At 52.4% G+C, this 71189-nt stretch overlaps 1 protein-coding gene across 5 annotated transcripts; it reads right to left on the bottom strand.

Annotated features, from left to right (window-relative positions):
• Positions 1-2005: 2005 nt before the first annotated feature.
• SNX7 (sorting nexin 7) lies at positions 2006-39123 on the bottom strand. Of its 5 annotated transcripts, none has more exons than XM_036343137.1 (9): positions 38943-39118; positions 28910-29092; positions 26524-26634; positions 25820-25984; positions 25162-25360; positions 23166-23365; positions 21189-21275; positions 10209-10361; positions 2006-2397 (listed from the first exon to the last, which is right to left on the bottom strand). In XM_036343137.1, the coding sequence occupies exons 1-9, from the start codon at positions 39084-39086 to the stop codon at positions 2320-2322; spliced, it is 1320 nt and encodes a 439-aa protein (XP_036199030.1). In that variant the 5' UTR covers positions 39087-39118; the 3' UTR covers positions 2006-2319. The 5 variants fall into 5 exon arrangements, 2 of the variants coding, with proteins under 2 accessions (XP_036199030.1, XP_036199031.1); XR_004973258.1 differs by lacking the exon at positions 2006-2397 and adding an exon at positions 17540-17710 and having other exon boundaries at positions 10228-10361; positions 38943-39122; XR_004973260.1 differs by lacking the exon at positions 2006-2397 and adding an exon at positions 19814-19909 and having other exon boundaries at positions 10249-10361; positions 38943-39121.
• Positions 39124-71189: the final 32066 nt, after the last annotated feature.

A 71189-nucleotide genomic window follows, 5' to 3' on the forward strand; every position in this document is an offset into this window, starting at 1 on the left:
CTGTCCGCAGGGGAACATCTGAGGAGCTAGCGCATTAGCCCCGAGTGGATGCACGGATGGCGACAGGTCCACGCGAAGGGTTTCAAAAGATTTCACCATCTCAGATTGTTCCAGTAAACCACCTAAAAGTGATCGCAACGTCATCTTGGAATCAGTAATCACAATACTTCAGGTAGGAGGAGAACGCCTTGTATGCATAATTATCAAATGCCTCACTTACCCGGCTCCAAAGAGCTATTTAAATTGCATGTTCGGGGATGATTTCCCTTAAAATGAGAAAGCACTGTTCTTCTGATCTTACCGGAAGATTCCCCCGGCATCATGCTGTAGACTGGAAAACACGAGCCACCTCTTCCATCTCTATGGCTTACACCGAGAGAAGTATCAACAGGCTGGGGGAGGTCCGCTTTGCCCCCTGGAACGAATGTAATTATGGCCTGAAAGAGTCACACTCCCCAAGGGATGAGGGCACACACACACGCACACACACACACACACACACACACACACACGCACAGCTACCCACTGGAAAGCATCTCATTGCTCAGTAACTGTATGAAGATGAACGTAAGTATATTTTCAAACCCGAGGGAGCTGTGGTTCACTGAAAGGAGGCAGGACTATAAGCATCAGTGTCCATGCAATGGGCTTCCCGCTCCGGTGATTTCTAGTGCACTCATCTTTCCACTAATCACTGCACACGCTGCCACCCCGCACATGCACACATGCTGTGTACATAAACATCAACTCAAATATGTACCTATGTCTATTTTCACTCACACACTTGCATCCTACACGGAACCTTTCTTACTACAATATACCTCAGGAGCTAGGACCCGTGGCTTGTTTTGTCTCAGGATAAATTCATGGATGGGCTGCAAGTTTCAAGTATGGGGGGCAAGGAGGAAGGAATAAGGGGAAACGGATGTAGAATTTCATGCTTTTTTTTTTTGGTCCAAGTAGCCCAAGTCAGCTGTGCATAATTTCCTCTCATACTTCCCAGCACTGTGGGTCTGGCAGGCTGACTTCCCCTTCCACAGATGGGAGATGGGGCCTGGAATACCTAACACACAAGGTCAGCATTGTAAATGCTCCAAATGCTTCATGTTGTTGCTTCTCACAGTGCACGCAGAATTCCATGCTACCTCTAACTACTCTGAGAGTTTACCAAAGCCACGATCAAACACGCAGGAGCGTTATCTTGACATCTGTCAGCTCGATGTCAGAGCTGGGCTGCCAAGGATCTGTCTCCAGGCAGTTTTCCATCTTCTCTGCGGCAGGGCTGTCACTCTCCATCTGGTGTTGGGAACGCGGGGCATCAGGAGACGTTTCCTGGTTCCTTTCGTGCTGGGCCTGGGGAATAGATGCTGAACAGAAGGAACCCAGTGTTCCGGGAGCAGGTATGGAAAGCAGGCCCGTGTTCAATGAAAGGTACGTGTAAACCATAGGGTAGGTCTTTCTTTTAAGTAAAAGTCAAATATGTTATGCTATTTTGTTGTTGTTTTGATGATGAAGGATCCAGGAATCATATTTCACGTTACTAACAATAACCATCCCAGCACACGTGACAACCAGCTCAAGAAACCCACACCAGAAGCTCCAGGTGGTACAGCAGAGAGCTAGATAGAGATGAGCGGGGAGAGGGGTCACAGAAGGTTGGCTGTGGAGCGCTAAGGATGCCAGTTATCATTCATGTTTAAGCCGGCAGTCAGACATCCCCCGAGGGCTCCTGGCCTGCCATAGTGGGCCTAAGCTGGCAAGTGGACATCCCCTGAGGAGTCCCAGGCTGCGAGAGGGCACAGGCCAGGCTGATCCCCCACCCCCGAGTGCACGAATTTTTGTGCACCAGGCCTCTAGTTTTTTATAATTATTTCAAGTTCTTAATTGAAGTGAGTAGCATTTCAGAGGAAGCTGGGATGAAATAAACGTGACTGTTACTATCCGCTGAATTCATATTAGAATCTGCTTCAGGTTCTGTAGAAAAAGAACACACCACAGCCAGTCCTTTCATATCAAACTTTTTATTAAAATTGAGTCTTTACAATATATTTAGAATGACACGTTCCACGGACAAATACTTAAGATGTTCTATATCTCATTGTGGGCATACAAATTTACGAACATAATGAAAACTAAGCTATACACGTACATCCCAATTTATACCAGCGATCTGCAACTCCCGAGCTCCCCCGTTGGTTTCCCAGACCCTGTGGGACATTTCCATCCACTTTAGAAAGGATACGACCCATCCCAAGGGCATCACTTTGGCCAACCGATGCTGTCTCTCCAAGGTCACACAGAAGCCGGCCTTCCGTGGGACTAAGGTTTATCTTCAGGGGGTTCTTTGGCATAGAGGTCGGACTGTGCTGTGAGGAAGGATTCCCAGGTAGCAAGGCACTGAGGAACGAAAACACACACGAGGAGATGAGCAGTGGCTCACGGTCAGTGTTCAAGGATGGGCGGCCCGGTATCACCGGCCCACAGCCATCCGCCCCACTCCACTCTCCCACCAGCTTGCCAGGCCCTTGTCCTGTTCTACACATTTTAATTCTTTTCAAAAAAACATTTTATTAATCTCACCAGAGGATATTTTCCCATTGAATTTGAGAGAGAGTGGAAGGAGGGAGAGACAGAGAGAGCAAGAAACATCAATGTGAGAGAGACATCTATTGGTTGCCTCCTGCACGAACCCCAATCAGGGACAATGATCGAGCCTGCAACCGGGGCGCATGCCCTTGACTGGAATCAAACCCAGGACCCTTCAGTCCACGGGCTGACACTCTATCCACTGAGCCAAACCGGGTAGAGCTATACTTTAATTCTTAATGAGGGAAACGACTGCTCAGTACAAGGAAAGCCTATACAAGGTTAAAAGATGAGCCAGGATTAGTTTGCTGAAATGGCCCACTGGTACCCCACTAAGTGATCCAGGGAAAGATGGAGCGTTTGTCTGTGAGAGGGCAGGTGTGAGACGTCCAGGCAGAGGATGGAGACGCAACCATGCCTCCATCGGGTCTGAGTCCCACAGCAGCAGGTGGGTTCGCACAGGCTGATGGTCTAGATCCGAGTTTCTTCAGCTGAAACCCAGGTCACTGACAGTGCTCACTCACCACGAAAGCAGCTGTGAAGTGGCAGTTCCATGACCTGCACAAACCTCTAGGCAGATCACCCCGCACAAAGCAAGTGCTCAGAAAGTTAGCGATGATGCGATGAGGGTCTGTGGGCCCCGCTGGGGCGAGCTGGCCATTGCTGGGCTCGGGAAGCAAGAAAGGGATCAGGAGACTGAAGAAGACGCACAGACATAAACGGGGTTGTGACCTTGCCTGGGGCCGATCCTCCCCATGGCCTAGCCCCCGGTACCCGTGCGAACTGCATCCACGGGATAATCTTAACAGCTTGTGTGCTATATACAGAAGACAAGGATGACAGCATTTCTCATGCAAACGGTGTGAGCGAGAAGACAGCAGAGCAGCCTTTTTTCAGTGGTGGAAGAAAATAAATACACCATCAAGGGACTGATTTTTTTGACTCTGAAATCATTACAACTTGTGACGTGAGCTAAAAACCTAAAAACTCAGAGCAACACCTGAAAGTGCCCGGTATCTCCGTTGGCCTGAACGTTCATGGAACCCGTCGGCTCGTTCTAGCTTTATCCTCACTGGAGAATCAGCACAGGAATCCCACTTCTAGTTGAATCATGTGTCATGGTCCCCCATGCGTTCTATTTCGTTGGCTTCAATGCTTTGAGGAAATCACGCCGTGTATCTGACAGTTAAGGGAATTGTGACCTGTACTGTCCAGCGAAAGTGAATCTCTTGCCATTTCCACGAGGCAGCGATGCTGGCGCCTTTAGAAGAGGCACATGGGTGGTGACCCCACAGGGAGGGGGCCAAGTTTCCTAAAGAACAAATGAGGACACGAATGGGGCTCCCACAGGCACAACAGAGCTCCCACGGAAGCTTCTGCATTTAAGGATGAATAGTTTCTGAGCCAGTGGGGCATGAGGCCGTTCGGACCCAGTGGGACTGCAGGCGAACCTTGGTCCTTCTTTGGGCCGTTTTCACAAGCCCAGGAGAAGGGCGCGGACTATGTGTGCCCATCAAGTGTCACCCGAGAACTAAAAGGGCGGGTGTCCCAGGACTGATGACGACCCCACGAATGGTCGAGTCTGCCTGGCTCTGTGGGGCAGGATGAGGTGTGGAGACACATCAGGGGCAACACTGCCCCTCCCCACCATCTTCGATATTTGTAGGATGATCATCATCGCAAAGGATGTCCAAAGATTCATACAGCATGGAGATGCAGTGCCAGTGGCTGCTCTTCCTCCAGGGGTCGGCGTTTACTAAAACCTCCCTTTGTGCTGGGCACGGAGTAAGGGTGACATGCATTTCATGTGTCTGTCGAGCAGCTTGGAGACTTACGTTCTATGTTGGCAATTTCAGGCTCAAGGGAAAGAAGTTGTGACTTAAAGGATAAGCTGGTTGAGACGCCAGAAAAATATTTCTGAGTAAGAAAGCTTCAAAATCATTTATTTTAGTGACTTACCCAGAATGGTCAATGTTGCTTCTAGGCCTTTTCTTTCATCTGTCTTCATTCTATTCGACACACACACACACACACACACACACACACACAGCCTAGCATGCAGGCAGATCTGTGATGAGGGCCCTGTTATTTTTAGTGCTTTAGAGATGAAGAACCTCAAGTATAAGTCTTCAAGGGCTTCCAGCTCAAGGTCACCGTTGCACCTGCCCACAGCCCATGCTCTTAGCCACCATGGAATAACGCCAACATAAAGTTTAGTATTTTTATAGGTAACTAGAGGCCCGGTGCACGAAATTATGCACTGGGGTGGGGAGGGGTCCCTCAGCCCGGCCTGTGCCCTCTCGCAGTCAGGGACCCCTCAGGATGTCCACCTGCCGGCTTAGGCCCGATCCCCAGGGGATCCGGGATCTCTTGCTCTTTACTTTCCCGCCTGCTCAATCCTTACCGCTTGGCTCACTGCTCCTTAGTGCTGCTGTGGTAGTGGGAGAGGCTCTCGCCACCACCGCTGCACTCGCCAGCCGTGAGCCCGGCTTCTGGCTGAGCAGCCGGAGGCTCCCCCTGTGAGCGCACTAACCACCAGGGTCACTTAGGCTTTTATTATATAGATGCTATAGATGCTACAACCTAACAGAAAATTTAGTTTCATCCAAACAGACTGATAGATCCGGAGGACAGATTGATGGTTGTCAGAGGAGACGGGGTTCGGGGGCTGAGTGAAAAAGGTGAAGGGGGTTAGAAGTACACAGTGGCCATTTCAGAATCGCCTTAGAGATACAAAGCACAGCATAGGGAATATGGGCAATCACACTGTCATATTTCTGTACGGTGCCAGGTGGGAACTGGAAATACCGGGGGTACCACTTTGAAAAGCACGTGACTGTCTAACCACCATGCTGTTCACCTGAAACTAATAAAACATAATCCCGAATGTCAACTGCAATTGCAACAGAAAACTTGAAAAAAGAAAAGTTAGTTTCATCCAAATGATCACATAAACACATCAATACTACCTATGGCAACCAAGTAAAATAACCATTAATTTAAAAAATGTGGTAACAGCCAAACCTTAGCATGTTTTTCTTTTAAAATCAGGAATTCCCATATTAAGGCAGCAATTGTGATGCCTCCTGTCTCCCCCCTGATCTGAAAGCGTATTCAGAGAGCACGGTGTAAGTGCATCTCTCTACTAACCTACTGGTGGGAGCCGTGGCTGCGGGTCCACTGAGTGTCCCAATGGCCTTGGCCGCAGACAACATCACTGATGTTTGAGGAAATACTGAAGCTCAAACATGTAAACATCTCTACCTGGAGCCAATATGGTTGCAAAATCAATGACGTTATCAAAGTCGTAGAGCAGGCCTAAGATGAGGGCGACGAGCTGTGCGACCTTTTAGTAACTGCTCTTTACCACCGAACCCTGAGACTCAAACCCGTCACGGAAGCTTTGAGAGCCGCCTGCTGTAAAGTTTTGAGAAGTCAGCCATCTAGAGAGACACTGGAGGCCATGTCACTAGAGGAAAGCAGTCCTGCTGTTTTGCAGCAGCTCAAGATTTCCATAGATTCCATTTGGGGGAAAGCCTACATTCAGCTCCTGAGAGTCATCTGCCCACTTCCGATGTTAGAAATACCAACAACTTCAGAATGACGAAATCTGCATGTTTTCTAAAAATTTCTTATGTCTCTCTCAAGAATATACCAGTAATAACTGTGCACCTGTCAAGCCTTAACTGCAGGAGTGAAGGCACAGGGCTCATCAGCTGGAAACGCCACCTTGTGGTCCATTGTTTCACCGCTTTGTCCTGAGTCTAAGCTCTCACTCAAGGTCTGCTGAAGAGAGAGGTTCCGCTTCTCACTTTCACACCCGGGAAAGCTGGGCCTCTCCTGCATGGCAAGTCTCAGAGGAAGAATTAATCCAGGAGCCACATTCGAAGGCGTATCTTTTCCACGCGCACATTTGCGGTATCGTATCATCATCATCTTTACTAACAGCAAGCCAGTCACGCGAGGCGCGCCCAGTTCCGTATGGAATTACATTCCAAACATCAAGGTCCCTGTGTCTGGGCACCCGAAGCCGAGAACATGGAGAGGAAGACCACACTTACTTCTGGGTTCCTGGACGATTCTCGAGGCGCAGGCGAGGTGGTGAGGTGCTTTGTGTGACAGCATCGCACATGTTTTCTAATTTTATTTTCCTCAGATGCTATGAGGACTGTGTGGATGGGAGGGGGTGACAGGAGGAGTACCAACACCTCTACTTGACAGATTAGATCCTTAAATGAGTGATTTTACATGAGGCAATGACATAGAAGACTGACAGCGTCTGGAATGACGTGACCTCTGACCTGGCCATGCAACCTCATGTTGTTCTTTTTTAATATGTTTTTATTGATTTTTAGAGAGAGAGAGAGAGAGAGATCGCTGAGAGAGAAACATGGATCGGCTGCCTGCTGCACGCCCCTTACTGGGGATCGAGCCCGCCACCCAGCCAAGTGCCCCCACTGGGAATTGAACCAGCGACCTCTTGGTGCATGGGACGATGCCCAACCAACCGAGCCACCCTGGACAGGCGCGGCCACATGTCTTTATGCCGACACGCTCAGAAAGGGCCCTGCAGACACTGAACAATAGTCTGATTGGACACAGCAAATCGTTTTCCGATAATGGTGCTTAAAGTGCCACTCGAGGCGACAAGGCCATGGGCTCTCTTCATTTCCTCCCTCCTTGTCAGAGGACTGAGCTCTGTTGTTGCTGTTCTTGTTTGTTCTGAGTGCCCTGGTATTAATTTTATAACCAGAAAGATAAGGCGACAGAACAAGGACCTCCACCCATTAACTAGTAATTCTAAAATAAACTGTGCGAAGGAACACATTCTGTTACTCTGAGTATTATGTCCAGCTAACAACAAACTGCTGCACTTGGCAAAAAAAGTTAACAAGACGTACTCTTTTCATGGTTATGACATAAAAATTAAGCTTTCAAAGCATCTATCCTTTCAATTCGTACGACATAGTAAGGATCACTTTCTTCCAAATCTCTTTGCCATCATCATCACCATCATTATCACCATCATCATCTCTATCATCGTCATCTCTATCATCAGCATCTCCATCATCATCAGCATCTCTATCATCATCAGCATCTCTATCATCATCAGCATCTCTATCATCATCTCTATCATCATCTCTATCATCTCTATCATCATCGTCTCTATCATCAACATCTCTATCATCATCTCTATCATCAACATCTCTATCATCTCTATCATCGTCTCTATCATCAACATCTCTATCATCTCTATCATCAACATCTCTATCATCTCTATCATCATCGTCTCTATCATCAACATCTCTATCATCTCTATCATCAACATCTCTATCATCGTCTCTATCATCATCGTCTCTATCATCAGCATCTCTATCATCAGCATCAATGACACAAACAGCTACTGCTGGGGAACAACTAGAAAACAGCCATGTACTTGGTCCAGCATGATTGTGGGTTGTGCGTCCCTTCCTACTGTGACAGGAATCACTGTCCGCAGTTATCTGGGTACCAGTAGACTTTGAAACGATTCACTCACGTTCAACTGGATTTGGGGTTCCATTGTTTTGTTCTTCTCATTAAAAAAAAAAAAGACTCCATAAATGTATTCCTACTTATCGATCCTACAGGACAAAGTGGGAATGGCCTCATTTTATAAAATTCCTGTTTTATATTTGCTGTCAACTGCCTCTGGGTAAATTCGCACATCCACACACATTCACCATGACAATAATTGGCTTCTGGTACAGACCTCTGCCTTATATTCATAATCTGATTTTCCTCGATCACTTTGGTATTTAAATTTTAAGTTATAAACCAGCTGTGACCATTTGTCTTCATAAAAGTAAGTCCAGAGGCAAGTGTTCGTTCCGTATTTCATCCATCACACTAGAAACAAACCCCGCTGGGGCCTTGTGCAAATGTTGATGAAAAAAGAAGTATTTCCATAAGAATGTGATTAAACTTACAAAGGGAATGGGACGATTCTGGAGCATTCCACTTCCCTGTGTGTCTGAGAGATTCTGAAGTTAACGGACAACAGCAAACGGTGGGTGGCGGTCCAGGCCCACAACACAGTCTGTGTGCAAATTAGGGAGCCTGGACTGAAGGGCTCCACCCTCCCCATTGCGCTGGGACGACCTGCCAACCACTTAGAAGTTACTCAGGAAAAAAACAACAGAACAAGTAATTGTGGGGTTTCCTGAAGTTATAATAAAGTTCACACATCCAATATAATAAAAGCCTAACATGCAAATCGACCAAACAGCGAACGACCAGTCGCTATGATGTGCGCTGACCACCAGGCGCAGACGCTCAATGCAGGAGCTGCCCCCTGGTGGTCAGTGCACTCCCACAGGGGGACTGCCGCTTAGCTAGAAGCCAGGCTCATGGCTGGCGAACGCAGCGGCGGTGGCAGGAGCCTCTCCCGCCTCCACGGCAGCACTAAGGAGCATCGAGACAAGCAGTAAAGAGCAGCAAGCAGGCGGGCGGTAAGGAGCAAAAGGTCCTGGAGAGGGCCTAAGCCGGCAGTCAGACATCCCCCGAAGGGTCCCGGACTACAAGAGGGCACAGGCTGTGTTGAGGGACCCCCCTCTACCAGTGCATGAATCTTGTGCACTGGGCCTCTAGTCCAATTATAATTCACACTGCGGCTGGTGTGGTTCAGATGGTTGGCAATGGTACCAAGCACCAAAACGTTGCCAGTTCGATTCCCGGCCAGGGCACATGCCCAGATTTCGGGCTGCAGGAGGCAGCCGATCAATGTTTCTCTCTTTCTCTCTCTCCCTTCTTTTCTCTCTAAAATAAAAAAAAATCAATAAAAACATATTAAAAATTAAAAAAAGAACTATAATTTACTTGGAGGTAAGTGTTAAAAACATAACATCTGATAGCAAATGCTGTGATGGACAAAACTTGCAAAATGGCAATATGGTATGTGATGCTAATTGAACTGTATCTAAGAAAATTGTTTTTTCTTTCCTCACTTTGCAAACCCTTTATTACATAAGAAAGGGAGAGTCTGGCCAGCATGGCTCGGGGGTTGAGCGTCGACCTATGAACCAGGAGGTCAAGGTTCGATTCCTGGTCAGGGCACATGCCCTGGATGTGAGCTCCATCCCCAGTGAGGGGCGTGCAGGAGGTGGCTGATCAATGATTCCCTCTCATCACTGACGTTTCTATATCTTTCTCTTCCTCTCTGAAATCAATTAAAATATTTTTTTAAAAAAGAAAGGGAGAGAAAGAGGGAATAAGAAAGGAGATGATGAGGAAGCATTATCAAGTGCTCGCAAGGACTTCGAATCCTTCCGGATCAAGAGACCGAAAAGAAAGACACCAGAGGAAACGGTGGCGTGTCCCCTCATCTTGCGCTCAGCGGCGTGAGCGCCTGGGAGCTTGTGCGGAAGAAGACAGAAAACACATCCTCCTTGTGGTCATCCACACACGTGTCTCAGTGGGCGGGTGTGGCATCACCCCATTAACCGGCAAGTTTATGGGCATGAGCCACCAAGAGGCTCTTGAACGGGCCACCTGCTTCCTTACCACTCTCCCAACACAGGCCAGGGGGGCAGTAAAGGAGAAGACGCCCTTTTACAGGAGGCGCTATCCCGGGTCATAATCACCTGCTCATAGTAGTGGATGTTCCGCTCGGCCGTGTCCGCAAACGCGGACTTGATGTCGTTCCGCATGTTCTGCTTCCATCGCTCCCAGTCTGCTCTCAGTGCGGTGTTGGCACACTCCACCTTGTCTTCCAGCTTCCCGATCTCTTCCGTGAGCTGAACAGGACACAGAGAGAGAAGTGGATCTACGGATTCCAGCCACTGAGCAAGGAGTCTAGGCTGCACATTACAGTATATCAAAACTAGAGGCCCAGTACACAAAATATGTGCACGGGTAGGGTCGCTCGGCCTGGCAGGAGATCAGGGCCGATTGGGGCCTTCCTTCCCCAGCTGCCAGCCGGGGCCTTCCTTCCCTGGCTGCCACTGCTGGCCGGGACCTTCCTTCATTCCGCCCCACCCCCTGGTGGTCAGCGCATGTCATAGCGAGCGATCCAACTCCTGGTCTCCCAGTCGAACTCCTGAGGGGACACTTTGCATATGAGCTTTTTATATACATAGATACCAAAACAGCTGAAGAATAATTCTTCTTTTTCATTTTTTTTGCAAAGTCACCGGCATTTACTGTGTGCAACCTCGTTCATATCAGGAGAACACTGGGTTTGGTCAGAGGTGCTGAGTGGGGGTCCCAGGTCTGAGCCCACTGAGCACAGGACCCCCGCTAACTCTCCAACCCTGGGCCTCAGCCCCACTATTCACCAAACAAAGGGAATGGAACTACAACTTGTCTCCAAATTCTGCACAGACACTCCATCACCTCTGCTGTGTGTACTGCTGGGGTTTATGCTACAGGAGGGTTTTGTTCGCTGCGCCCCCCCCCCCACATCCCTCCCCCACCCCCAGCCTCTGTGTCCCGTCATTGTGGGGAAACGCTCAGTTAACTGGCGTTACAACCTCCAGACAGGATGTAGTCCAACCTCCAGGCCAGAGGCGTCCCCGTCACCCAGTCAGCTCCCATGATTCCAATCCTCGGAAACTCTAATCCTATATCATAAAAGCCTAATATGCAAATTGTCTGCTTGACCAGGAGTTCGACCGGGAGTTTGACCAGGGGGTGGGGCCGGCCAGCCAACTGCGGGAAGGGAGGCCCCGGCCGGCGGCAGCAGCAGGCAGCCAGGGGAAGGGAGGCCCTGGCTGGCAGCAGCAGCAGGCAGCTGGGGGAAGGGAGGCCCTGGCTGGCAGCTGGCAGCCGGCAGCAGCTAGGAACCCTATCGGTGCACGAATTTTGTGCACCAGGCCTCTAGTTTATAATAAGCACACACCACCTAACCCAAACTAAGAATGACCTGGACTGTACCTTTCCCCAAAATTTGGAAAAGTATACCATTGTCAGATGCCCTTTCCTTTAGCTGACTTTAATCGCACCAAATCCTTGGCCACAGGAACTCACTGAACGTGGACCATCGACAAAAGTTAACAGGCCCGGCCGGCGTGGCGCAATGGCTGAGTGACAACCTATGAACCAGGAGGTCCTGGTTCAATTCCCGATCAGGGCACATGCCTGGGTTGTGGGCTCAATCCCCAGTCGGGGTTGTGTAGGAGGCAGCCAATCAATGATTCTCTCTTATCATTGATGTTTCTGTTTCTCTCACCCTCTCCAAAAATATATATGTATTTAAAAAATAAAAACAAATAATAAAAGTTGACTAAAGTGGGGGTGTAGGACTGAGAAGCCCGGCAGGCCCAGGAGGCCCCTCCAGCCACACGGGTGTGAGGAGCTCTCCTGTAGGACTTCAGCTCGGTTCTCTGCTGGAAGACAGCACGGGGAGGGCGGGAGAGGACGCAAGCTTGACTAATTCTTTCCACAAACTGGCAGCTACTTGGCCCTCTGTTGGTGGGAACATAGACGCAGCAGCAAGCCTTCCTCGCTCACTCCCCCCTCCCGCACCTCGTCAAATGCTGTAAAACTGGAATAAGTAATAAACGCTTGTAAGCTGGGGGTGGGGAGACTGCTATTTCACAGCAAGGCTAGAGGGTAATTCTTAGCCTCCGTCACATACAGCCAGACATTAGCCACCCAGCTCAATGACAGCCATAATACTAAGAGCGTGGGCACAGGACACGGGATCCCACTCCAACCTCGAGCCCTCACTAGTACCAGTGCCCGCGCCACGGTGATGACCACCGAGGAGGCCACACACTTCCCGTGCACGATTCCACTGCATCTGCATCCAACGCTGCAAGCTTGGCACGCGAGTCGTCCTTCCACCCGGGACCGGGAGGAAGGAGTGCGAGCGATCACACAGCCTTGGCGGCAGAGCAGCCAGGCCCAGGCCCAGGGCTGCCGTGTCCCCTCCCCGCTGACTGCGCCAGCGGACCGCTCTCCCTGGAGGGGGATGCAGTCGGTGAGAATAAATAACAACGCCCCGAGGCGGCCGTGCAATGCAGAAAGCGGTCTGTCCCAGCAGAGGGAACAGGAAAGGGGTTCCCAGGAAACACATGGAGGGGCAGATGGACCGCGAGAGGGGGAACTGGCTTTGGGCAGGGCGCGAGCCTGCAGGGAGTGGGGAGCCCGGGAAGGTGGGGAGCAGGGCCCAGCTGCGCTGCGGGAGGGTTCCCGAGTCCCAGGGAGGTGTGGGGTGCGGAGGGTGAGCAGGGACAGGAGGGGGGAGGGAACCGGCCCACCTGCATGGGGCGATGGGGGCGCCATGCCCAACTCGGAGGGAGGGTTCGGCTCATCCCGGCCTCTCCCACCCTCTCGGCAGCCCTCTAGCCTGAGCGAGGGCTAAGGCGCGGGCACAGCAGTGGGCTGGCCCTCCAGGACTCACGCCTAGAAGGGGAGAGAACGTGGAGCTGGACAAGGGAAAGGTGCCGTGCGTCGCGAGCGGGCGCGTGTGAGGAAGGACAGGGGGTCCTTCCGGGCGGTTCCAGCCCGTGAGTGCGGGGACGGCGGAAGGTGACAGGGGAGCGGGCCGCCGCCAGGCCCTGAAGTGGGGGTTTGGGTTTTAACAGAAGCGCATGGAACGACTGCAGAAGCTTCAGGAAGGGGCGGGGCAGCTGTATTCTCATTCGGGAACATGGACGTGAAAGTCCGAAAAACGGAGCCGGCCAAATGCTGCGAGGACCCTGTCCGCTTGACCCCAGGGGCCCGGGGTCGGTTCCAAAGAAAAACATCTCAGTGCGGATGCCCACACGACGTGCACGTGGAGGAAATCATACAATTACAGTAGCAGATGCAGAAACCCACCAAGGACACCCGGCAGCCACTTAGGGCCCGACCTCTCCTCGCGCAGGAGGTGAGCCCGCCCTCCACCTGGTGGGACACGCACACAGGGGTCTCCCCAGGACGGGGCCACGCCTGAGGGGCAGCTCAGTTTGGAACATGGATGTATTTTCGTAAGCGCGGCCTTTGTAAGTACTTAAGGTGTTTGCATTCATTTTCTAATTTATGACACAAACAAACAAAAACACAAGATACTTAGGAACAAATTGATCACAAGATGCAGACCTTTTTGGAAAAAGCATTTTTAAAGTTTCTTAGGAGATCTCAAAGAGGACCAATACTTGGTGAGGTTTCCGAAAAACTAGTCTGTTTTGAATCTTCTGGCTCGTTCTCTTTTCATTTCAGCCCAAACACCAGCTCCTCAGATCACCCTTCTGAGAACAGCATTTCCGTACAAACCGGTCCGTGTTGCTGTCGTCTGTCCCCGCCCACTGGTCCTTCCCTGTCACTCACGGAACCAGCAGTTACTTCACGGACTTGCCTCCTGCTGATGGACGCTGTCCTCTGGGCCTGCGTGTCCATCTTCCCACCCCATGTCCTGGTGCGCATGCTCAGTGGGAACTTGATAAATAATAGTATTTGTGGAAGGAATGAATGCTTTTGGAAAAATAAAATATTAGTAATAAATCGAGGCTCGTTTCCCTATTGCCTTTCCAAGGTTTATTCTCTTTACTTTTAAATATTACAGAAACTTAGGCCCTGGCCCAGTAGCTCAGTTGGTTAGAGCGACGACATCTCGATATGTCAAGGTTATGGGTTCAATCCCCTGTCAGGGCATATATAAGACTAAATCAACGAACGTATCAGTAAGTGGAACAAGTCGATGTCTGTCTGTCTGTCTCTCTCTCTTATCAATAAATAATAATAATCCTATATAATAAAAGACTAATATGCAAATCCACCAAACTGTGGAACGACTGGTCACTATGATGCGCACTGACCACCAGGGGGGCAGATGCTCAATGCAGGAGCCGTCCCCTGGTGGTCAGTGAGCACCACTCAGCCAGAAGCCGGGCTCATGGTTGGCGAACGAAGCGGCAGTGGCAGGAGCCTCTCCTGCTTCCATGGCAGCGCTAAGGATGTCCGACTGATGGCTCAGGCCCACTCCCTCTGGGCTCCTGGACTGCGAGAGGGTGTAGGCCGGGCTGAGGGACCCCCTCTGAGTGCACGAATTTCATGCACCAGGCCTCTAGTAAATAAAGATCACAGAAACTTAAAATGGGCCTGCCCCTACCCCTAAAGGCACATATCACCGACGTTTTTGAGCAGAACAATACAATTTGATCATAACAGCTATTCTTACTGGGGGCGGGGGGGGGGGGAGCCTTGTTTTCTTTGTGAAACGGCTTCTCTGTTATTTCCTTTTATGGAATAAAATCAACCATCCTATTTATTCAAATGCTAAAAATCTCTCTTCATAACCAGGAAAGCCGGAACTGATCCTTTCGAAACGTTCTTGAAAATAGCACGCCTAAATAAAAAGATTTCGAGGGGCCCTCCATCAGGAGACAATAGCAAACTCAAGAGCTGACAGCTCCCCTCCTTCACAGGCAGTAATTAAATTGCAGGGGGAGCCGAGAGCTCTCGGCGAGAAAGTGCTGTTATTTTCTGATTTGCGCGAGGGGAGAGGCGCGTGGGGAAATGAGACGCTTGGTGAGACAACGCCGCGGTGAGGCAGCCGTGCGATTGCTGAGCGGCCCCTTCTTCGTCGACGGCACAATGCACACTTGTCTTCAACGCAGGAGCCTCTCTCCCGGCCGCCCCCGGTCCACTCTGTTATCGAAACGGAGCGTGTGCAGTAAAAGCACGCACACTTTTTAAGAATGACAAGTGAGTCCTAAAATACCACAAGTGTCGCGGACACGTCACCTGCCAAGCCAGGACCCCGGCACCTTCAGCATCCCTCAGGAAGGGTCAGCGTGACTCCCTGTGACACTGGAGGTGACAGGGAGCGGCTGTTAAACGGCCCCATTTTAGGAAATGCTTTCCTTTGAGTCCTCTGCACAACAGAGTTCCCCCCCCCCCCCCCCATACATTAGACTGAAGAGGAGGCGTCTCTGGGTGCTTCTAGGAGGCCTCTTGATATAAACCCTTGATTAAAGAATAATGTGCCCGGCCCGTGTGGCTCGGTCCGTGGAGTGTCGGCCTGGGCCCTGAAAGGGTCCCCGGTCAGGGCACATGCCCTGGTTGGGGCTCGATTCCCAGCAGAGGGCGTGCAGGAGGCAGCTGATCGATGTTTCTCTCTCATCAATTTTTGTCTCTTTCTCTCTCGCTCTCTCTTCCTCTCTCTCTAAAATCAACAAAAATGTATGTTTTAAAAAAGAATAATGTATCTGCTTAGAAAATTCTAGGTTTTTTCACCTCTTATAGATAATAATTTCCTCTATTTGTCCCTAAAGAGCATCATCTAAGCTGAGAAACACACTGTATTATCATAAGGTCACACTGAGGTTAAAAATCATTTTGAAGCCAAAATCTGAGCTGATTTATTTCACAGAGCTTCTCAGGCTATACGATTTTGTCGTAAATTATTTTTATTTTATTTTGTACTTAATCCAATATCTCACATATTATCTCATTAAAATCCTCACAATACAGCTGTTGGGTAATTATTATTTTCCCCATTTTATTAACAAGAAAACGTAAGGTTTACTGAGGTTGAAGTGCCTTTTTTTGTAACTTCTTCGTGGAACCCAGGTTGTCTAACTTGGGAACCAACCCCCAGAAAAACCTTCCTCTCCAAGGCCCAGAGCTGTAATCCAAGGGCACTGACACTGGGGTGGGGCACCCACCCGGGGACGCCTGCTCTGGTCTTTGTGGAGCAGAACTGCTGACTTTAGAAGCACCACTGAGACGATTCATACCTTAAATCAGGGGTGGGGAACGCCGGGCCCGCGGATCAGGTAGGGCCCCGGAAATCATTGGGCCTGGCCCTGCCACGGCATCAGGGGTGAGTTAATTCAGCGTCTGGCCACCTAGAGCAGGCTGGCTTTTAAGCTGACCATTGTGTGTGGCCCGCAAATGATGTGATAAATATCCAAATGGCCCTTGGCAGGAAAAGGGCTCCCACCCCTGGCTTAAATAATAAGTTTTATGATGCCATTATATAGTCTCTAGTATGTTATTCTTCTGTACTTTTTTCCTCTTATCAAAACTCTTACTGACACAAGCTCTACCTTTATACACATTAATTCATCTTCAAACATTTTTCTTCAAAGCCAGCATTATTAGTTCTGCACGTTCGTGGATAAAGAGTAATTAATGTCTGATTAAAGTTGCACAGTAAGTAACAGCATCCAAGCCCCGCCCCAGGCCTCGGACTCCCAGTGTTACTACTGCTCTGAGCCTCATCAAGTATTTACTGAGGCAGGGCTGGGGTGGAGAGAGAGAGAGAGAGAGAGAGAGAGGGGGGGGGGGGAGGGATGTGAAACAGACCCTCAGGACACATTTCTTATGAACAAAAAGCCTAAATTAAAAGAGAAAATAAAGAACTTGGACCTATTTTTGAGTTCCTATAGGGGACAGCTGTTCAAAAATTCTATCTATAGAGGGCAGGACTCCCCAAACCACACCACCCACCTGCAGCACACCGTACAGAGGAGCTCTTCCATCCTGAGAAGAGATGACAGGGATTCTTTTTAAATATATTTCTACTGATTTCAGAGAGGAAGGGAGAGGGGGAGAGAGAGAGAGAGAGAGAAACATCAATGATGAGAGAGAATCACTGACCGGCTGCCTCCTGCACGCCCCACCCTGGGGATCGAGCCTGCAACCAGGGCCTGTGCCCTGACCGGGGATCGAACCCTGACCCCCTGGTTCCTAGGTCCACGCTCAGCCCCTGAGCCACGCTGACGAGTGCTCAACCACCCTCTTTACTCATCCTGTTACTTCCCCCGCAGCAGGTAGGACAGTGGGAAGTGTTGCCGGAGACAGACACCGAGCTTACAGTGTGTCTTTGGGAACCACAGGCGACCTCGTTCCGCTGGAGTCTCCCTGTCCTGCTCCCCACACTCGCCCCGCAGCACGCAGGCCCCATTCGCGGCACTCCACGCCGACGGGTCCTCCCCGCAAACCTGGACCCGTACACGCCCCCACGCCCCCGCGCACAGCTCACGGCGGACGGTTTGGAGGCGGCACAGCCTTTTCTCGCCCGCAGATGCCTCCTGGTGGATTTTCTGGGTCACAGTTGGCGTGAGTCAATTCCATGTTGTGTTCACGACAGACAAGCTCGTATCTGCAGGTTCCAAAAGGCTCCTAACTGAACACACATTTCTGGGTCACGTCTCTCCAGGGAAAGATGTGGGCATAACCTTGAGAGCATGTGGAGTCCTTCACCTGGGGCTCCTGCCTGTCCATCGGCTGCCCCTGCCCCTGGGGCGTAAGGGGCGCCCACAGGTTCGCTCCGGGCGACTCGGCCAGCGAGACGGGGCAGCGCCGATGCTTTGGGACGCGCCGATACAAAGACGCCAACAAGAAGGGCCTTCTCCTCCCCCGGGGCCATGTCCGCCACCGCCCTCCCTGCGGGCGAGTGTGTGCACACGGGCGCGTGTGTACCAGCGTCTCTCACACACGCAGATGCGGACAGACAGAAGAGCGGCAGAGAGAGACGGATATTGGGAAATGAGGCCTATTGGAAGAAAGACATTCGCAATAAGGTCAGGAGAGAAAGGCAAGAAAAAAATATCTGAGAACAGGTAGAGGCAACCTCTGCTCCGCCCCCCCCCCCAGCACACGCGCACATGCACACACGCGCACATGCACACACGCGCACATGCACACGCACGCTATGTCAATATTATCATTTCTTTAAGGCGCAGCAAGCAGGCAGTGCTGCTCTGTGCAGGGTGCTGTCGAGAACATCAGAAGACGAACAGCCATTATTTGAAGATAAGAGCAAAATACTGGCTCACAACTCGCACGTCACCCGGAGCAGGACCGGCTTGAATAAACCCGGGGTCTGTGTGTAGCTACTGAGCGCTGCTGCATGCAAATCCAGGCTGCGATGGTCTGAGGACAGCGCGAGTTTATTTTCTGCTCACATAAACACCCCGCCACCGCGACGGCGGCGCTTCCAGGCCCGACTCGCGGATTCCGCGCACATGTTGCTAAATGTCAAGCGTATTCGAGTTCATTCCTATCTGAATGCTGCCTTGAGTGAGCACGATAAAGCGCCCATTCAGAAATAAGAATGAGGACACCACAGAGGCAGCAGCATTAGCACCCGAGGCCCCTGCTCTCCTCCGGGGAGGCGGCGAGTGAGTAAGTGTTTTCAAGCAGCTCTGCCTGGGAGGACTCCTCACCGAAGGCAGAGACCACAGCGCCCGCACCCCCGCGCCTCCCCCCTCGGGGCCATCGCGGCCCCTGGTCTCCACTGTCTCCACCGGAAGAGTGAGCACCTTCTTCGTGGAGCCCATCACACAACTCTCAGCTCCTCTGGCAACACGTGACGGCCGGCGCGTGTCCCAGGTCGCCCTGCTGTTTGCATAAAGGCCTCCCACGCGGAGAAGTGGGGTAGAGAAGTCGAATGACCCTCCACGTTCAGTTCACCTTATCAGTCCCGTTCCCTCCCGGCAGCCGAAGCGACAATCCCCTTCCTTCGCACCACACACCCCTGGCCTGGCTCTTCACGCTGGCCAGTGCTGAGGTTCAGCCACGGGGCCTCTAGTCTCACCCCTGAGTGACCTCGACAAATCTCATCGCTCTAAATGCTGCCTATCTTCTAGCCACTCCCACACGTGTATCTCCAGGTGGGTCCCTCCCCGTCCACCTGACACGCCCAACGTGACCTCGGGGGTGTCCAGCGGGGTTCTATTTCCACCCAATAATTATGACTCCCTGGTCTCCGCCCATCTTGGGAGAGCTCCGTCAGCGACCTCCTCATGCTTCATGCTGAGCCGCTGAGCTGGGCTTGCACAGGGCGTCCCTCCCTCAGGGGACGGGGATGGAGCCTCTGAAGGCAGCCCCGGCAGGTCTCCATAGAGACGGCCCCGGGGTGGGCTCTAAAGCGGCCCTGCTTGAGTTGCCATGGTGAGCACCCGGGCTGGATGGCTCTATTCAGTTCTCTGCCAGGGTCGCCATGGCGACTGCAAAGGATGGCTCCTTCCAAGGACCTCACAAGGGTGCGTTTCCATGGTGATCCTATCCTGCATCTTTCTAAGCAACTTCCTTTCCGTTGTTCTGGGACCGATCGTGTCAGCTTCCTTCTGAAGGTCTCTCCCGACAATGCCATCCTAACACGTCGGGCTGCTGCAGTGAGGTCTACGCAAATGCCGCCACCCACAAACCCTCCACCGCTCCCTGCACACTCCAGGAAGGCCCGTTCTGATGGCAACAACCAAGTACTCGCCATGTCTCTGCTTCAAATCTTAGTTGATTAAATGCATCTTACAGAATATCATGCAGATAATTAACGTTTCAAATTTCTCCACGCGTTCAACACAGCAGCTCGCTAGGTTAAAAAACCAACAAAAACTTCATCCTGGACCTGGCAAACGCACAAATGGATCAGAAATACAGATGGATCATTAGGTTATAATGAGACATCAAGGAAACTTTTATAGAAAAAAGACAAAATATTTGCAAGTCAAATGAAAAGTGCCCTTTTTAGGTGAGCGTGGAAAGCTGAGCCATGTGTGGGCAGCCCGTTCTTCTGTGACTTTTGCGACGGGATAATCCCAGCGACTTCCTGTCCGTGTTCCCACGCACAACCTGAGCAGGAGCCATCCTGAACAGACGCTTGGCTTTTAGCGTCGTCCTCTGCTCCTGAAACTGTAAGGTGCTTTTTCTAGGATTTGGTCAACGGCAACATTTTACCTCACCGCCAATTTCAGTATCTTTAAAAATTATTTAACAAATAAAAGAATTCTACAGTGTAAAGGATAAGAATACTATTTCAGTACATGTGCATCCCCCCTTCTTGTTCCTTCTACTTGACTCTTTAAATAAAATAAAAAGTTAAACACACACACACACACACACACACACACACACACACACACCTTACTGAATGGGAAGGGTTCATCCTGGCTTAGTGCCTCTGCTTTTCTGTGGTTCTCTCTCCTCTTCTGCCCACAGCAGCCCACCCCGTCCCACCCACACCCTGTTCGGGAGAATGAACTCGACTTTGAAACACACACTCAGCCCAGAAAGAAACCCTGGCCCAGGACGCTGAGGGGAGTTCATCGCCCTCCCTAGTGAGGTCTCGGGGTTCTGCCCCATGGGGGCTCCTGGTTTCCAGACTCCAACATGGTCCCCGCAGTTTTCATCCATTCACCCACGAAATGCTCACTGCGTGAGCCGCGTACCCAGCGCGATGCCGGGGCTGAGAACACGTCAGGGAACAAATAAAAGTTCCCTGCCCTGAAGGTGCTCAGGTCAGACAAGGAGAGAGACAGAGAGGAAGATGCGTAAAGAGCAGCAGGAAGGACATCATATCTTTTATAGGAAAAGGATTAAAATGAGAGACACATTAACGCAGGCTGGATGGGGGTCATCATCCTATGGATTAATGGGGGTTTCAGGGACACCCCCACTCACCTGTCATTCATGTCCTCAACACTCACCTACGTCCTTGGAGTGAAAAAAGACATTAACAAAGTCTCCTTCCTAGAGAACTCAACAGAAGGTATAGACATTTTGGGAGAAATTTTGGTGCCTTTGGCTGAACGCTTCAAAGCAAGCTGTAAGGGAGCTCTACGTGGCCAGGAAAAGTCTCAGATAAGCAATAAGTCGACACCATCGTATCGAGAAACGTGAATGCTCACCAGGTCCGTGTCCGCCTTTTTGTAGGTCAAAGCTTCCGCCTTGGATTCCAGCTCTGCCTGGATGTGGTCTCTCCTCCTCATGACGCCCTTTGCGGGAAAACACAAGGACCGCGTCAGCTGTGCGTGCACCACACAGACGTTTCGGGGTAACAGCAGCCACCACTCGGTTGGGGACAGAACGACTTTACAAATGGTTTTCCATCTCTAAGAGCTAAGCCGACAGCAGGCATTAGGAAAAGGCGTTTATAAACCCTCCGGCCTCCCAGGGCCTCTCTTGCTGGTGGAAGTACTTGAGGAGCCGCTGTGGGAGGAGTACCCTGGGCTCGCACAGCGATCCAGAAAGAGCCAGGAACAAAGCAAACAGAAGGTCGGGAGCACTCATCGGGAGGGTGTAACCTCGCGGCAGCTGGAGGCCACGCGGGCCACTCCCCGGAAGACACCCGCCCTCCCTGGCTGCCCTGACCCGACTCCCAAGGAATGGCTATCAGTCGGGGACGGCGGGACCCGCAGTGTGTGCTCACATCTCAGGGTTTTATTTTAGCTTCACGGGGTAAATCTGAAGCAATGAGCCCAGCTCTGCAGGGAAAGCACGGCCTCTCCTCCCACCTCGTTTTCCTGAATCACCGGGGTTCCCCGTTTTCGGCGTTAAGCTGCACACACCCGTGTGGGGCACCTGCGTGCAGAAGTCGTTGGAAGCTTGTCCAGTGTTTGCTGGCCTTTGGCCAGGCCTTTCCCTGGGCGACTCCCTAGGCTCGGGGGCACAAGGGCCCCTGTTACTTGCACTCATCTTTCCCTGCTTGTCACAGTATTTTTTATTATTTTTTTTAATATCAGAGAGGAAAGGAGAGGGAGAGAAACATCCGTGATGAGAGAGAATCATGGATCGCCTGCCTCCTGCACGCCCCCTTCTGGGGATCAAGCCCGCAACCTGGGCCTGTGCCCTGACCGGGAATCGAACTGTGGCCTCCTGGTTCATAGGTCAATGTTCAACCACTGAGCCCCGCCGCCTGGGCACTGGTTGCCACAGCATTAATCAAACAATAATGAAATTATAATAACGAACACAAGTGGCCTCCACAGGTTAAAGAAAACACTGCCTCCACCAGAGAGAGTTAAAGGACATACAGGAGAGGGGGCTTGAGGAGAACCGGGTCTCGCGGTGTGCTCGGGGCAGGGAAGGGCCCGGAAACAAACACCTTACACGGGGAGGGAGGAGGTGGCTGTCCGTGTCCGGGTGAGAACTGAGAGGCGCTGGAGCAAAAGCACCCGACACCACTCAGTCTGGTTCTGTGCCGGTCAAACCGCCCTGACAACATGCAGGAGAGATGAAGAGTCCCCCTTGTCTAGAGAAATCAATACCAAGTTCAACCACTGGCCACGGATTCTTTTACATTTACTTCCCTGTGTCATTGCCATTAATGCCAGGAACCCCTTCGCTCCTTTTTTTTTAAAAAAAAAAAAATATATATATATATATATACACACATATATACATATATACATACATATATACATATATACATATATACATACATATATACATATATACATATATACATACATATATACATATATACATACGTATATACATATATATATATATATATATATATTATTGATTTCAGAGAGGAAGGAAGAGATAGGAACATCCACAATGAGAGAGAATCATGTACCAGCCGCCTCCTGCACGCCCCCTACTGGGGATGGAGCCCACAACTCAGGCATGTGCCCTTGACAGGGAATCAAACCCTGACCTCCTGGTTCCTAGGTCGACGCTCAACCACTGAGCCACACCGGCCGGGCGTCCCCTCTTTTGTTAATGTCTCCTTCCGCCCAGCACTGCATGGGCGGGCGAGCAACACCATCCGTCCACGCGCAGGGTCCTGCTGGGATGGGAAGACGCGCAAAGGCAGAACAGCAGCGCCTTTCTGCAGCTCACACTCGGGTCAGGGCCGGAGTGTCACGCAGGGGCCTCACCATGAGCATCTCGCTGTAGAGCACGTATTCGTGCACGACGGGGAGCAGGGCCTCGGACAGGCCGCACAGACGCCGCTCGGTGGCCTGGCAGCACCGGTCCAGGCAGCTGGCCACGCCGCCCAGCATGTCCGCCAGGTCCTCTTCCGACTCCGACCACAGGGCATGAATGGGGCCGTATTCTTTCATTTCATCAAAGTATTCTAAAAAAATAATAATAAGTCCTTCAGTTCAAGAAAGTTCGAAAATTCCTGCTGACAGGCGTCCTGGCTGGGACGTGACTACGTCCGCTACCAGACACCTGCACCCGCGTCTCCAGCAACCTGACCGGAGACCAAACGCGCCGTCTTCTCCCTTCTCCTGCCCGCATGGCCCACTTCAGGGTAAGTGTTCCCAGGGATCTGAGCAGGAGTCTGGCCGCATCCTAGACTCACACCTGAACACTCAGCCAACCACCACTTCCCGCATCTTCATCTTTACTATCTATCAGTCTTCACTATCCATCATCTAGTTCTCCACCCACCCACCCAACCACCCACTTACCTACCTGACTCCCATTACCACCTGCATCTCTACCCTGTCCTCCCCAGGGCCCCTCTCCCCATTTCCGCCACAGCATGTAAGCACTGAATCAGGAGGCCCTTGCATGACTAGACTTCATCTCGCCTCTGTGGATCCAAATCTTGTGATTCTCTCCCAAAGATATTTCAGCTGAAGCCGAAAGAGCGGCTCATGTATGACTATCTCATGTCCCTCCTCGCTCACACCCTGCACAGACCCCTCTGCCTGGTCCTCTGCCGTTTCTATCATCCAACAGACAGACTCCTGTGAATCCTTTAAATCGCAGAGTAAATAAACCACTTCTGATTCCGCCCCAAAGGGTTCTTAGATGCTCTGTCCTCAGCCACGACTGTGCACCTCTGCCCACGCCTGTCATGACGTTACACCTGTCACCCCACGCCTGTGCCCGCCTGCGGAGCTGGCACGCTCCTAGGCCACCTGCTCCTTAGGGTCAAGTTTTACTTTTTTTTTTTTTTAAATCTCAAAGCCCGATACACGGCGTGTTCAATAAATATTTTCACATCAATGAAACAATAAATGAGTAACAAAAGGGCTCTTCAATGCTTGATGAGCCATTGATTCAAAAGTCTGGATTTCATTTTAAAATCTGAGGACTTTCACATTTCTGCGTTCGGACTATCCACTCTCCGTGACAGCGTTTCATGGGAGGGAGTGTAGAAGCAGTGAGCATTGGTGCCTTTTTTTGGGTCTGGTAGCCGTGTAAGTAAAACCAAATTCTCTATTTCATCATCTTCTACTCATTAGGGTTAGGTGTAATGTCATATTGCTCTAAAATAAACTATTATAATTTCAAAACTTGGTACGATGAAGTAAACTGAAAAATATTAAAAATGTTGAAAATAATTGCCTGTCTGGTGGGACTTCTGTTTGCACAGTTACTCTGACCGTGTTCATCACACCCGGGACCAAGAAAAATCCCGAGGGTGGGCGCGGGCGCCAGGAGAGCAGGAATTTACAGCGCCCGTGACTCGGACCCTGGGTGCGGCGGTGCTGCAGGCAGGAGATGGGGAGATGGGGCCGCGGGCAGGGAGACGGGGCTGCGGGCAGGGAGACGGGGCTGTGGGCAGGGAGATGGGGCTGCGGGCAGGAGAGGGGGCTGCGGGCAGGGAGATGGGGCCACAGGCAGGGAGATGGGGCTGCGGGCAGGGAGATGGGGCTGCGGGCAGGGAGACGGGGCTGTGGGCAGGGAGATGGGGCTGCGGGCAGGGAGAGGGGGCTGTGGGCAGGGAGATGGGGCTGCGGGCAGGGAGACGGGGAGACGGGGCTGCAGGCAGGAGACGGGCCTGCGGGCAGGGAGACGCGAGTGCGGGGAAAGGGCCCAAGAGAGGCGCCACCTCCACGCCGCCTCCCAGCCAGCGACTGGGAGGACCGGCAGGAACGAACAGCGGGAAAAGCACAGGCCGGTGCTGCTACGTACCGCGCTCCTCCTTGTAAATCCTCTGGGATATCTTATCGATCAAATTTATTTTCTGGCTGAACGTCTCGATGAAGTCGTTCATTTCCGTGAACTCCTCGGGGCGGCTCCTCACGCCCCTCATGGACAGGGCGACGGCGCGGACCGTCTGGCCCACCTTGCTCAGCAGCCCCGGCCCCTGCTTCTTGTGCGACGACAGCTCCTGCAAACGGAGGGAGAGGGGTCTGCAAGGTGCAGGAAGGCGTCGGGTGTCTGTAGCGTTTGGAAGGAGACCTGGCCCGGAGCTGCACCTGAAGGCTATCCCTCCAGCGTTTAAAAGCCCTTAAGCCCTGGGTGGTGTGGCTCAGTGGATAGAGCACTCACCTACGGACTGAAGGGTGCCAGGTTCGATTCTGGTTAAGGGCACAGGCCCGGGTTTCAGGCTCGACCCCCCAGTGTGGGACATGCAGGAGGCAACTGATCAATGATTCTCTCTCATCATTGATGCTTCTCTTTCTCCTTCTCCCTTCCCCTCTGAAATCAATAAAAATATATACTTTTTCAAATCCTTCTTAATTCCAGGGCCCTGCTGCCTGGCTTATGAATTAGGCAACAAGGGGAGGGACAGCCTTCTGTCACACAGACAGGAAAGCGTTACGCGAGTATAAATCCAAGGCGTTACCCCAGCCTGGGCGGTAAGGAAGACTTTGAAGTCTTCGCTGAACGTCAAGGTTGGATGGTCGGCAATTCGGTTCAAAAACTTATTCAGGGCCCTCCTGCGCGTCTCGATGAAGTCGTCGTTGAAGCGCTCCACCATGCCCTTCACCACGAACTTCTCCGGCAGCGGCTGCGGCAAAAACAAACACGCCGGTGAGCGCGGCACCTGCCCCAGGCGGCAGAGGGGGAGGGAAATGCCACCCGTGCCCATTTACAGGCTGTTGGAACATGCCACCATCTCACAAAGATACTTTAAAGATGCGCAATGCTAAGTCCAAACACGACAAAACATGAAACAGGCAAACAAGCAAGCCTGGCCCGGCCGGCGTGGCTCAGTGGCTGAGCGTTGATCACAGTTCAATTCCCGGTCCGGGCACAGGCCCGGGTGGGGCCTCGATCCCCGGTGTGGGGTGTGCAGGAGGCAGCCGGTCCATGATTCTCTCTCATCACTGATGTTTCTCTTTCTCTCTCTCCCTCTCCCTCCCTGAGATCAATACAAAAATATTAAAAAAGCAAAAGCAAATCTGTAGTTAGGTGGAAACGTTTAAAACGAATGTTTCCAAGGTGAATGAATTACACGAACAGAAAGGCCTGGAACCTGGTGGCGGGCATGTTCACAGTTCACAGGACAAGGTGGCAGCCGTTCTACGGAAGATGGGGTCTACCTACCGGGATGATGAGAGTGGGGTGGGCCTCCTCGAGCTTTCCCTTGAGCCACAGGAAGTCCTGGTACCGCCTCCTGACTTCGAATTCGCTGGAGTCGAACTCCCCGCGTGACGTCTGCAGGAGGAAGCAGCAGACAAGCAATGCGGGGCCGGCCACGCCGCGGCCGGTCCGGACACCCGGGCTCAGCGGGCCTCACTGCACAGCCTCAGTGCACGGGGCAGGGGAGGGAGCCAGCTCCCCGCATGGCCAGCAGGAAAGCAAACCCCACGCCCGGGTTCCAGACCCACACGGGGAGTCTGTGTGCGAGGCCCCTCTGCCTCCCACAGGCGCGGCCACCCGCGGGCGAGTGCGTCCCGCACTGAGGCTTAAACACGCGTCTCTTCTCAGGAGATCGGGATTCGGGACGGGAGGCAAGTCCTGTCAGTGCCGTTTGGGAGAGAACGGAACACAACCGAAAAAAAACGTTTTGCTGGAATGTGCTCGAACCAACTGCTTGGCTAAAATGTGCGTTTGGTATGCGAGCATTCTAGCATTTGACAGAGTGGTTTTACCCACTGTTTTAAACATGTTATTAAAGGAGATTTGATGTGGAAAGACAATGTTCCCGTCGTTCTCAAGGGATTCTATTTTGAGTCATATGCTGAACTCCTAAAAATTAAGCAAATATCTTAAAATATCTCTTCTCAACAAACCAAAAAGCTACGCCAACATGGGTATAATAGCAACCTCGCTTCTACTGCCGAATCCTGAGCCAAATACAAAAGTAGACCATCTAAAGCATGTGCACCTCTCAGGAACACAGCCACTCCCACCAGCATCTTATGTAGCTGAATTTTGCATATTAAAAATCACACACAGTCATACGAAGCTTGAGATTTTCTGGAGTAAGAATGGAATAACACATGGCATGCATATCTCACACTCACCCCCACAGATAAACACAATTGTAGAATTCAGCAGCTCGAGCTAAGCAACCTTAATTGCTGTAAAATAAGGCTCCCCTAAGCTACACTTTCCAAGATTTATTCTTTTAAAATGCATGTTTAGAATATCTCCCAATGTAGCTCAGTAAAACATTCCCTTTTTAGTGAAAAAGGTAGAGGTAAGTGAGATGCAGAAATCTAAAGAACTAAATGCTCACAGAACACTAAAATCTTAACTGTTATGCAAAAAGGTACAGGTTGTAGGAATGCTAAAAATAGGAAAACTAAATCTAGGAGAGACAGTTTAACAATGTATATGAGTTGGTATGTGGACATATATATGCAAATATATACACATGAACATACATATGCACACAAAACATAGTGTAGAGTCACTCATGAAAATATATTTACTGAAGCCAGGCTGGTGTGGCTCAGTGGCTGAGCATCAACCTATGAACCAGGAGGTCATGGGTTCGAATCCCGGTCAGGGAACAAGCCCAGGTTGCGGGCTTGATCTCCAGTGGGGGGCAGCTGATCAATGATTCTCTCTCACCGATGTTTCTATCTCTCTACCCTTCTCCCTTCCCCTCTCTCTCTAAAAAAAATAAATAAACTGAAAACATCTTTTAAAATATGTCCATATCTGTACCTATGTATTGAACAGCTGTGTAGCCAGCACATATGCACAGGTTCATTAGCAATTACTAGAGGGGAAAATTGGCCTAACTACTAGTGAAAATGAGGACACGCAGAACCTGCGCAGTTAACACTGAGCTTCAGACGTCCTCAAGAACCTCTCACCCTTTCAGTAACCCTCAGACAGGAGGAAGGCACCAGATCAAGTCACGTGACGGTTAGTCTGTCCTCGTCGCTGTTAGGGGCGGAGAAGAGCGAACTTCAGGTGGTAACGGGGTGAGGACAGTCCCCAGGGCGGGTGTCCTTTCTCCCTGCCGGGCGTCCCCTTCCCCAGAGAGGCCGCAAGATCTACAGTGGATCGGTAGAGGAAAACCAGTGCTGCCAGCCGGGCTCACATCATAACTCATCCCCGACGACAGGGACAGGGTCACTGCCCCATCTGAAGTGGCCCACGGGGGCCATCTGAGCACAGGTACACGCTGCACCAGGGGGACGATGGCCGATCTCCAGCTCAGCAAGAACGTGTGTTCTAGAAAGTGAACTCAGAGCATAGATAACTCTTCCAGCCTAAAACACAGGTTCCCCTGGGAGCTGCTTTGTAAATGTTTAGTTTTCATGTCTTCCCGTAAAAACTTGGGTACCTGGAGTTCAGGACTAACAGACTCAGGCGAGCTACACCCCAAAGTGCAATATCTTACCCAAAATGGTTAAAAAAAAAACAGATAAATTCAGCAAAGACTGCGTGATGCTGAGTTTGCGGTGAGCAAGATGCACGTCCGAAGCCCACGGACAGCCACGTGCTCGGGAGGCCGGCCTTCCATACCCACCTGGGTGGCGACCCTGTAAGTGATGAAGGTCTCGATGGTGGTCACGTGGCTCTCGGGGTCGTCGACCGTGATGAAGAGATCTTTCAAGTCGGGCTCATCCTCAAACTTGACCTGGTTGATCATCGACAAAGGGGACGTCGGCATCGTCGGACTTAAAGAATTCATGTCCATCAGGGAGGCATCCTGAGGAATAAACCATCAGCTGTTAACATCTACAAGGAGAAAGAGCCAGAGCCTTCTCTTCCTCAGGTTCCACACGGTTCATGAGACACGTCAAGAACGAGGCGGGCAAGGGACTCCCGGTTCACCAGGCACGTGGTTCACCCGGGCACGTGGTTCACCCGGCACGTGGTTCACCCGGGCACGTGGTTCACCAGGCACGTGGAACATGTATTTTTATCTCAGCTTCCTCTCAAGACGCCACAGCTGTCAGTGAAGAACGACACAAATAAATGAAAACCAAATAGGACCCAAAGGCATAAGCCCTCCACGTAAAAGAAGAGACTGAGCAGTTGCCGTTTTCGGAAGCTGGAGGCCGGACTGCCGAGGGGCGGCGGGGACCCCGGCCAGAGGGAGCTGAGAAGTAGCCCCAAGGGGACCGGTGGCCGTGAGGACGCGGACGGCCCCTCACGACCGAGAACCCCGGAGGCTGGGACCTGGCGTCGCGGACACAGAGGGCGGGCACAGCTGACCCGGAGGGGGCCTGCAAAGCTAATACCCAACAACCAGAGAACTGCGCTCCCTTTCCGGAGGGCCTGCTCTGCAGGCACCATGAGGGACCGGGGCAGATGGGCCCTAAGAAAACACAGGACCAAGGCCGAGTCCCACACCCTCCACGGAGGGGACCAGCCCGCTGCCTCACTGGCCCAGGAATGTGGGCAGCCGACCCTTCCAGCCTCTGCTCATTACCCGTGCGTGCTGCGTGTCCACTCAGCTTTATGGCCCAGCGATGGGGGACGGGGGCGGGGGGGGGGGCGGGGGGGGCAGAGGGAGAGAGCTGGAGGTGAGGGGGAGGGGAGGGGGACGCAAGATGCACTCAGTGCGCATGAACTTAAAGTGATACCAAAACAGCTGAAAGGGATTCCAGGTGTCGGAATTGCTGAACTTCATGGTTTTAGCATGAGCCTCTGTATTTCCAAACAGTCTAAAATAAACATGTATCTTGAAAAGAATATTAAAACTGTTAGAGTCAACAGCTTTACACCATGTTCGGAGACGGAGAAACCACTGTGACAGATGACAGGCGCCGTCCAGGGCCGTTTGGGCAGAAACCCTGGGTCACATTAGATTTTTTTTCTTAACTCATCCAAGTGGCGCAGTGACACAGGAAGTGCAAAAATGTGTTGGGAGCACATGGAAATGGGATTGTCCGACTAAATCATGGGATGCTAAGACCATGGAATGCTAAGCAGCCATTCAGAACCAGAGGTTCCAGTCTGGCCGGCGTGGCTCAGTGGTTGAGCGTTGACCTATGAACCAGGAGGTCACGGTTGGCTTCCCAGTCAGGGCACATGCCCAGTGGGGGGCGTGCAGGAGGCAGCCGATCCACGATTCTCTCTCATCATGGATGTTTCTCTCTCTCTCCCTCTCCCTTCCTCTCTGAAATCAATAAAAATATATTAAACAAACAAACCAGAAGTTCCAAATAAATGTGCGATCAGTGTCCCAAACCTCTCTCAACAGCCATTTCATTGAAAGGGGGGTATTTAGCCGACATGTTTTGGGTTGATGGGCAAACGTTCTTTGAAAGTCACTGGCAGGGTCCCCGACCACATGCCTCGGCATTCCATGCAGTCTCCTCTGAACTCACCCACCCCTCCTTTCGCCCACGCCTCGTTCAGCATTCTACTTCTCCTGCTAAGATGCGTCCTTCCGTGGCGTGGGACGCTCGCCATTCCAGGGAGTGCAGTGTGGTGTCGAAAACACAGGCTTCCGTATCGAGCGCAGAAAGAAAGCCACAGGCTGAGCTTCAGCAACGCCCCACATTCCCGCAGAAGGATCTGAATGACTGTGAATCACTCAAAAACATTCTGAGTCCTGGCTGGTGTGGCTCAGTGGATAGAGCGTCGGCCTGCGGACTGAAGGGTCCCAGGTTCGATTCTGGTCAAGGGCACAGGCCTGTGTTGTGAGCTTGATCCCTAGTGGGGGCGTGCAGGAGGCAGCCGATCAGTGATTCTCTCTCCTCATTGATGTTTCTCTCTCTCCCTCTCCCTTCCTCTCTGAAATCAGTAAAAACATATTTAAACACACACACACACACAACAAACAAACAAAAAAACAAGCAGGGGTCTGCCAATCTCTGACTACTCAGGAGATACACACTGAAGACCCAGGTGGGAGGAGAGAGGACACGTCTAAAGCGTCCCTCCTTCAAGCCCTCGGTAACACGCCTCAGGGGCATCGCACAGACACGCCACAAGGTACTCTGGCGGCTCGGAGCCGCCTGCACACGGCTATTTTCTCCCCACAAGTAGAGGAACGAAGAAACCCGTGTGCGAAGTGTGACAGACAGAACGCTGGCCTGAAAAGGCCGAGAGAACAGAACTGCCGATGCCCCGAAGCCGGTGCCCGGAGACGTCTGGTGGAAAAGCGACGTCCTGCGGAAGGAGCCGGAGCAGCAGCGAGGCGGGAGGGGCACGCATCTTGATGGGCCTAAACTTAGACTCCGCAGCTGTGTTTTGGTTTACGACTCCTTCCAACCTGCCTGCTTATAATAATAATAGAAATGAGACAGGCTTCTGCGGACCGCGTGCCTGGGGATGTCGGTAAAGGGGCAGGCGACACGCCAATGATGTTTAACACTGTTCCGCGCTGTGGAGTATCCACACCCTCCTATGCATAGACCATCATTAATTCATCCATTTTTGTGTTCCCATTTTGCAACTGTGTTGCCTGGAATGTACCTGGACTTCCTCGGGTTTTGTGTACTGCGAGGCTATACCGGCCATAGAAATTGTTCACATAACTTTATTCTTCAGGATTTTCCCCTTCGGCCAAAAAAAAGGCACATTTTTTAAAAAGTCTCTGTAGTCAGGCGGAGCTGAACTTGATTCAAGCGTAGACACATACCACCTGTGTGAACCTGGTCACGTCACTGCACCTCCGGGCTGGGACGGGAGCGGAGTAGGAGAGGATAAAAGTGAAGCACCCGTGAGTCAGTGCGATGCGCACATGGCCTGCTTGAAGGCTTGCTGCGCGTTATCTTACGTGAACTCGCCACGACCCAGCGCCGTGTATTCTAATGCCAGCCGTGAAAACCAGCCGCACCTTCACGCAGGAACACAGGCGCCTCACAGGCGAATGTTAGGGGAAAGCAAAGCAGAGGAGAATGTGAACTCACTTTTAAATATCCTAAAGCAAAAGATCCAAATGGCATAAATCCTTAAAACACATTGCTTCGAGCTACGTATATAAACTGTATGAAACCCACACAAATGATAAAGTTCAGATTCTCATTTTCCTTCGAGCAGAGGAGCGAGCGCCTTGGGGAGGGCCACCCAGGAGCATCACAACGTGGGTTATGGTTTCTGTCCTAAGCCGAGTCCCGGGAACATGGACGCGAGTTTTATTATCCTATTACCAGGCGTCTGCAGACATTTCACAGAAAGGGCCAGGCAGGACGTGTGGGCAATGGGCCACCTGGTCTCCGTCACCTTGGCCACGGTAGTGGCTGCAGTCACAGGCGGCACACCAACAAACAGGTGTGGTGAACGCCAATAAAACCTTATTGGCCCCTACTGACCGCTACATGGGGTACAGATGTTACGCAGCTATATAACATACGGACAGGCAGGATGCACATATGCTTCGATAGCTATGCTTTTGTGTGCGTGAGAATATTCTACAACGAAAATCACTTTAAAGGTTTTAAAAATCATTACAAAGGTAGGATCCAATAGAATAAGGACATATTCTTGATGGTTGAAAATGGCGCATGGATTTTCTTTTCGCAGTTTTCTCGTGGAACTTGGACGCAGTCGTCCTGACCACTGCCAGGGAGGCGGGAGGTGCTAGTAAGCTCGCTCGATTCTAGCACCTGCGTTTCTTCTGGGGGCTTTTATTCTTACCCTCAGACACGCACACACTCACTCACTCACTAATGAACGTTTTAACCAGGTCAGTGCAGGTGGCTCCATGTGAAGCAAGAACAAGGAAAGGACAAGTAAAATGTGGCGGCTGAAAGGCAGGCAGGGCTCCCTCGTACACGTAACATACATGTAACATGCGCAGCTATGCTCTGTTCCTGCATGCCAGAGCTTCTCAAAGCCACGAATGCCAAATCCACGGGGAGGGGCTTCCTGAACTGGCCTGGGGTCCTGGGGACACAAGGAAACAGCCAGTGGTGGCTTCAGTGATGACTAAGCAGAGCCGGGGGGGGGGGGGGTCATTACTCAACGCAGAGCTCCCCACGGGGTGGAAAGTGTGACTGTGGACATGCAGACGGGAATGCAGACGGCCGGCCGGGCTGGGTGGGCCCCGGGCCTCCAGGGGAGGCCCCACCTGAGGCCAGCCGCGCCCGCACTCCAGGCGCATTTCTGCGGGACCTGATACTCACACTTGGGTCTGGAACGCCAGGAATGCCCCTCCCTGTCCTCAGCAGCCTGGCAGGCCTCCGTGCGATGACTCACGGGAGCAGAGCCACACACACACACACACACACACACAGCCTCTAGGAAACAGCCCAGCGCCTGGGCAAGCCCCACAGCCCGGAAGCACCGCCGCCGAAGGCTGTGCCCACGAAAAGGGTCTCGCCGCCTGCGTTGGGCCTTCACGGCGCCTCCTTGACTCCATGGGGTTTTCCCACGGTTTCCACCCGGTTCGTCTGAGTGGTCGTAGGTCTGTCCCCACCTCCCTCTCAGGCTCTCACCACGCAGCCTCCCTGGGGGAGGACCAGCTCCTTCCATGGAGATGACCCTCCGAAGCTCGCCCCGCACCCGCAAAAGGGACGCTGCGCAGGTGAAATCGTTCACCTTAAACGCCGCCAGCCAGTCCTGCGGTTCCTAAGGGCCCGGCCCACGTGTCCGCGTCATCTCATCAGCCCTCCCTCCCTGAAGCCGGGGGAGGGGGGGGCGATGGGATCGCCATCACCTGCACTTCACGGACAACATGCGGTCGGGTCGGAGTGACCTGGTCCTCCCCCCACTGCTTCTGTCTCAACCAGCGGAGCAAGGCCCCACGGCCACTCCCCTCCCCCCCGCCCCACGCACACAGGGAGCACCGCCCCTCACAGCTTCTCTTCATTGAACAAACACGCATCCATATCGCCAGCATCCCATATCGCCAGGGTCAGCCCTGGGCACAGCCTGGCCGAGCCTGACCTGGTGCCCGCTCCCAGGAGCTCACACTCTGGGGAAGGGGGAGTGGGGGGGCGGGGGGAGGGGGTCGCTAATAGACAAGGAAGCACAGGAAAGCAGGTCCAGCTAGAACCAAGTGTTGGCCAGCGAGGGAGCGAATCCGGAGCCGTGCAGTGGGTGCTGGGGTGCAGGGTGAGGGCGGGGCCCGCGGGACGCAGGGACAGCTGTCAGGGGAGGGGTCTTCAGGGAGGGCCGTGGAAGGAGCCGGCCACGGGAAACGCGGAGGGAAGGAGGCGCCCATCCGGGAACCGCCAGGCCTGAGGCAGGATAAACGTGGCGCCTCGAAGTCCAAAGGCGGGCATCTGTGCCCCAGCTGGAGGTCTTATTTATTTATTTATTGTTGTTGATTTCAGAGAGGAAGGGAGAGGGAGAGAGAAACATCAATGATGAGAGAGAATCACTGATCGGCTGCCTCCTGCACGCCCCCTACTGGGGATAGAGCCCAACAACCCAGGCCTGTGCCCTGACCGGGAATCAAACCTGGGACCCTTCAGCCTTCAGGCCGTGCTCTACCCACTGAGCCACACCCGCCAAGGCAGCTAGAGGTCTTCAGAATCAGTGCAGATGAACACAGTGAGGATGGTTTTTCTAGGTCTGAAGATCCGCACACCGAGAGGTGGCCTTTAGCTTTTGGTCACACATAACGAGGCTTTTATTTTCATTTTGGACAAAATGTCGGCTCCTAATGTGTCGTTTTACATGATGAAGCCCTGTTTTTCACTTCAAAACTTTATTTCTATATGAAAAATTAAATCCACAACTAAAACAGAAAACAATTACAACAAAAACAAGACTAAAATGTTAAGCTACATGAAAGAAACAGCACAAAAGCACGCCTGTGGCCCTATCCGGTGTGGCTCAGGGGCTAGAGCGTCGGCCTGTGGACTGAAGGGTCCCAGGTTCAATTCCAGTCAAGGGCATGTACCTTGATTGCGGGCACATCCCCAGTGGGGGGTGTGCAGGAGGCAGCTGATGTTTCTCTCTCATCGATGTTTCTAACTCTCTATCCCTCTCCCTTCCTCTCTGTAAAAAATCAACAAAATATATATATTTTTTAAAAAGCGCGCCTGTGTGTGATCCCGGGTGCAGGTATGCTAACCCCTGGACACAGACAGCGGCGTGGGGAAGGCCGGGGCGGGTGGGGGGTGAGGGGGGGCTGGAATGGGTCAGGATGGGGGGTGGGAGGGGACATCTGTAATACTTTCAACAATAAAGATACACTTAAAAGAACACATGGTCACTTCTCTCTCTCAGGGCGTTTATAGACACAATACTAAATTGTCCTGTAGCTTGGACAGCTTTGCTGGAGACTGAAGCCTCCTGCGGTACCTCCCGGAACCTTCTTCTGGACCATGATTAAAGCACACATGAGCTGCGCTGTCTGTAGCTTTGGGCCCCGCGCTGGAACCCAGGCCTTCTGAAGAGGATCCTGGTAATGAGGAGAATCGCACCTGTGACCCCCAGCTTCCCACACGCCCCGGGTCTTCTCTCCCGTCATGGCCTCCAGTTCCTTTAAAAAGGTCGCTAAGCAGAGCTGTCATTCACTGAGGGCCAGTCAGCATCGCGGCGCTGGGACCCAGTTACCCTGCTCTTTCAACGACTGCTTCTTCCACACCTCGTCTTCTTTGGGAAGAAACAGAGTCCATTTGTTTTATTGTAACGTATTCTTTTCCTCCAAAGGAGAACTTTTTCCTCTAGCGGCAGAGAAATGGGCCCCTTCGGTCTGATTCCACTTTTCGGCACCCTCCTCTCTCGGGCCCAGTTCTGACACCATCTCACGCTATTGTTGTCATTGTTACCTTTTTCTTTTTCTGAATCATCGGTGATACGGGCCTACCTTCCAGCACCGAGGCGAGATCTTTTAAGGCAAGTTTCTGTGTCGCCCTGTGGTCCCCGACTGGGCCTCCTGTTCTCCCCGCGGGACGAGTTGAGAACTTAGAACAAGGCCTCCCTCATCGCACGCTCCCTCTCTCCGAGAGTCATGTTGCCGGCTCGGGTCTCCGCCCCATCGCCCACCTGGACCCCAAGAACTGAATCTCACTTTCCTTTTTCCCCAAAGAATCCTTAACACAGCGTCTTATGTAAAAATACTTAACATGGACTTGACAGGTGCTTGTACTATACTGTGGGGGGAAAAGGTGCCGGCCGGCGTGGCTCAGTGGCTGAGCGTCGACCCATGAACCAGGAGGTCACGATTCGATTCCCGGTCAGGGCACATGCCCAGGGTTGCAGGCTCCATCCCCAGTAGGGGGCGTGCAGGAGGCAGCTGATCCACGATTCTCTCTCATCACTGATGTTTCTCTCTCTCTCTTCCTTCCTCTCTGAAATCAATCAATCACTATATATATATGAAATACTAATAAGTCAAAGATTCTGCTCTTAAATAAGTGTCTGGAGAGGAGCAGGGTGCACATTCACTAAGGGAGTAAGGGTGGCGGCTGTCAATGGGAACTGAATGTGGCCCTCATGGATGTGAACGCACGAAAAGGCAATGTTCCTTCCTTCAGAAGTTCCTGATGCCACCCTGGAGCGGGCTGGCCACAGGACAGGGAGAGGGAGAGGGAGGGGGGGAGGGAGGGAGGGAGGGAGAGAGAGAGAGAGAGAGAGAGAGAGAGAGAGAGAGAGAGAGAGAGAGAGAGAGCAAACAGAGAGGGCTGCGTCCATGTGCCTGTCTACCTCCCTGGTTCACGGTTGGCAATGCCAGCGCACTGGAGCAGAAGCGGGCAGCTACTGTGAATGCTTCCCGGGCACCTCAGACGCTACCCAGCATCATGTCTTCCCGGAGCCTAAGGGCCAGGTGCCCGTAGACTAAGAGCCACAGGCGGTGCCTAACCTTCCCAGGTGCCTGACGGGGAGCAGGAAACAGGAATGAGCGGAGGCCAGGGGCGGGGCTGAGGCTTCTGTCCTTTTAAGAAAATGCAAAAGTGCAGAGACAAGATTAGGTTGAAAAACAAATGTTTTGCTAGAATGAAAAAGAAGCCTCCACCGGGCTCGGCCACGGAGCCCAAGAGGTCACCGTTCTGCCCGACAGCTGCCGGCAATTTAAGGGAAAGGCGGACACAGAAATGCGCCCTTTATTTTTCTCTTACTCCCCTCACCTCCTTCACCCAACCCCACGCCCCCCCGCCCCCTGACGGCTGCCAGTCTGTTCTCTGTACCCGGGAGTCCGTTTCTATTTCGTTCGTCAGTTTAGCTTGTTCACTGAGCCCACACAGAAGTGAGGGCTCACGGTGCTCGTCTCTCTCTGGCTGGCTCACTTCCCTCGGCATAAGGCTCTCCAGGTCCCTCCACTGCTGTGGCAAAAGTCAGATGTCACTTGAAACCCGGATGGTTTCATTAACCAGTGTCACCCCAATACATGCAACACAAACACGAAATACAGAGCGGCCCCTGGCTGCACCCTGCCCTTCCCTTCCCTTCCCTCCTAAGCTACCCACAGCCCCAGTCACAGCCCACATCTCCAGGGGCCTGAGCCATCCCACACCTAAAGCTCCAACTCCATTAGCTTCGCCTTCGATCGGCCTCTAAACAGGGGCTCATGCGAGGGGGCTGGGGCGCTGAGAATCTGGGACAAGAAGTCAGGAGACAAGTGCAAGAGGATCCCAGGGGACTGATACTCAGGTGCCACTCCCATCACCGGGCCCCTCCCAGGCTGGAGTGTCCCAGGGCAGAGCCTCAGGCATATTCCTAGACTAATAGCACCTCCCAAGGCAGCCAAGGCGGCCAGCTACACGGGAAAGGCAACTGACTCCAGCAAGAGCACACAGCTGAACCCGCGGACACCTGGCCTGCAGCCCTGCCCACCCTTATGTATTGCCCCTGGCACTGGTTTTCCTCTGTGGGGTCTGAGTTTAACTGGTCCCTTTCTAATGTCAGTCGCTCTGCCACAGTAAAGCAATGATCCATGTGTTGCTTTACCTAACACCTCAAGGCAACATTTACCTACTTCCCAGGCGTCTGAGCCATGAATACAGTGTTGTCATCTCTTCCACCCTGGGCAGCGAGGTGAGAAACTGGGGTGACATTCAATGCCTCCCGCCAAGAAAGACATTTCTCTTTACAAGTAGCAATTGTATCCACAGTCCACACACACACCAGTCCACCACGAACCGAGTGCGTTTCTCTCCACCTACACCAGGCGTTGGGCCTGGGGTCCCAGGTGTGCCCCGGGAAGGACAGACACGGTGGCTGGGGGTGGGGGGGAGTGGGGGGGGGCAGCTGGGTGTCTGGGATCCTGGGCTCCGCAGGGGAGCTTCCTGTTGGACCCGGGAACCGCCCCCCCCAAAGAGGGGGCTCCCTGGCACCTTTCCCGGGAGACTTGAGACGCACCTCGGGTGTCCCCAAGCCCCAAATCCGCAACCGGCCACAGGAAATCAAAAGTAACTTCTCCGGACTCCATCTCCCTCCCAGAGGGCCGGTTGGGCTGCAGCCGAAACCAATCTGCGAGGGGCGGGGAGCTTGGCGCCACCGCCGCGGGGTTTGGCCACCGTCCCCAGAAGTCCGCGTCGGGGAAGAAGGAAGGAGATCCAAGGGGGGAAATCACAACTTTGCAAACTCCACGGAGCTACGGCCCTGCCCGCGGCGGTCAAAGTGCAGGCGGCGGCGGGGGTGGGGGGAGGGAAGGGGGGGAACCGCCCGCCTGCACCCCGGGGCGCGGGGACGGCCGGGGGCGCGCTCACCTTGCTGAACACCTCCAGGTCGTCCTCGTCCCCGTCCAGGGCCAGCGCCTCGGCCGGCAGCAGGGCGCAGGGGCTGTCCCCGCCGGCGTCCCCCGCCGGGGGCCCCGAGGAGCCGCGCGGAGCCGCGGGGAGCTCGCCCTCCATCCCGGGACTGCGCCCGCCCCGCCGCCCTCGCGCCGCCCATTGGCTCCCCGCGGCCCGGCCTCCCGGCTCCAGCCCGGCCGCGCGCAGACGCGGAACGCCCGGCCGGCCTCCCTGGCCCGGGGCCCGGAGGGGCGGGGGGACGCCGAGGCCCGAAGATCCCGGGGGTGGGCGCGGGCCCTGGCACCGCCCCGCCGCGCCCCGCTCCGGCCGCCCGGCCAGGTTTCTGGTGGACTCAGCGGGTCCCGGCGCGGAGAAGCCGATCCTGTGCTTCCTGGCCTTGCCGGGGCGCCTTTCTCTGGCTGTGGTTCTGGACTCTCCTGGAGCGAAGGCAAACAGAAAAGGAAAGACGTGCCCTGCTGTTACAGTAATAAGTTTAGTTGGTGTAGGTTAGCATAAGCAAACTCCATTGTGTATTGGAGTGAATTTAAACTTTACTTAGAAGAGGAACTACCTTTGTGTGTGTGTGACCCTGATAAGTACCTTGTAACTCCCTGCGTGTATCCTGATAAGCCCAGAAGGCACCCGGAGCACACTGATATGAGACACAGAAGAAGCCCACCCATGGGGTATAAAAGGACCCTCACAGCAGCAGTCAGACGCCTCCTGTCTGCCCTCCACAGCCAAGACGTTCTCCTTGCCCCTGGAAACTGCCGTTCCTGCACTGCCTCTGAGCCCAGACTGTTAGAGGCCTCCCTTCGCGTCAAGAGACCGAGCATCTTGCAGCTGCGAACCTGACGACCTCCTTGTGTCTCTGTCAGCGAGTGTCTCCGGGTGGCCTGCCAAGGACGGGAACGCATCAGCTCTCTGGTAAACAAACCTGTGTGATTCTTGCTTTTTGCTTGTCTCCTGTGTCTCCTCTCTTCTTAGTTTTGGTTTAAGCTCGGCCTAATTAATAAAGTACCCTTTGGCGTCTGTGTCGGTGTATCCAGATGAGGCGCACTGGGTCACCTGTGCACAGGTTCCCATAGAAGGGGAACACCAGCTCCCCGGGGTTAGGAGCTGATGTTTGGCCCGGTGACCGGATCCGTGTGGCCCTTTCACTGTGGAGACAGGGACCCCGGGCGGAGAAGCGATTTTAAACGTTGAAGAGGATCGTGACTCCTGAGAGCCTCCCTGAAGTTCCAGCCCAGGAGTCAGCCCGACCCTTCGCTCCTCCATTGCGAAGCTGTGATCAGAGCGCACTGCTGACACTCTTTCCAAAAAAGCCTCACTTTCCAAAGCGAATGGAAAGGTGCCTGCTAACCGGCCTGTTTCGGAGCCACCCCAGGTTCTGCTGTGACTCCCTTAGGCCCAGCTTTTTTCTCCCCAAGTCCCTGGAGAGAATGTCAGAAATTCAAATAGCACGAGGGCGGCGCTGCTCCAGACGGCTTCTCAAACCTTCCCTGGCAGGACAGCCCAGTGTGTAGACATTTCAACTTTAAAGAAGTTTGCCTCGTGGTGGGGCTCAGTGGTTGAGCATCCACCTATGAGCCAGGAGGTCAGGGTTCGATTCCCGGTCAGGGCACATGCCCCAGGTTGTGGGCTCCATCCCCAGTTGGGGGCGGGTAGGAGGCAGCCGATCCGAGATTCTCTCTCATCATCTCTCTCTCTCTCTCTCTCTCTCTCTCTCTCTCTCTCTCTCTCTCTCTCTCTCTCTCTCCCTCTCCCTTCCTCTCTGAAATCAATAAAAATATATTTAAAAAAATAAAGAAATTAAAAGATATGCAAGATAACTTGGGGAAATAGAAAATTTCCTTATTTCTGACTAGAGGACAGGCCTTAGGAATACACTCCCTCCTGACTACTCAATGCACTGCTCGCTGGTTCAGTGCCTGCCCACCTTCTGCAGGCAGGTGGCCCCCGCGCCCGTGACTGCGCAGTCTCCTTCCTGTGCTTTGCCGTCCCTGGCCCCCGAATGCCACCCCCACCCCCCACCCTTGGGGAATGAACGGAGGTCCCATCCCTTCCAGGAAAACTTTACAAGTGGCACCTTCTAGTCCCCAGTTAGCATTTAATTTTATTCCTTTTTTAAAAAATGTATTTTATTGATTTCAGAGAGGAAAGGAAAAGGACATAGAAAGATCCATGATGAGAGAGAATCACGGATCGGCTGCCTCCTGCACGCCCCCCACTGGGGACTAAGCCTGCAGCCCAGGCATCGAACAGGAATCGAACCCTGACCTCCTAGTTCATGGTTTGATACTCAACCACTGAGCCACACCGGCTGGACAATTTTATTCCATTTTAAAGATTGCATTTATTTCATGTGAATGCCTTGCATTCTTTGGGAAATGATTGTATGTCAAGGTTAGGGATCACACGGTTGATTAATGAACCTCACTGTCCGGTGCGGTCCCTAGGAGCCTCTCTGCTGAGGTCTGAGGAAGGGACACAAGCTGGAAGAGAGATTTTCCTCGCTAAGCTCCTTCTGGCGCGGGAGGAAGATTCGAGGCTTTCTGGCTGCAACCTGAACCGGGGAATTCGGAAGGTCACCACACGGGACGCACAGCGTTGCCAGAAAGCATGGAGCCGGGCTCTGACAACGACTGGGCAGCACAAACCCAGACGACAGGGCGCAAACCACGGGGGAGCTGAGGGGCACACCCCGCTGTCCCCGTGCGGGCCGCCGGCCGCCCACCCACTCCACGCACGCCACCTCCACATGCTGCCCCGGCACCAGTGCCCCTGGGCCAGGTGCTGCCACCAGCACCAGCACCACAGCGTCCCTCTCTTCCTGCCACAGAAGTGCACCCTCCCCCCACCATCCCGTCCTATTTCTTTGTGTTACTAGTTCTCCTTTCAAAACCCAGGAGGGCAGGTCTCCTTGGCATCAACACTGCTCAGCCAGAAAAATCCTGCTGTAACCGACTCCTTGGGCCGAGCAACATGAATCAGACGCTCCTCTGGGTGTCCGTCCCCCTTCCTCCAGCGCCTGGGCCTCTCGCCCCACTTCCCCAAAGGAAGGAAACCTGACCTTCTCACTGGCAGGGTTCGAGCCTCACAGGTTTCAACGGCTCCTCGCAGGATAATCAGCCCGGGGCTTCGTTGCTTTCCAAGTTGCCCCGTTCTCGTCTGTGACCATCTCCATTTTTCTCAGGAGCCACCACTCAGTTTATCAAGAGTCTGAACCAAGAGGACCTGACGTGCCTGTAACCTTCATAAGCGTGTGTTGCATCATAGTCAGATGCAAAATGACGGACACATTCAATGTCACACGGTGTAGCAATTGGAATATAAAATTACAGAGACCATAGCTAGATGTGGTCATGAAAATGATCGGCTATTCAGTACCCATGTTGGCATGTGCGAGTCTATGTGCTGTATAGAAATGACTTATTTTTTATCTTTATTAAATCTATTGGGGTGACATTGGCGGACATGATCCTATAGGTGTCAGGCGTGGGTTTCTATGGGACAGGATCAGCATATTGCACCGTGTGCCCACTGCCCAGTCAAATCTCCTCCTGTCCCCTTATACTAGGACCCCCTTTCCCCTGCCCCACCTACACCCCCAAACACACACACACACACACACACAAGATCACTAGATGCTGGTGAAATGATTGCTTAGTCCTCCCAGGAGAGGGGCCCTACTGGGCGAATCAGCGTCAGGACTCAGCATTGTAAAGGACAAGAGCTCTTTACGTGTGTGTGTGGGGGGGGGGGGGCGGGGGCGGGGGCAAACCATGGGTATCAGAAACTGTCAGACAAAAACACCCTTTAAAAAAACAACTAAAATGCATGAGATCGTTGATTAAGTGAAGTTTGCAAAAAATAACCTTAAAACATGCCCGTGTTGAAGGAAACAGAGAGAACACATTCTCAAAATTCTAACCAAGATAAAACTGACGCCTAACGGATGTGTTTCGACCTCACTAAAGACAGTGTTGATAGGTGTGGAATTTAGAGGCGATAAGGAAAAGGGCACAGTCTGGCATTTAGAGGTTGGCAGGGAAACCCTGGCACATTCTAGCAGTGGTCGGCAAACTGCGGCTCGAGAGCCACGTGCGGCTCTTTGGCCCCTTGAGTGTGGCTCTTCCTAAGCCTTAGGAGTACCCTAATTAAGTTAATAACAATGTACCTACCTGTATAGTTTAAGTTTAAAAAATCTGGCTCTCAAAAGAAATTTCAATCGTTGTACTGTTGATATTTGGCTCTGTTGACTAATGAGTTTGCCGACCACTATTCTAGGGGGATGAGAGAGGTCTGTGCTGCAGACAGGAGTGACTCATGGCATCTCCTCATATCCTGGACACGGGGGCTCCCATGGGGGTGACCTCTGAGGCCCCATCTGTGCGTCCGCCCTCTCTGAATCCTTGCCGCCTGTCGGTGCTACACTTTTTGCAGCATTAAAGCCGCAGCATTAACATGCTGGGGATCCATCATGGCCCAGAGCCCGGGATTAGTGGGATATACGGTGGTCAAGTCCCAGGGTCTCAACAATCGATAGCGAACTGCCATTTGCTGCCTTCGAAATGCCGCCCCTTATATCAACAGAATGGCCCGGGCTCTGTTTATTGGAAAGCAATCCCAGGAAGAGTGATTTAGAGAGAGAAGCTCAAGGAAAGATAAGCAAAGTCAAGGAGAAATACAAGGGGGCTTATAAAACGGACCCAAATCAGGAATCAAACTGACGTGAGGATTTGAGCTAACAGGTACCAGTTGGTTAGAAAAAGACTCGCCTTCAAGAAGAAAACAAGGACCGCTGTAAATCTGATGGGATGTCTGGGGCATTTAGAGAGGGAGATGGGAAGGAAGAAAAGAACGGAAGCCTGAGGCTCGGTTGCTGTAGAGTAGCAGGTACATGCTCACACCTGGGAGCCTTTCGGCATCGGGCTGCAGCGGCCACACCTACCCAGGGCTTCCCTTCGCTCCAGGAGCCAGTCTCACTGTTTCCTATAACCAAGACACCCAGCCCGGCCCGTGTGGCTCAGAGGTTGAGCATCCACCTAGGAACCAGGAGGTCACGGTTCAATTCCCAGTCAGGGCACATGCCTGGGTTGCGGGCTTGGTCCCCAATAGGGGGCAGCTGATCCATGATTCTCTCTCACTGATGTTTCTATCCCTCTCTCTCCCTTCCTCTCTGAAATCAATACAGATATATTTTCAAACAAACAAACAAAAAATATCCGAGTTGCTCTCAGTCTTTTTCAACTTTTATGCAAGTGATACCATTCGTGTTGCTAACACTCCCTTTCATGTTTCGTGAACAAATAAACCAGGCGGGTGTCCAGTCGGATCCTGCCCCCCGGGGACACCCCCTGCCCTGTCCCCACAGGACCTGGCCCCTGCCGTCCACCCCTAAACACATTTCACATTTGCGCCCCAGTAGGTTTGATCTCCTGTGACTCCGTACACAGGGCGACGGAGGATGAAGGGGAAGGTGCCCTTGGGGTTACTGGAAGGATCGGTCTGCTGATGAGTGGGCGGAGGCGGGAGGAAACCAGCGCGTGTAACTGGTCCCACCTGCGTTGTTTTCGTTAGTAATTGTCTGGTCCTGCAGGCAGGCACCCTGATGGAGCCTGAGAGAGCAGGACTCGCCGAGTCTTAGCTCACCACACAATGAGCCCAGCCCGGCCGGGTCTGAAGTCAGATCCGCTGTGTGTACTCGGCTGGGCTTTCTGAAATTTCAAACAGAAACTCTGCAGCCGGGTGGGGAACGGGGAACTGGCATTGATTTTGAGCTGAATTATCAACGATGCCACTGAGATGGCAGATGCACCTGTAACCGCCATAGGAGCCTAAAAAAAAAAAAAGGCAAGACTTTAGCATTTCTCCAAAGCCCCTCAGAGCACAGGGAGTCAGGGCCAATCAGTGAAAAACCCATTCAGCTGGCATTATGAGGGGAGCGAAGTTCATGTGTTTTCTCACTTGGTCTTTAGTTTATAAAATACATTAGTAAACACGCCTCTCTCCTCTGGCCCCGGCGGTTCTGCCAGAGATGCGATGAGGCAGTTCGTTTCTATAGATACCACTTTTACGACATTTGGGTTCCATAAATCCTTTGTCAATCAATACAGCGAGGGTTGTTTTTTGTCTGTTTTTTTTTTACATCTCGAGGTTGAAAGTCTGCTGGCAATTCTTAGGCCTAAAATGCGTAGCAGGTGAAATGTTCCCACGTCCTTCATTTATTCTCCGTCTGGATCTAAAAGCATTTGCTGTGCCCCCCCTGGAGCGGGGGGTATTGATTTCTTTAATGGGTACACTTTTCTCTAATGGAGGCCATCGCTTAAGTCCAACATCCGCTCCTCTGTCGAAGGAGCAGCTTCTTGTTCCCAAGTCATCACTGTTCTCCCGCGGCCGCCGGGAACGGCCGCGTATTCTCTCCAGGAAAGGGCCTGGGCCTCCCGTGCTGGGAAGCGAGCGGCGATGGGATGTCAGGAATCGATCCGCTGTGACACGGAATTCTAAACGCGGGTTTTAGAACAGAATTGAGCTTTCGCCTACGAAACAGACCCACTTTCTCTCTGTGGAGACCCGGTGGGCACCGACCCCACACTGACCATTTTCTCCACTTCGGACAGACCCTGCCGGGGAGTGAGGGTGGCGGAGGCTGTCGGAAACCCAGCCTTTCGAGTCCACCTTTATGAACAAGAACAGGTGCCTCCTGCCAGCGAGAGGCCGGGACCCCTTCAGCCAGAGGCCGTCACTCAGGCCGTTGGCTTGGAGGGGTAACTGGAGAACAGGAGGCCTGAGCCTGACAAAGCCTCACAGAAGTCAAGGGCGAGCTCGTTCTGTGAGCCGCAGCCTGGCACACACAAGCTCCCCTTGAGTGGCTGTTTAACAGATTCCTGAGGACCATTAGCCCTGCACAGCCCCCAGAAAGGACGGAAAGGACACCTGGCACCAGCAGGAGGACAAAGGGCAAGGTCCTAAAACTACACTGGGGGCGCGGTCCTGGGCCAAGCCGAGCCCGTCTGCAGCTCTCCCTGAGCGTAAAAGCCTGCTCTCTCCCCAAGTCACCGCTGGCTCTTTCTCAAGTCAGACCACCTGCACCCAGGTGCCTGGAATAACGTATCATTTTGATGACACTGAGCCTTGAGTCTGTTCTGTGTGACCCCGGCCCAACCCCAACCTTTCATTGGCCACCTAACCACGAGGCGTCCCCCAGTAATCTGAGCTCCAGGGTGTAGAAGGGCCAGAAGAGGGGTTCTTTCCTGGATTTGCTACAACTCTCTTGTCTTAGGCCAGGAGGGGTTGAGGTGTGTCTGCTCTCTCTCAGTCCTACCCAGCTCCCTGGACAGGGTTCTCTTAAGTGCATTTTGGCACCTACCGCCACCATGGCCTTGCTCATAGAGCTGGGCTACTCGCCAGTATTCACTGATTTTTTTTAAAAAAGCTACCCGATACGTTATTAACTCAAGGGCAGCTTGCTCTGGTTCTGCAGGGCCAAGGAAGGGCAGTGCAGCCAGGGAAAGCTGAGCATGGCCTCCTGTGGAAATCAGAACAGCTCAGAGGGTCTGAGAGGCAGCCTCAGGGGGCTCCATGCAGAGAGGAGGGGGAGGGGCTGGGAGGTGGCGCCGGCGGGAGGCGGGGCCAGCAGGAAGCTAGTCCTCAGGTGCCTTTAGGTGCAGCTATAGACTTGGGACTGGGTTCTGAAGCAGGAGACCTACTGTGTGACGCTGAGCAGGAGAGCAGCACAGTAATGAATTGTTTTGTGTTGTTCTTTAGTGAGCGTTCACTCCGGATGTCTGTGAAGGAAAGCTTAGAGCAGGAGCCACTGGAGGCCAGGTGATCAGTTAGGGCAGCGGTTCTCAACCTGTGGGTCGGGACCCCTTTGGGGGTCGAAAGACCCTTTCACAGGGGTCGCCTAAGACCATCGGAAAACACATATATAATTACATATTGTTTTTGTGATTAATCACCATGCTTTCATTATGTTCAGTTTGTAACAATGAAATTGGGGGTCACCACAACATGAGGAACTGTATTAAAGGGTCGCGGCATCAGGAAGGTTGAGAACCGCTGAGTTAGGAGGTTCTCCGTCACTTACTTAGACACCTCAGTGCACAATCAAAGGAGCCACTGCGGACTGATGTAAAAGACAGGCTGGGAAGGCGCTGAGAGAATAGAACAGGGAACTCTGATTATTTGGTTGGATACAGAGATACAGAAAAAAGTTAATGTCAAAAGTGACCACAGCCTAACTGGCTTGGCTCAGTGGATAGAGCATCTGCCTGTGGACCAAAGGGTCTGGGGTTCAATTCCGGTCAAGGGCACATAACTTGGTTATGTGCAGCTAGCCCTTCCCTAGTTGGGGCTCCTGCAGGAGGCAACCAGTCGATGTGTTTCTGTCTTTCCCTCTCTCTTCCACTCCCTCTAAAAATCAATGGAAAAATATCCTTGGGTGAGGATTAACAAAACAAACAAACAAACAAAAAGTGACCACAGAACCTGATTTGGGTAATTGAGTAGAATTCTTGAAATCTGTTTCTTCCTCTTACATACCAACACACACAAATTTCACAAAAGTTTAAGGTGACCTGGAAAGATGATCTTATAAAGAAGATATTAAAATGTAAGTTATCATAAACATTCAAGTGAGTCTTATAAAGATGAGTAGAATTGCAATTTTACAAATCTATAAAAATAGTCTTCAACTTTACAAATTAATTAGGTTTTCAACTTTCAACTTTTGAGTGCATTTTAAAAAATCAGATCTCCTTTTCTGATCACTGGCACCATCTGAAACGCAAGCAATATGCCATGTCCTCCCAGTGCCGGTAACACGTGCTTTTACCCGAACTCCCTCCCAGGATCAGAATCCATCCTAAATTCTTAAGCGGCATCAAAGGCACTTAGCAATCGGATTTCTATCCATTTCAAAACTGTAGCCATTCAATAGTAAGGATTTTTAAAAGTCATAAATACCAGTTCACATGATTAATTCTCTAAAAGCTGAACTGACTGTTGCATAGAAAACAAGGAAGCCTTAAATAATACATTTGACAAAGCATGAATGCCACTGTGACACACTTAACAGCCATGCATCTGTGAGATGTAGGGGAGAAACGGTTCTTTAAAAGCCCGCTGTCCATCTCCCACGTTTTAAAGGGGAAGGAACCAAGAGTGAGAGGCATCACGTGGCTTTGTAAGGCCCCAGCACAATGGCACTATTTTGAAGGGCTGCTGTCCCTGAGTCGTCACAGAAACCCCAGGATGGGTTAAGGCGAGTCTAGTATTTCCCTTCCTCCAGGAGAAAAGAGCAAAGTCACTTAGGGCAGCCGGTGACTCCTTCTTTCTAAAATATTTTATTTTAGAAATGAGTGAATTTGACGAACCAGTTGATTCCTAAAATGTCAAAAGTGGTGCCTGGGCACGTACTGTGAGGCTCACTGGTCCTGGACTTTATCGTGATCTTAACGCGTTACTCAAAAGCAAGAGCAAAACGAGGTTGCTAAGTGCCACGGAGGGAGGGTTTGGGGGAGGCCCCTGCTCTCAGCCAGCCAACCAGACAACCAGACAACCAGCCAACCAGACAAACAGCCAACCAGCCAACCAGCCAACCAGACAACCAGACAAACAGCCAACCAGCCAACCAGCCAACCAGACAACCAGACAACCAGACAACCAGACAACCAGACAACCAGCCAACCAGCCAACCAGACAACCAGCCAACCAGCCAACCAGACAAACAGCCAACCAGACAACCAGACAAACAGCCAACCAGACAACCAGACAACCAGACAACCAGCCAACCAGACAACCAGACAACCAGCCAACCAGACAACCAGACAACCAGACAAACAGCCAACCAGACAACCAGACAACCAGACAACCAGACAACCAGACAACCAGCCAACTAGCCAACCAGCCAACCAGATAACCAGACAACCAGACAACCAACCAACCAGCCAACCAGCCAACCAGGGAACAGCTTCTGGGATTTCTGCTTGCAGGCTGCTACTCGTGCCTGCATTTCACGTTCCCAGCACCACCTGTAGTTTTAATACAAGTCACCAGGCCAGTACCAGTTTGTTTCTACAAACTCTGACCCAACACCCTGCTGGGCCAGTCCGTGAGCGTTGGCAGGGCCAAGAACCGGGTGGGCTGCCGAGAAGGAGGACAGGGGTGGGAATGTCACCAGACCACCCAGCCTTACCAGAGGAAGCTGGGGCAGCTGAGAGGGTAGGAGAGGGCAGAGGAAGAGCCGGTCAGTGGCACGAGATCAGAGTCCTGATGGCCCGGGAATGGGGGCACAGGAGGCAAAGCCTGAGAGAGCAAGCACCGCCCAGAGGTCCAGGCGCGGGCAGGGAGGCCCCTGGGAAGCAGGAGGGGCCTTGAGAGGGTGTTGCGGCCATTTTCTGTACCAAATGGGAGGTTCCTAGGGACTCACTGCTAGAAAACAAATGAACAAATAAGTGCCCGTCAGCAATCCAGTCCGTCGCAGGCTTTGGACAGCCTAGGGCCCGCCGGGGAGAGCTGGTTAGAGAATTAAACAGAATGAAGAAGATGAGTGATCCCATCGGAAGCGGTGGTCCCTGTTCCAGGAAGGATGGTGCACTTGGCTCACCCACCATCCTTTCCTGCCCTGCATCACCCCCGCCCACATGTGCCCTTCTCCCGGGGCCACTCAGTGCCCCCAGCCGTGGCCGCTCTGTTCCTCTCAGCCTGCTGGCGTTCCCTACAGTCCTCAACCCTTCCTCGCACGCCTAGAAGGTATGGATTATGTGGCCTGTCTTCTTCAAGTAGAATGCAAGTTCTTCGGAGAGAGACCTTGCTCTGATTTATTCTTTGTTGTGTTTTTAATATCTAGACTACTATTTGACACATAGCAAATACTCAAACTATACTTGTTAAATGAATAAAAATTATTACCAATACACCTGCATATATATATATATATATATATATATATATATATATGTATTCTTTTTTCAGGCAAAAAAATGTTGGTAACATTTTTTTAATATATATTTTTTATTGATTTCAGAGAGGAAGGGAGAGTGAGAGATAGAAACATCAATGTTGAGAGAGACTCATGGATTGCCTGCCTCCTGCACACCCCCTTACTGGGGATTAAGCCCACAGCCCCAGCATGTGCCCTTGACAGGAATCGAACTTGGGACCTTTCAGTCCACAGGCCGACGCTCTATCCACTGAGCCACACCGGCCAGGGTGGTAACATCTTTGAAGCAAGCTTAGTGTCGCCCACACTGGAATCCCACTCCCTGAGGCACCCGCTTGCTTCGGAAATGAATGTAAGCTTTGCACCCAGGCATCACATGTTTGATGTTCAAAGGGGCCTACAGGCTGGGTCCAGCGTGTGAGAAGGCTCCCGCTCAGTGGAGACCCAAAGACGAGGCAACACGAGAACAAGGTGGAAGGAAAGGTGGAAGGAGGGGATGTGGGGCCTTTGCTGGGCAGGGAAGCGCGGTGTGCGGGTGTGAATTTCTCATTCAGAGCCAGGCTGACCCAGGGGCCCTTCCCCTGAGCGTCTCACACCCGCCTTAGATAACCCACGTGACCCTCTGTTTCACTGGGGATTATGGCGACACCACCGCTGGGCTCAGTGAACCTAACATCTTTTTCCTGGAAATCTAATGAATGCTTTTTTAAAAAATTACTTATGAGAAATACATCTGTACATTCAGAGGAAAAATAGCAAAAAAATAAATAAGATCTCTGCGACGGGAATTCTAAACTAGGGCTCAACCTATCCTGGCCAAAGAACACTTCCTTCCACTTATTTAAACAAAATACGCTCTTTCCAAAGACACGCTTCATTTCTCCTTCGAGATGTTCTGAAACTCGGCAGAGAAAACCAGCTCTGAGCACAGGACTCAGACACGAAACAGCCAAAAAGGTCCCGAACACAACGTCAGAAGCAAACCAGAGACAGCAAGCCGCCCTGGATGGTTCGCTTTGGTGACAGTGACAAACCATGACTTTAAACCCCAAGGAATCCTTCTTCTAAAAACAACTGTTGTTTTCAGATTTGAAGGGAATTTTAAAAACGTCCCGCAGACAGCAAAATAAAACTGCACGTGGATGACTGGCCAAACCAACCTAGAATTTGAGACCAACCACCGTGGGAAGGAAAATAGCACTTCCCTAGGCCCAAGGCGAGGCAGCAAGCTCAGGGGAAGGCGGTGCCTTGGGAAGTCCTGAAGCAGTGCTTGCATTTGCGTAATGAGGGAGGTTGATTTGCTTCTCCTTATAGTTCTTTGTCTCTCATGGCCTTCCCCAGAGTGTACTGTTTTCTCCCTGCATTTCTTTTTAAGAAAAAAAAAATCACACTAAAGTAAAAACTGGCATCTGTCCATTATAAAGAATTTGAAAAACATGCTGAAATCCCAAAGATGGAAGTGAAAAAACAACCCAACCCCAGCAGCCAGCATAACCAATCACATTCAGTGAACATCATTTTAGACAACTTGTTAACGTAAAAAGCCATTGAAACCTGTAAAGAATTTTTGTGAGTTTATTTGAGCCAAACTGTTGACATGGCGGGAAGCAGAACCTCGATGAATTGAGATAGTGCTCCGGAGAGTGGAGGGTTACATCTGTATTTATACATTGAAATCAGAGGAAAGGGAAGTAGGGGGTTACCTGATATCAGTTGGTGACAGACTAGAGAGGCGGGAGAAAGCAAAAGGGTAGTGGGGAGAGAAACCCCTGGGATTGGATAAGAAGTGAAATGATGGACACACACTTAGGTGGGTGCAGGATCAATTAACATGATAATGAAGGAATGTGTGGCATCTGTCCTGGCGCCCAGCACATTTGGCTGTGCCCCAGGGGCTCCAGAAAAAGGGAAGTTACAAGTTACCCAGACATTTCAAGGGTATGTTATCATAGATGCAAAAAGACAGATAGGCTCAGTTAAGGTAAAGGTTGACCTTGTCAGTGAAGATACTGGCCCAGGACGTAACTGCCCACCATCACTGCTTTTAAAGTTTAATTCTCAGACCATCCTTTGTGGTGACTTTAGGTCTCTGAGTTTGCAAGACGGCCATGCAGGCCTCCCCTGAGCTGGTCAGCTCGGCATGTGGCCTCTTCCGTCCACAAACTTAATGTGCAGACACACAAAGAGAAGCCTGGGTAAGGAACCGATGGGCAGAGGTACTTTTATAAAACCATAACAATCGTATTTCGGATACAATTTTAAATTTAATTTTACTAGAATTTCACAAAGGAAAAGAAGGAGAAGTTGATGGAATTGCTGAATTCACAGAAATGTTTCTCTAGACAAGAGACACTTCCCCTAAAATATCCCTTCAGATTAAAAGAAAGAAACTGAGAACATCGAAGGCTGAGGTCAGTATGGTTTTCTCCAAGGACACGTTTTCACTTTTGTGTGTAGACTGACTTGCTGTGGAAGGTGAGCTCGTCGGCCCATCCTCACGGGCACGAACAGGAAGGTCTGAAGATACTGAAGCCCTTCTGTGCGGCTAGTAAATGTCAGCGCTGGCCTCTCCCCAGGGCTCCTCCTCCCCCCTGGCTGCCCCATCCCACCACCAGGACCAACCCCAGCCCCCATCTCCCCGGACCCAGAGCTACAGGGGGAAGGGGACCTGGTCCCATCTCCAGGTGCCCTCAACACACCCACTTCGCCCCAAGCAGCTTAGCTTCCATCTGTTTTACATAATGGCCTCAGGAAGGCATTGTTTGCAGAAAGTACTCAGGGGGAAACCATTGGAAAACCCCTGCCCAAGGTCAGCCCTCAGGCCCTTGCAAGCTTGCCTGGTCCTGGATTTTGGAGAATGGAGGCCTTTCTCCTAATTCTCCCACACACACTAGCTCCCTATGAAGTCAAGTGCAGTCTGCATCCTGGTGTGATGACCTTGCATCCTAATGGGCAGCAGACACAGGCCTGTGGGTGTGGAGAGGACTCCTGAGCTGGGTCCAAATCAGAGGAGGCAGAAGGTGCTGGGGCCCAGGCTCAGGTGGAGGCAGCAGGGAGTGGGCTTTGCTCCGTGCCCAGCCCTGTGCCAGGTGCTCACGGTCCAGATCCGCTCCAATCCTACAAGAGGTGTTTCTTTGCTCCCTTTCTTCCTTCCCTTCCTCCCTCATTCCCTCCCTCCTCCCTCCTTCCCTTCCTTCCGGATTTACTGAGCACCCTCTGTGCCAGGTGCTGGGGCACAAAGGCAAAGCTAGCACCCAAGACCTCATTGCCCCATGAGAGCGTCAGTAAGACTTACGGATAACTAGGCGGGAGACTTAGGGATAACTAGGCTGGAGACACAGGGATAACTAGGCTGGAGACTTAGGGATAACTAGGCTGGAGACTCAGGGATAACTAGGCTGGAGACACAGGAATGACTAGGCTGGAGACTCAGGGATAACTAGGCTGGAGACTTAGGAATAACTAGGCTGGAGACTCAGGGATAACTAGGCTGGAGACTTAGGAATAACTAGGCTGGAGATTTAGGAATAACTAGGCTGGAGACTTAGGAATAACTAGGCTGGAGATTTAGGAATAACTAGGCTGGAGACTCAGGGATAACTAGGCTGGAGACTTAGGAATAACTAGGCTGGAGACTCAGGGATAACTAGGCTGGAGACTTAGGAATAACTAGGCTGGAGACTTAGGGATGACTAGGCTGGAGACTCAGGGATGACTAGGCTGGAGACACAGGAATGACTAGGCTGGAGACTCAGGGATGACTAGGCTGGAGACTCAGGGATAACTAGACTGGAGACTTAGGAATAACTAGGCTGGAGACACAGGAATGACTAGGCTGGAGACTCAGGGATAACTAGGCTGGAGACACAGGGATAACTAGGCTGGAGACTCAGGGATAACTAGGCTGGAGACTTAGGATAACTAGGCTGGAGACTTAGGATAACTAAACTAGGCTGGAGACTCAGGGATAACTAGGCTGGAGACTTAGGATAACTAGGCTGGAGACTTAGGATAACTAGGCTGGAGACTCAGGGATAACTAGGCTGGAGACTCAGGGATAACTAGGCTGGAGACTTAGGGAAAACTAGCTGGAGACTTAGGATAACTAGGCTGGAGACTCAGGGATAACTAGGCTGGAGACTTAGGGATAACTAGCTGGAGACTCAGGGATAACTAGGCTGGAGACTTAGGGATAACTAGGCTGGAGACTTAGGATAACTAGGCTGGAGACTCAGGGATAACTAGGCTGGAGACTCAGGGATAAGTAGGCTGGGGAAATCTAGGTAAAAGACATTTCACACCCTTTATACAACTCGGATGCAATCCAGTAGTCAGCCAGTCGCTTTTATTAATTAGCCGTTCCAAATAGGCTGTAGTACTGGGTTGATGCGAGCCTTGAACTCACCAACTTAGTTCGCTCCATAGGAAACAACAAAACAAGAAACAGAAGTTCCCTGAGCATTTTCTGTGGTCCTTGAACTCCTTTCCTTCTCCTAACGGCTGCCGCCGGCTCCCCACACTCAGAATGTCTTCCTTATTCCTGAAGTAACTGAGCTCTACAGACGGCGGCACGGAGGCAGGCCCAGGAGCTATTTCAAGTCTCTGAGACGCCCCCAGCTCCCGGGAGAAACGCGGGCTGCATATGGAGGAACCAGCAATAAGTGAGTGTGACGCCCAAGGAGAAGCCCTGCTCCCGTGTCCAAGCCGCGAGCCTCACGTGTTCGCCAGCGCAGGGCGTTCCTAAACGCGGCCCCGCGGGCAGGGCCGGGAGGGAGGCGGCCAGCCACCGGACTGTCAGGAGGCTGTTGCTGCAGGGACCCCGAGAGCTGCCCCTCTCAGGGCTCCTGTGAGGGACCACGGGGTCAGCTACTTCCTTCCAGGTGCTGAGTGAGACCTGATGCCTGGAGAAAAATGAATGGGTGAGCGGTTTCCTCCAGAGCATGGTTCCCTCGGAGTCAGCATGGCTGCTGCCCAGTGACCCTCGGAGAGCAGACTCTGCCCCGGAAAGAGCAGCTTAAAGGTGTAGAGTTACCGAAGCCATAGATAAACTAGGCCCCGAGGTACCGAAAGCCGGGACTTCCCACCAGGGGTAAGAGTTTCATTATCAGCAGAACTATACCATTTCCCTCGGTGGCCCAATGCAGGGGGAAGGGTGCCGGCCACCCCTAAAATATGAAATCCGTTACTTTTTTTAAGAATACATTTTTTATTGATTTCAGAGAGGAAGGGAGAGAGAGAGAAAGAGAGAAACTTCAATGATGAGAGAGAATCATTGATCGGCTGCCTCCTGCACGTTCCCTTCTGGGGATCGAGCCCACAACTTGGGCATGTGACCTGACCGTGAATCGAACTGTGACCTCCTGGTTCATAGGTCGATGGTCAACCACTGAGCCAAGCCGGCTGGGAGAAATATGTTAACTTTTTGTAACGTTTATTTACTTACAGTCAACTGATGATCTCTTGGTCCCTTCTAGAACATGCCAAGTCATCTGGCCTCTGTCCCCGTGTCTCAGGCAATTCAGAATGCTGCCACGCCAAGGAAATAAATGTGACTGTCTCCTCTGGAAATATGTTTTCTGCGTTTAATGGATTATACATTTATTGATGTGACAGAGAATTCAAACAGGCCGGAGGCATTATTGGATTTAGAACTGATTTCTTTTTTTTTTAAATAGAGAAGACCAAAATGGCATTTTGTTCAGCTTTATCTAATTATTTCTCAAGCTCTGTTCCACAGTCAGTTAAATTAAATTAACAAAATTAAATAATGAATTTTCAAGAAGGGTTTTCTTTGAAGAACCTGATGTTATTGTGGTTATTTAAACAAAATGGATATACCTCTTTCATACAGTGAAAATGCTTAAAGTGTCTTTGAGTCTAGGATAAGCACAAATGATCAAGGACATGTTCTGGCAGGAATTATTTTAGGTGGACCCACTAAGAGATATTAATGTTTAATGTTACCACATTTATAAAGCACGTCTATTTTCTGAGAAATTGAGAATCTTTTAGCTATATATATATATATATATATATATATATATATATATATATATTTGATCCTCACCAGAGGATATTTTTTCCATTGATTAGAAAGAGTGGAAGGAGGAGAGAGAGAGAGAGAGAGAGAGAGAGAAACATTGATGTGAGAGAGACAGAGCTATTGGGTTGCTTCTCCGGACTGGGGTTGGGGATTGAACCTGCAACCCAGGTCTGTGCCCTTGACTGGGAATCAAACCTGAGACCCTGTGGTGTGTGGGCCAACACTCTAACCACCGAGCAACACCAGCCAGGGCTAGCCCAATGTTTTAATTGCTTATCAAAAGGCATCTACGAACCAGGGAGAAGTGACCTATATTCAATTTCTACAAAGCTGAGGTTATAGGGCCGGAAGCCCCTAATGAGTCCGTGTGACCTCAGTCGCTCTCCTCTGCCATGGTCTGTCTTCACAATACTCCAAGTTCCCTTAAAAAATAAAATCTAATCACAAAATTACAGCCGCAGAAAGAAATATAAGTGCATGCATTTGTTTTCCCTGAAATGATAACAGAAATGAATCAGACTGCTTCGATCTACCGCCTGCCACAGCCCCAACAGCTGGGCGTCACCCCGTGAACTCCCCCTTGCTCATCTAAAGGTGCAGTTGTCCCGGCGATGAAGATGCTGCCGTTCACATGAAGCCCTCGGCACACGGCCCAGCAGTGGCCACCCTCAGCACACGCTGGATACTATTATCACGTTATTATCGCCGTCACAGTGCTGTTTCAGGTTGGTGACCAGCCCTGGCCAATGTGGCGGAGGCTGTGGACGGCGTGGAACGTATGGCTTTTGCTATTTGAGAAAATTATTTGTAACATGGGAGAGGCAGGGAGAGGGAAAGAGAGAGAGAGAAACATCAGTGATGAGAGAGAATCATTGATCGGCTGCCTCCTGCACGCCCCACACTGGGGATCAAGCCTGCAACCCGGGCCTGTGCCCTGACCAGGAATCAACCATGACCTCCTGGTTCCTAGGTCAACGCTCAGCCCCCGAGCCACGCCTCTGGGCTTTAGTTGGTATCTTCATGCCAAACCCTCATAACATCTAATCACCACGAGGTCAAGACCACATGAGGAACAGTCTGTGATGACAGCTTTACTTCCTAACACACAAGTGAAGATGTTAGGCACGAGGCAAAAGCACAGAGTAATGAATGCCTACAGCTTCATCTCCACGCGTCCCTGCCTGCAGCAGCGGAATAAATACCCGGGCGAAGGAACGGAGGAGTGAAGGGGTGGGCGTGCGGGTTAAAGAAGAGGATTAATCTCCATGGCGGTTAGCACTCAGGGCACGTGGCCGTGGGCTGGGACATGGACAGATACAGCACGTGGCTGTGGGCTGGGACAGGGTGTCGATGGCGTGGCTGTATCTGTTTCACGGCCAGAGAGGAAACATCGAATGTTTCATAAAATCGCTCTGTTTTCTCGTATAAAACAAGGCCTCACTCCAAAGTCAAATGAATCCCGTAGATACTTGTTTTGGAAAAGAATAGATTTTGGTTACTTTTAGGCACTAGAAGTGGTTTCAAATCTCTTTTTTATCTAAAAACTATGTCAACCGACCTAAGGTTGCACATCTACAGGGCTATCTTCTGGCTCACCTATTCTGTAAATTCCAGGTAGCAATGCTATGCGCACGGAGTGTTTAATTAGTCTTCGAACTCATATTTGTCGTTCAAGCTTGTATTCCTTGATCACGAGGATAGATTTGTAGCAGCCGTTGCTGGGAAAGATGGCAAGGCTCCCTTTCAGGGTCATTTATTTACGGGTGAAGTGCTCTGTGCCTGATGAGCACGTGTACCCTTACACCGCCACATGCAAGATGTTCACACCGCACACGACTTATTGGGCGACATGAAGAATATGTGGTTCATTTGTACTAAGCGCACACCTGACTTTAATTAACGCCTGTCGATGACGCTTTGAAAGAGGGCCCCTCAGTGCTTACACTCCCTACGTTTCCGAAGTCCCCCTTCTCATCAGGCCTTTCCCACGAAAAGGAGACGTTCAAACAAAGACCAGTTGCAACTTTGGAAGGATGTTTTTAAAAACCATTTAATGTATAGTGTTACTTGTCTGAGAGTTCTTGTTTTAAAACAATAAAAAAAGAAAGAAAGAAAAGACTAGATTTACCACAAAGCAAAACTCTCTAATACAAAGCTTTTAAAAATAAGAACTTACTAGTAGATACGTATACAGGTAACTTACAGACACAGACAATCGTGTGATGAAGGCCTGGGGGTGGGGTAGGGGTGGAGGCGAGGAGGGGTCCAAGGGGGAAAAGGGGAGCATCTGTATCACGTTCAACAACAGAGATAAGTAAGACCTACACAATGCAGGAGCAATTGTGCAGGAACAATCTGGAAGGCGTCGTGCCTGCCCCTCAGGAGCCGCTAGAGGCCCACTGCAGACCTTGGAGCTCCTTCTGCCCGTCCCTCCCTGTTTGGGTGAGGGCTGCAGCCCGGGCTGAGTGCTAAGCTTTCCATCACCTCGTGTGCTCTGTGCACAGTTCCAAGGAGTCACACGATGGGGGAGGCGCCGGGCCCGAGGACTTGTCTGTCTCGTGAGTGACCGGTCGGCCTCCTTTGGTGATGGTAACAGTTGCTAATGCGGGTGAGATGACTCTGGCTTGTCCCTTGCCCTTGATAGGAAAAATGACAGGACCAGCCTGGGATGAGTGTTGGACTCAGATGAATAAGTGTCATGAAGGAGTGACTTTGAAAAAAGTGTTTTCTTTATTTTTTAAAAATATATTTTTATTGATTTCAGACAGAAAGGGAGAGAGAAACATCAAGGATAAGAGAGAATCATTGATGGGCTGCCTCCTGCACACACCACCCTCCCCAAATATAATGCTTTTTTGGTTGGGAAAGACCTCAGAGACTCATTTCCTAGCTACTGAACACACACGCGCACACATGCGCACACGCGCACACACACGCGTGCACACGCACACACACACACACACACGCACACCCCGTGGGGCGCTATGCCTCTGTGATAACATTGCTGCCTCCTTAGGAAGGAGGCGAGTTCCGCGCCCTTTGCTCTGCTCGGCCCCAGGCGCTGGGTACTGGGCCAGCGCACAAGTTGGAAACCAGGGAGGGAAGGGGTAGGTCCCCAGGCCAGTGTTGGATGGTCATCGCCTCGTTGTTGGAGCGGCACCTGCAGGTGTGTGTCCCGGGCTAGTTCACCTGCAGGTGTGTGTCCCGGGCTAGTTCACCTGCAGGTGTGTGTCCCGGGCTAGTTCACCTGCAGGTGTGTGTCCCGCGCTAGTTCACCTGCAGGTGTGTGTCCTGGGCTAGTTCACCTGCAGGTCTGTGTCCCAGGCTAGTTCACCTGCAGGTGTGTGTCCTGGGCTAGTTCACCTGCAGGTCTGTGTCCTGGGCTAGTTCACCTGCAGGTCTATGCCCCAGGCTAGTTCACCTGCAGGTGTGTGTCCTGGGCTAGTTCACCTGCAGGTGTGTGTCCTGGGCTAGTTCACCTGCAGGTCTGTGTCCCGGGCTAGTTCACCTGCAGGTGTGTGTCCCGCGCTAGTTCACCTGCAGGTGTGTGTCCTGGGCTAGTTCACCTGCAGGTCTGTGTCCCGGGCTAGTTCACCTGCAGGTGTGTGTCCTGGGCTAGTTCACCTGCAGGTCTGTGTCCCGGGCTAGTTCACCTGCAGGTCTGTGTCCCGGGCTAGTTCACCTGCAGGTGTGTGTCCTGGGCTAGTTCACCTGCAGGTCTGTATCCCGGGCTAGTTCACCTGCAGGTCTATGCCCCAGGCTAGTTCACCTGCAGGTGTGTGTCCTGGGCTAGTTCACCTGCAGGTCTGTGTCCCGGGCTAGTTCACCTGCAGGTGTGTGTCCCGGGCTAGTTCACCTGCAGGTGTGTGTCCTGCACTAGTTCACCTGCAGGTCTGTGTCCTGGGCTAGTTCCCAGAGTCTCCTCCGTGTTTAACTTCCCGGTGCGAGGGGAGGCTCACAGGGAGGAGGATCCAGCGTGGCCGCACAGGCTGAACAGCGAGCTCCAGGGAGAGGGCGCAGGGCCCGGCTGATGGGGACCATGGGGGTTGCCATGGAGATCCCACGCACAGGGGAACTTTCCCCTGAGCTTCACTTTGACGTGACATTTGGAAAAGCATCGCCCGGAAAGGCGTGGCGGCTGCGAAGACGGACGCAGGCCGAGGAGATGGATGGTTCTCGTCTTTCTTCCGCCCGGAGAGGACCAGCCGTCCGTCTCGGTGATGTCCCCCAGCGTGGAGAGAGGGCTCTGAGGGGCCCTCTGACTCCCCCGGGCGGCCCCGGGGTCCTTCCTTCTGGGTTGAGTGGGAAACTGGCCATTCCAGGGCTGTGAGCAAGACTGCGACGTGAGGAAGGAAGCGAGGCGCCCGAAGAGGGTGCGGCCTGGGCCCGCGTCCTGCCCGGCGGGCTGCTGCGTGTTAGTGTCAGCAGAGGTTAGAGACGGTCACGCTCCACTTACCTCCGGCGCCAAAGCGAACGGCTCCAGGTCGCAGTACCTCCCGCTCGCCTGGCGGCATGTCCTTCTCGCCAGGCCCCCCGCTCAGAGGTTCTGGTCACCCCAGCTGTTCATGGCAGCCCCAGTTAGAATCGCACGGCAGGCACCACGCAGGCATTTCCCCGAGGGATAACACTGAGCTCTTCACACGCTGCCCCCGGGGAGACGCTGCCGCCCACTCCAGCCGCACGTGCGGGGGGGCACCCTCTGAGAGAAGGGACTGGGGCCAGTCACCCAGGAACGGGAGATCGGAGCGGAGCCCAGAGCCAGGCTCCTGTGGACCCCGCTCCGGACTTGTAGCAGCAAAGACGGGTTTGCCTGGTTCTAGTGAGTGGAATGTTCACTCCAGTGACAGTGCTCACTGCTTACAGCACCCACACCTCATGGCTCCAGGATGACGGCTTACTTATAAAATCAATGACATAAAAGCTTATATTCTTAATTAAGCTTTACAAACACATGGTCTCCGCCTTCCAGAAGGTCATTCTTTCTCCCCGGACGGAGTGGGCAGGAGGCAGCCGGTTGATGTTTCTCTCTTATAGGTGTTTCTCTCCCTCTCCCTCTCCCTCTCCCATTCTTCTCTCTCTAAAAAAAATCAATAAAAATATATTAAAATAACAACAACAAAACTCCTCTATAATTAGAAAGTGTGCCTGGTACCGATGTTGAGGCCGATGACTGGCTGCTGTCCAGTCCCTCAGATTCCTGGGCGCCAGCGGCCAGGGTCCTGTCACGGTGTCAGCGATGCCGTGGCACTTACAGAGGGGCAGGCAGGGAGAGTAAGCCGGTGTTCTCACACCACGCAGGTACATTCCGTTCGCCTCCAGGGACACACTGGCTTCGAGAGTGTTGGCCTTCACCCGTCCCCAAAACGCCGCGGGAAGCAGCAGGGGCCGGACCGTGAGTCACAGCTGCCCCGTGAGGACCTGTGTGAGGAATCTGTGCTCCAGAACGTGTCACAAGTACCTCTCCTCCCCAGGAGGGGGCGCTCTCCGTGTCTGGATGGTTCCTATGACAAATGAGCATGGACGTCTCTTCGACATGTCTATTATCGAATTGAACTCTTAAACCTTTCATTGCCAGTTAAAAACAATATTTTCATTGATTTCAGAGAGGAAGGGAGAGGGAGAGAGAGAGAGAGAGAAACAATGACGAGAGAGAATCGTTGATTGGCTGCCTCCTGCACGCCCCCTACTGGGGACTGAGCCTGCACCGGGGCATGTAGCCTTGACTGGAATTGAACCTGGGACCTTCTGTCCACTTAGGCCGACGCTCTATCCACTGAGCCACACCAGCCAGGGCTTGCACTGCCATCTGATTTCTCACTGATGCACGCGTTCTCTCTCCCACTGAACTGAGGTTCGGGAAGGTCACTGAGCACGTGTCCCAGTTCCTGTCCCAGCCCAGGGCCTCTGGGAGCCTCCGGTAGGTACTCAATAAATATTGATGGATCGAGAAGATTTAGCAGAAACACCCCACCCGGGGCCTCGGTGCTCAGCTGCCAGTTCAATCCCATGACTTGCAAATTTAATTTTGAATGAGTGCAAAGTACTCACTTATCCTGCAAAATGAAACACTGCGCATATTAGAGAGAATCGATCTCCTTCTGGTGACATCAAAATCCTAGATCTGCTTTCTCCCTTAAAGGCCCAGATAATGTGCACATTTCTATTACATTAATTGACAAGTATCGTCATTTAAAACTCAGTGTTTCAAATAGACACACCCCGCAAATAGGTTTTAAAATATGGCACTCTGACCTAAGACGGGTTTTATGTTACCGAGAACGAGTGAATTTTACATGCGAATTACAAGCCAATCAATGCAAATCTTGTATCTTAAAACACGCAAAAACCCTAATTTTGAATTAATATTCAATAAAAGTTACACCCAGAAGGCAGATGGGATTTTTACTTGGTTTGTTGGTACCACAGCGGTCACAGGTAAAGGCAAAATCACACAGTGTCAGCGGAGAGCCGAGCCCTTGCTATGGACTGAGAAGAGAAACGGTCGCATAAATGGTCGAAGGCACCACGTGTCCGCATGACCTCCGCTTGGCAAAAGAGGTATCGGGCGCCCTCCGAACATGCACACGCACACTTTGAATAGGATAAAGGCGGGTTTATTAAAAGGCATTTCATTTCCACACCGGAGCTCTCCGCTGCGGAAGTGTGTGTGCCTTTTGGGGTCACCCTGTGTTTTCTTAACGATGTGGACATGCATTTGGGCAAGAACGTCCCGTCTAACACATCCGCGCAGCCGGGGGTCACAGTTCACGCGCCCATGTCAGGGGGGGTGTCTCATCCAGCCGTGCTCTCCGCACCTTCAGCAGCGAGGAGACACCCGGTGCGTCCAAAGGGCGAGAAGCATCTGTTTTGACAGCATCCCGTAGCCTTCTCAGACCAAAAAATCATTTAGAGGCTCTGGAATACGAAACTAGAACCAGAGACTTGAAAAATAGAAACGTTATACTTATCAACAGCCTTCATGTGCCTGCTTGTTTTTTTTCTTTTTTTCTTTCTCTGAAACAAAAGAGCTTTAAAACAACAGCCAATCTTCGAGTGTTTCAAAACCCGCGGGCAAGGTCTGGGCCGGGAGGCGCCCACGGCCGCTTAATGAACACATTCATGCAGGTGCTGCACTGGGCTCCACAGGCTACTGTCCACCTATCTCTGTGATGAAATGCTTTAGGGCCTAACTTTTGTGTCTTTTTAAGCAAATGCAGTTTTCCCACCTTTGTCAATAGAAAATCCAGGGAATCGACAAAATTACGGAATGCATTGCAATGTCCATTACGGGTCTCCCAGGATTTGAGTATTTGGAGAGAAATAAAAGGTGAGTGGCTTTGCTGAAACAGACATGTAACACTCAGAATGAGCGACATCTTATGCTTCTAGAAAAAACAACACAACGATGGGGCTTTTGGAAATTTCCGTTTCAAAGGAGCTACATTTCTGTATGAATCAGTGGTTCTCAACCTTCTGGCCCTTTAAATACAGTCCCTCATGTTGTGACCCAACCATAATATTATTTTCGTTGCTACTTCATAACTGTCATGTTGCTACTGTTATGAATCGTCACGTCAATATCTGATATGCAGGATGGTCTTAGGCGACCCCTGTGAAAGGGTCGTTCCGCCGCCAAAGGGGTCGCGACCCACAGGTTGAGAACCGCCGGTATAGCTGGACAGAGCGGGTGACGGGGGAATGGCAGAGCTTCGGGAATAGACACCGGAGCCCCTGCAGGCCTTCGCTTTTGGTGCTGGCGACGGGAGTCCTCACTGAGGTGTACAGACGGCAGGCGCTCAGCCACCTTCCAGCTCCCGCTTCCTCTCCGAACCGCTCTGCACAGAATAACTCCTGCCTTTTATTGTCATTTAGTTGTTTTCCTTTGTTCTTCTTTGCTAATCTTAGAAAAGAAACATTATCTTAAAATGAGGTTTCTTTCTGCAGGCATGAAAAGTTCTCACTGCCTGTACTCTTCTGGGAAAAAAAAATAAGGAATTTTGAAATGATGGCCTGGATTACAAAAAATTATTTAAATTGCTTCAGCTCCAGGAGCTTGAAGAAGACGCTGGAGCCTATTTCCATGTGATTCTGGTCGGGTTTGAACAGGCCCCTGTTGGAATCCTGACGCCAGCCGGCCTGCCCAGCAGCCACTAGAGGGCACTGTTGTATAAGCCGGATAGTGAGAGGCCGGCTGTGACAATAACCAATTTATCTCATATATATATTTAGATATGTCAGTGTCTCTCCAGATGAAACTGGCTTAGCATTTTTAATTGGATATGGCTGCTAACTACAACTTCATATAATTAGAGTAAAGTTACCCTCAAAGGTTAAAACGAAGGAAAGAAAAAAGAGAAACATATCTATATCCCAGCAATCACATTTTTTACAATAGAAAGATCTTTCAAAACCTGGATTTTTTCCCAGTTAATACAGACTTCATTATGAATTTCACATTGTGCCATTTGAAATCGAGTGACAATAACTGTACGAATAATGGTTTCCCAAGTAGCGCCTGTCAGCGATCTTTTTCCTCTCTCTCTCTCTCTCTCTCTCTTTCTCTCTCTCTCTCCTGCCCTCTCTCTTTCCCCAGTCCTCCTCCTCCGTCCTGTCATTTCAATTCTCTTTCCTCCCCCCTGGATTCTGGCCTGAGCGCGGTCCCGACGTCAGGGAAGGACCGGGGTCCGCACAGCGTCCCTGGGGGACTCCCGCCTCAGGAACCGTTCCACAGGCGATGCCCGGGGGAAGCGGGGGGGGGCGGGGGGGGAGCCGGCAGGCAGCTGTGAGTACCTGGGACTGGGCGGCAGCCTCTGGACACAGAGATTATCCTGGAAAAGGCACGTTCGGAGCCACCACGCGGATCCCTGAGGCAGCCCCTGAGTGAGCCTTCCTTCTGACTAAATCGTCTGTGAACTGATGCCCGAAACCACGCCTGCTGCTCACCCGGAATCTCCGAGGAGGAGCCAGGCCTGAAGGGAGTCACTCAAAGCCGGGCGGCACGTCTCAGAGGGAAGCGACAGGCCTCACCTCAGTTTTCTTCTTAAAAGAAATAATAATGATAAATATATATATATAGATATAGATATAGATACATAGATGTCAGAGAGGAAGGGAGAGGGAGAGAGAGAGAGAAACATCAGTGATGAGAGAGAATCATGGATGGGCTGCCCCCTGCATGCCCCACACTGGGGATGGAACCCGCAACCCAGGCCTGTGCCCCGACCGGGAATCGAACCGTGACCTCCTGGTTCACAGGTTAACCATGGAGCCACGGCCGGGGTGACCCACTGAGTTTTCTTGAGCAACAGTCTGAAAATCACTAGCCTCGAGAACAGCATGTTATGCGATGACATGACACTTAGCAAGGACGCGTCACGAAAGCCACAGAAATGCTCGTACTGACTCCCCCCCCACCCCCCCCACCCCCGCCCAGGACTGAGCCACAGGGGGCTCTGGGCACGTCCCCACGCCTCCTGCTGCTGGGGTTCCTCCTGTAAACTGGGGCTGTGGATGGCCCCCCTCCCCCGCCCCGAGATGCTGGCAGGGTTAATGAGCGGGGGCTGCTGAGGCTTGAAAGGACACAGGCTGTAGGTAGGAAAAGATAACACGTGGCTTATTTGATCCCACTCAGTAACTGCTCCGAAGCGACAAGAAACCAGCCCCCAAACTCCAAGTGGAGCGTGTCAGCTCCATTTACGTCTCCGCGTGGACCCAGCGGTGTGGAGCATCCCAGGCGCAGGCCCGTGATTGCGGGGCTGGCTGGGCAGAGAGAGGCTGGCGAGGAGGGCAGGGTGACTGTACCTGTGGGCCCAGGAGCTGGCCGCCCGTGGGCCGAGGAGCTGGCTGCCCGTGGGCCAAGGAGCTGGCCGCTCGTGGGCCGAGGAGCTGACCGCCCGTGGGCCAAGGAGCTGGCTGCCCGTGGGCCGAGGAGCTGCCACCAGTGGACCCAGGAGCTGGCCGCCCGTGGGCCCAGGAGCTGGCCGCCCGGGGGCCGAGGAGCTCGCCGCAACACACAACCACTGCCCAGACGGCAGCCGGCCCTGCAGGTGTGCGGTGTGGGAGGCAGCGTCGTGGGCCCACTGCACAGATGTGGAAACTAACCAGGGGTCTCTCCAGCCACAGCGCATCTCTCCACCCGCCCCTCGCCCCCCCACGCACCACCCCCCCCACTGGCCTACCCTACCCTGGGCTATCACAGGGTGAGGGACAGCGCCCCCCAGTGGCACACCCTGGAGGGACCTCCTTTCTGCACGCCTGCGCCCAATCCAGATGGCGGTCTCACCTGCAGCCAGAAGGACCTCAGGGCTGTTCTGCCTCCCGCGTCTTCCTTCTTCCAGCTTCCGGCCTGAGCTGGGAGGTCGCCCTGGGCACACCTGGCCCACCTGCCGGGCGCAGGGCCAATCCACGCCCCGCCCTGATCTCGCAGGGGCCGCGCTTTCCCTGCGGGTTCCCAGGCCCTTCATCCTCTGAACCCGACGAGCAAGCCCAGGCCTTCCAGGCAGGGCCTCGCCCTCGCCCTCGCCCTCGCCCTCGCCCTCGCCCTCGCCCTCGCCCTCGCCCTCGCCCTCGCCCTCGCCCTCGCCCGGAGCACCTGCCCTTCCTCCTTGTTCTCAGAACTCAGCCCACGTTCTTCAATCCCACACCTTCTCCCTCCTCACCCACGGAGCGCGGGGCCACGGCCCTGTACCCCCCTCCCACCCACTGGCCTGGCGGTCAGACTCCACAGGCCTCCCCGCTCCGCCCTCCCCCACGCTGTCTCTGCCACGGGAGTTATTCTTTCTCTTAAACACACACACACATTTTTACTGGCTTCAGAGAGGAAGGGAGAGGGGGAGAGGAAGAAACACAAAGATGAGAGAATCATGGATCGGCTGCCTCCTGCACGCCCCACCCTGGGGATTCGGCCTGCCACCCGGGCCTGTGCCCTGACCGGGAATCCAACCGTGACCTCCTGGTTCATAGGTCGCCGCTCAGCCCCTGAGCCACGCCGGCCGGCAGCTCTCCTGTTTTTTCTCTATGTTTGTAACTCGCAAAAAGGAAATCCCTGCAGGGTTTTCAGGTGAAGAAACAGTTCTTCCCACCAGGAGACCAATCTGCTCATTTTTGCCTAATGTCCGCCCGCCCTCGGCCCCGTTGGTGCTGGAGCTCAGCCTCCCGCAATGACGTCATCACAGGAGCAGAGCCACCCATGCACAGGGCACACGTCTGATTCCCGTTTACCTCCCGCCCCCCCCCCCCCCCCGAGTCACAGATGGGAGGCGCACGGCTCCCTGAGGGCCGGCCTTCCGAGGAGAGATCAGGGTGCCTCCTCCTGGGGAACGGGGACTTTGGCAGCAGGACCGTCTGCGATGAACTACAAACAGTTTCAAACGGGTCCCACGGCGAGTCCGCACCCCGGCTCTCATCACTGATGCTTCTCTCTCTCCCTCTCCCTTCCTCTCTGAAATCAATAAGAACATATTTTAAAAAAGAAAACAGGAGGTAGCTGCAGGCCACCCCGTCCTGCAGTTTCTTGGACAACTGACCTGACACCCGAGAAGAAAGGAGGAGACGGAAGAGCCCCCCGGTGTATGTTGCGCCCTGTGCCACCCGCTGAGGCTGAGGGCGATCAGCCTCTGGGACTGAAGCAGTGAGTCGCACGGCCAGGAAGGTTACAGGAAGCGACACGCACAGCGGCCTCTCCCTAAAAGCCTTCTGTGGTCCCCGGGCCCATCTCCTGCCCTTCCGGAAGCCGGCTTCTCTCCTGCGCCCGGGCGACTGGTCTGGGTTGTGATTTCAACGCCCAGGAGCACGTGGCTGGGTGGCAGTGGTCCTGGGCTGAGCCACGGAAATGGGAACCGGACGTTATTACTTCGGGGTGGGATACGTGGCGAAGACCCTCCCCAGCTCTCGCCCTCGAACCAGATTCTCCGTCGTTTCAACCACAGCGACAAGAACAGCGCTGTGCCCCCTTTTCCGCCGGCTGCTCTGAGTTCTGTTTTCGGCACCAGAAGGAGCAAATCTCACAGAACAGAAACCCAAACGCCGGGCGGCCGGGAAACAATGGCAGGACCCAGGCCGACGCCTTGTGTAAACTTCCAGGATATGATAACGCGGCTGCACTGCATATTCAATGTCGATGTGTAACCTTTGAAATAAATTGGAATATTCCTCCCCGCGACTCTCGGCGCACACCGAGTGATCACAAACAATCTCCTCCTAAAGGTCACCCGCTCGATACGGCCCCGCTACGGCGGGAGGCGGCCGGCGGCGCCCAGACACAGGTCCCGGGGCCCCAAGACCCTCCATGTCTCCTTCCTCGCTCCCGGCAAAGCCCCCGGACGACAGGCATCTCCTCACCCCGCAGAGCCTACGGGTTTCTGGAATGCTGACTGTTTTTCTCTTTTTCTTGAACTTGACTCTGTCTTAAAACTTACGTTGGCTGATGGAGGGCCGGCCCGGCAGGCTGGCGAAGGGGGTTTCAGTTCTGCAGCCCCCAGTGCATTGGCGATTTCCAAGAAAAAGATGACCTGATTTCAAGTCCTCTCTCCTCTAGTTAATTTACGTGAACAGACGAGGGTAAAAGGGGGAGGCACGTACATGCGCGTCGTGTCTTCGTTTACAGAACCTGCTCGCCGACCACACGCCTCCCGGGGGTCCCCGTGAGCCTCATGGGCTTTCCCACGGCACCTCCGGTGCATCTCGCGGAAGCGCAGACCTGTGTTTTGTTAAGTCCAATCATGTCAGTTGCGCATGTAACCAGCAAAATAGCCCCGATCGATACTCTTCGACTGGCAGATAATCACTTCTCCCGCTACCTGCCAATTCCAGGGCTGCCAAACAACACAGGTGACTGTCCCTCGTCCTAACAGTGACGTAGGAAAGCACTTCCTGGCCACACACCTGTCTAAAGACATTTACCTGGGTCACACCCGTAGGCCTGGTCGTCCAGAAAGCGACCTGGGAGTGGTAGGCGAGGGTGGTCCAGATAGAGGGTCACACAACACCTTCTGTCGGAGGATCCGCCTGAACCCCCAGCATAAGCCCAGTCATTTCTTTAAAAAAAAAAAAAAAAAAATATATATATATATATATATATATATATATATATATATACACATATATATATATAATTGATTTCAGAGAGGAAGGGAGAGGGAGAGAGAGAGAGAGGAACATCAGTGATGAGAGAGAATCATCCCCTACTGGGGATCGAACCTGCAACCTGGACATGTGCCGTTGACTGGAATCCAACCCGGGACCCTTCAGTCTGCAGGCCAATGCTCTATCCAGTGATGGCGAACCTATGACACGCGTGTCAGAGGTGACACGCGAACTCATTTTTTTGGGTTGATTTTTCTTTGTTCAATGGCATTTAAATATATAAAATAAATATCAAAAATATGTCTTTGTTTTACTATGGTTGCAAATATCAAAAAATGTCTATATGTGACACGGCACCAGAGTTAAGTTAGGGTTTTTCAAAATGCTGACACGCCGAGCTCAAAAGGTCCGCCATCACTGCTCTATCCACTGAGACAAACAGGCTGGGGCTGGTGTTAAGTATTTAGGAGAAGCTTTGACTTTGGGTGGTGGCTACACGGTGCAAAATACAGATCTTGTAACAGAAACCCACACCTGAAACCTGCATGTCCATGCTGACCAGCGCCACCCCAATACATGTAATAAAAAACAAACAGTTAAATATCGGAATGCATGAGGCAAGTGATGGTGCTGTGTGGTAGGGCAGGCGGACCCAATGAAAATCCAGAACTGAGCTCACTGTAGGGGCCGGGCATGCATGGCCCCGCACACCCCTATTCACTTCTCCGCCGCCCGCCTCTTCATTGTGCCACTGCGGCTGCCCCGCACCGATAGGGCTACATCTAGAAAATGCCACTCGGGCCTGTGAGTCGGTAAGAATTTGCATTTATCTTTGTCAAGAGGATAAGTGAAGGCAGCGAGGTTTTCTGAGGAATATTCTAATGAATCCAGCTCCCCACGCTTTCGTATTCTGAAAACCCATCCGCTAAACCTCAGTTCTCCCAGTGAGAAGGAGGGAAAGAGCAGAGATGTCCCCGAGGAGGGAAAAGGGAGGAATTAAAATGTAAAAAGTGACCAGAACTCAAGGCAGGAGCCCAGATAGGACACTTCTGCATGACCATCACCATCTCTCCGCGTCCCTTCCGACAGCGCTGACCTCTGCCTGCCCCCCTCCCCCCCCCAAGAGCCGGTCCTGCTGTCAGGGGACGCGGTGCTTTTCCAGGAAACCCTGCGCACTCGTACCCCTGGCCTTCACCGTGGCCCGCCTGTCAGGTGGCGTCAGCATCCGGCTGCCTCGCCTGCACACGGAGCAGCGGGTCCCCAGTGGCTGGCGATGGGGGTCCTTCCCCATGCGAACTGCACCCACAGTCCGCAGGGGAGAGGAGGCCCCGCGCTGGGAAGGCCCTGGAGATGCGTCCGGCCGGCCCAGGTGCGGGCGGGCGGGTGGGTGCACATTCCAGACGCCTCTCTTCCCCGTGAGCCCTCGGCCCCACACCTGTGCGGCTGCCTGGGGACTCCCGTTTGAAATGTATTTTTTAAAAAAATATTTTTATTGATTTCAGAGAGGAAGGGAGAGGGAGAGAGAGAGAGAGAGAGAGAGAGAGAGAGAGAGAGAGAGAGAGAAGCATCAATGATGAGAATCATGGGTCAGCTGCTTCCTGCACACCCCCCACTGGGGATGGAGCCCGTAATCTGGGCATGAGCCCCTGACCGGAATCAAACCCGGGACTTTTCAGTCCACAAGCCGACGCTCTATCCACTGAACCAAACCGGCTGGGGCGACACCGTCTTCTTTTGTTAAGTCATGGACGGAAAGACAGATGTGGCTCCCTGGTGGGCCTGCTTAGAAAGCCGGGTATTCACAGGTGGCCTGGGCAGGAGTGGCCGCTCCATCACTGACAGTTAATAATTAAATCAAACATTATATTCGGCAATAGAACATATGCATCAGCTTCTTTCAAATTGCATTTCCTTCCTGTGAGGTCCATTAGTGTAAACCAGACCGCCTCTCGGAGCCCCTCGCCGCCCGTCCGTCAGCGCGGTTCCCGGGATGGATAATGCGGTGCGTGTGACGGGCAATTACGCAGAGCTCCCCGGCGACGGGCTGCAGAGTTACAGCTCACAACCGCCGGGACGACAGAGCTACACGCTAATCGCCAAAGAGGAAACAGTTAAAAAAATAAATAACCCGGACGAAGAAAGGAAAAAG

The sequence above is a fragment of the Myotis myotis genome, unplaced genomic scaffold, assembly GCF_014108235.1.
Source record: "Myotis myotis isolate mMyoMyo1 unplaced genomic scaffold, mMyoMyo1.p scaffold_m19_p_18, whole genome shotgun sequence".
Lineage (NCBI taxonomy): Eukaryota > Metazoa > Chordata > Mammalia > Chiroptera > Vespertilionidae > Myotis > Myotis myotis.

Excerpts from the sequence above, each read along its gene's own strand:
- SNX7 (XM_036343137.1), bottom strand. The coding sequence starts at position 39,086 with ATGGAGGGCGAGCTCCCCGCGGCTCCGCGCGGCTCCTCGGGGCCCCCG. Across the intron at positions 25,361-25,819 it reads TCCTTACCGCCCAGGCTGGG|GAGCTGTCGTCGCACAAGAA; the intron begins GTAACGCCTTGG and ends CTCCGTTTGCAG. Across the intron at positions 2,398-10,208 it reads ACATCCACTACTATGAGCAG|TGCCTTGCTACCTGGGAATC; the intron begins GTGATTATGACC and ends TTCGTTCCTCAG.